The sequence below is a fragment of the Triticum urartu genome, chromosome 3 (assembly GCF_003073215.2).
Source record: "Triticum urartu cultivar G1812 chromosome 3, Tu2.1, whole genome shotgun sequence".
Classification (NCBI taxonomy): Eukaryota; Viridiplantae; Streptophyta; class Magnoliopsida; order Poales; family Poaceae; genus Triticum; species Triticum urartu.
The window spans coordinates 231140-303228 of NC_053024.1; the positions used below are offsets into that span (position 1 = coordinate 231140).

Genomic DNA, 72089 nt, shown 5'->3' on the forward strand with positions numbered 1-72089 from the left:
ACAGGTACCAATCTGAGGTTTTGGGACCAAGATTGAATATAAGAGATGAACTAGGGTTTGAGAGGAGATGGTGCTGGTGAAGATGTTGATGGAGATTGACCCCCTCTCGATGAGAGGATCGTTGGTGATGATGATGGCTTCAATTTCCCCCTCCCGGAGGGATGTTTCCCCGGCAGAACAGCTCCCCCAGAGCCCTAGATTGGTTCTGCCAAGGTTCCACCTCGAGACGGCGGTGCTTTGTCCTGAAAGCTTCCTTCTGATTTTTTTCCAGGTCAAAACACATGATATAGCAGAAGATGCGTGTCGGAGGCTTGCCAGGGGGCCTACAAGGACGGGAGGCGTGCCCTACACCCTTGTGGCTGGTTGGTGGCCCCCCTCTGGTACTTTCTTTGCCTAATATTTTTTATATATTCCAAAAATATTCTCCGTGAAGTTTCAGGACTTTTGGAGTTGTGCAGAATAGGTCTATAATATTTGCTCCTTTCCCAGTCCAGAATTCCAGCTGCCGGCATTCTCCCTCTTCATGTAAACCTTATAAAATAAGAGAGAATAGGCATAAGTATTGTGATATAATATATAATAATAGCCCATAATGCAATGAATATCAATATAAAAGCATGATGCAAAATGGACGTATCACCGCCCACCCGCCAGTGCCACCGTGCCCCCATGCGATCCGGCGATGTTTGATGGCAAACAGACCTGGCCGGCTGCAGCCTTGTCCTGGCGGCTTGCGACGTGGGGAAGGATCTCGGAAGGATGGCGCCGGTTCCTCTCCTGCTAGTGATATGTCTCCGTCGTATCTATAATCTTTTATTATTCCATGCCAATATTCTACAATGTTCATATGATTTTGGAAACTTTTTATACTATTTTTGGGACTAACATATTGATCGAGTGCCCAGTACCAGTTCCTGTTTGTTGCATGTTTTTTGTTTCGCAGAAAATCCATATCAAACAGAGTGCAAACGCGATAAACCACTACTAGGGAAGCAGCGAGGGTTTTGGGCCTCTCAGTAGCGTGGGCACCGGCGCTACTAATAAGGCGCTACAGCTAACATATAGCAGTAGCGCCGGTTGTCCCACGCTACTGCTATACATGAATAGCTGTAGCGCTCTTTGGGAAAGGGCGCTACTGATATTATCTGCAGCGCTGTTTGCTGGGACGCGCTACTGACAATGCGGCGCTACTGCTAAATTTCCCCCCTCGCTACTACTAGTTTATTTATTAGTTTTTTTCCTGCATATTTGTTTTGTATTTGTTTTGTATTTGAATAGGCTTTATACAATAATCTTTAGCATATCATACACATACAAATGTAATCATAGCATATACATACAATTAGTCTCATCAAATCATGTCATCATCATAATCATCATCCAACACAAAGTGGTCTCTCGTCATCATCTCGAAAATAGCGATACAAGTCTCGAATGATATGCAAATACATCGTCATCCATCTAAACAATGATATACGCGAGAAGAGCTATCACTTTGAGAACATGAGTTCGTATCCCTCTTTCGCATTAGCGTGAACCTCTAAATTAACTACTACCTGTCGCTCGGAAACCGGAAGGGCCTGACACTCTGGCCACTTGTCGTATATATACTCCTGGCATAGCACTTCTTCGCCATCTATGATCTATGCACCTACATCATCACATGAGTCGATGATATGCAACATATATAGTTGAGCAACAGAAAGAGACAGACTTGGCAAAAATAAAAACAACATATCATAAGCATAAATAACAAAGTTCATCGTACCCCAAAATGCCCTAACTAGAGTGATTTTCGCTAGTCGAGGAGGAGGACGGTTTAATTACATCACAAATAAAGTTTCACCGTGCATAACTCAAAGTTTTGTCATACAGAAAGTATGGACTAAACGGACACATTGTCATATATCGACAATCACTCCAACATGTCGTTCCATCCATCCAAGTCAGGGAGATAGTCCCCGAGCCTAGTGAAAGGCTTCAGGTCGAGACGCTGAGAGGCTATCCATGTTCCGACGTCTTCCCGCGACATTTGTCCTTCTCCGTAGAACATCCCTGTTTTTCCGACGACCTCCTTCATGATGATTTGGGCAAGTTCGCGCTGGATGTTATAGAACTCAGCTCGAAGTCGATGATCCTCGATATCTCCTATGTCCTTTGCCCATTGCAGAATATGGGCATCACCGGATCTAGGTGACATGCGAAGGTTCTGGTGATCCCGTCTGTACTCCAGCATGTGGTGTAGGACATAGAATCCATCATTAAGAGAATCGTTCGGTTGCTGGATGCAGCAGAAGTCAGTCTTATGGCCGAAGGCGACCCTGCCGCCCTTCTCTTCTTGTCCCTGACCTCTCCACCCCTTGCTTGGTAGTAAAACATAGCACTGTCGAGAACATCCTTGATGTGGGTGTAATCCTTTTTGTGAATGTTCTTCGACGAGTCCAAGTAAAGAGCGTGGGAGAATCGGGGGTAGAGGATGATGAGGACGGCGCGCCCGCCGCTGCGCAAAATAAGTCCTCAAATTAATTAGCCTCCACCGTGCAAATGAATGATTGAAATCGAAGGAAGGATAGCAGCGCGGATGACTTACACGAGATTATAAGGCACGAGAATCGCCTCCTTGTCCTTATTGGCGAGCATGAAATTGACGATGTAATCCCTCGCGTATTCACGGTGATTTGCGCAGACTCCCAAGAAGCCCTCGTGCATGTAGTACGGGTCAGCGACACAGATATGAGATATCTGCTCAACCCTGATGATGTAGTTCATGTGCAAGGCATAAAGGCATACAAACGTAAAATCCAACTTCTTCACGTGAAACATGTCGAATCTGTAATCGAATCGGAGGAAGAACTTATCCGCGGGGAAGCTGTCGACGTACGACATTTGCCGCGGAACGTTAACCACGTAGAGTGGGTATCCTGGATCTTTCGAGGCGATGAGGTCTTTCTCTACCCGCAGCACATCGTCATGAAATCTCTCTAGATCGCCGAATCTGGCCCGTAGCGCTGTTGCAGGTAGGATTGGTTGACCGCGGATATGCCATTTATCCGCACCGGGGATATCTATACGGTCCTGAAGCCGAGGCTGCTGAGGCGGCTGGATCATAGAAACAGCTTTTTTGCCTTTCCTCGCTCTCTTCCTAAACTTCTTTACTACCGGAAGGTCGTCCATAATATGTTGAGACGGCAATTCAGGCACCGACTCATGACGCTCAAACCCTGAGGAGGCGCCAGTATAGACATACTGTTCAGCAGCGCCATCGTCGTCCTCATCCTCATCCATGGTGACGTCATCAGAGACTAATGGAGCCTCCTCCTTACCCCGTCCGCTATCACCCAACCCGACACCCGACGATAATTGGGTAGGTGGGGTTTTGATGTTCATACCATGCTGAGGCTGCGTGCTCGTGGGTGTGCTCCCGGCCGCCTCCAGACGAAGCAGACTCTTTGGCCACAACAGGACCCACCCAGCATTGCAACAATCACCAAGCCGCCGCGGTGTCTCGTCGTCATCCCCCAGTAGTACTGGAGGAGGCAAATTCTCGTGGCCCGGTTTGACACTGGCCACGGAAACCTTGAAGACGTTCGGGGGGATCGGCCGGCTGTGGAACAATGGTTCCTTCGGCTCCATTATCGTCACCTTCCCCACGTCCACCTTCTGGTCGCCGATGGTGTACAATATGGTGCACGGGGTTTCGTCGGGCACCGTTGGCTCAAAATTGCCGTCGTCCACCTCCGTGACCACCATTCTAGTAGTCCTGAGTTTGTTAGGAACCCGTTGCCTCTTTGCTTTCGGTTCTACACCGGCTCCGCTCCCCGAGGCAGCGCCGGTCTCAGTCTCAGCGCCGGTCTCGATGCCTGTCTGAGTTTGAGCGCCGGTCTTAGTCTCAGCATCGGTCTGCGTGTCGGTCTCAGTCCCCGATGCCACCGGTGGGCCCAGCAATAACATCGGTTGATCATCGATAAGGCTAAAAAATTCGTCTGCCACCCGGTAGGCGTCGTCGCAATCACCAGAACCCTGTCCTTCATCGTTGCTAGCCATGTTTCCTATGATTAAATCTAGTCAATTAATTCTAGACCTAATAAAATGAATAATGACATAAAAAGGCCTATTGTTTTGCAGGAACGTTGACTCCTTCCTGGTGCGGCAAATCACACGGGCACTCGGTATGTCCTAGTTTGTAGCACAAGTCATGCCGAAATTCACGGAAAATTTCGGCATGACCTTTGCTGAAAAGTGGACAAATCGAGAACCTGAAATTTGCCGGAACGGAAATGAATCAACATTTCGGCAAAATATATATAGGCCACTCAGCTTCATTGAAACAACAAAGCCACTTGGGTACAAACAACATGACCACTTCAGTGAAAAGATATAATGAACAATAAAAGTCTAGGAAGGGATCATCTTTAAAATAAAACTTGCCTAAATAACCTAGATAATTAACCTAATCAAACTAGTTAACCTAACTAGTTCTCTGTCAAAGCCCTAACTAAAATTTTGCACTAACCTAGGTAATTAACCTAATTAAACTAGTTAACCTAACTACTTCTCTGTCAAAGCCCTAACTAAATTTTTGCCCTAACCTAGATAACTAACATAATTAAACTAGCTAACCTATGCATGAGAGAGAGAGGAGGGGTGGGGGCTTACAGAGGATGGCTCTGGTGGTGGTGAGGGAGGCAATGGTGGCGAGGGAGGCAAGGGCATCTCCGGTGATGGCGAGGGAGGCAGTTCTGGCGAGGGAGGATCCGGTGGCGTCGACGGCGGCTCCGGTGGCGTTGATGAGGCCACGCGGGTCCGTGGCGTTGGGGGCGGCTCCGATGGCGTCGACGGCGCACGGCTCTGGTGGCTCCGGGGGCGTTGACGTCGGCAGGAAACGGCGGCGAAGTGGGGCGACGACAAATCGGGGAGACGGCGGCGGGGTGGGTCGAGAGATTTGGGGGGCAAGTGGTGGCCGGGGGGGGAATGGTTTTTTGGTTAAGTCAAAACTAGCGGTATCGCGTTTCGCAAAACGCGCTATAGCTAAGGTAGCTATAGCGCTTTTTCCAAAACGCGCTACTGCTATACATATGTAAGTTTCTCTCTTTTTTATTTCCTTTTCTGTTTCTATAGCGGGGGTCCTCGAAACGCGCTGCAGCTGCGTTAGCTACAGCGCCTCTTACTAACACAAGCTACAGCTAAGCCTTTCTCTGTTTTTTTCGCTTTTTCATTTATTTTGCTTTACATTTTATTTTTTCTTTCTCCTTTTTCTGTTTCTTTCATTTTCATTTACTTTTCTATTTGTTTTTCATTTTATTTTATTTCCATTAGCAGTAGCGCTGTTACAGGGAACACGCTACTACTCATGCCCTAGCGGTAGCGCGCTTCCTGCAAGGCCGCTACTGCTATGCGTAGCCCATCGTTCCAGCAATGGGAATATTAGTAGTAGCGTTTTTTACGTGCACACGCGCTACTGCTAGAATCGTATCTGCAGCGCGGTTTATTCTGAACAGCTACTGCTATCTAGCACTAGCGCCCTTTTTAACCCGCGCTGTTGCTAAATTTCTGTGTATAAGGTTTTCCCTAGTAGTGAACCCTTACGAAGATTTTTTTTTGGAATATATGTGATTTTTGGGAAAAAAGAATCAACGCGAGACGATGCCCGAGGGGGCCACAAGGTCGGGAGGCGTGCCCCTGACCCTTGTGGCCACTCCATAAGGCGATTGGTACCCTTCTTTCGCTGCATGAAAGCTAATATCCGGATAAAAGTCGTGTTAAAGTTTCAGTCCAATCGGAGTTAAGGATATCCGGGAATTTAAGAAACGGTGAAATGCCAGAATCAAGGAGCGCAGAAACAGAAGGAAATAGAGAGAGGGAGATCCAATCTCGCATGGGCTCCTGCCCCTCCGCTGCCATGGAGGCCATGGACCAGAGGGGAAACCCTTCTCCCATCTAGGGGGGAGGTCAAGGAAGAACAAGGAGTGGGGCTCTCTCCCCTCTCTCCTGGTGGTGCCGGAACGCCGTCGGGGCAATCATCGTGTCACGGCGATCTACACCAACACCTCTGTCATCTTCCCCAACATCTTCATCACCTTCCCCCATCTATATTCAGCAGTCCACTTTCCCGCAACCCGCCGTACCCTCTACTTGAACATGGTGCTCTATACAACTCAGTCAGGTCAACGTGGCGCTGCTTTTCAGTATTGAAATATTAACATGGTTAATCTCAATGCTATATTTTAGTAACGAAACTAGTGATATAGAATTGAGTCATGCGTTCGACGAGCTGTTTTTTCAGTACTGAAATCAATACTGCAATATTAACATGGATAACCGCAGTACCAAATATTAGTAACAATTTTGTGATATACAGCTAAGTCTCGTGATCATCGTTTTGTTTTTCAGTACTGAAATCAGTATTGAAATATTATGTGGATAATCGCAATACTGAATTTTAGTATCAAAATTAGTGTTATACAACTGAGGCTGGTTATCATGGTGATGTTTTAGTACTAAAACAGTATTGAAATATTAACGTGAAGAATACCGAAATTTGTGATATACAGCTAAGTCTCGTGATCTTTCTTTTTTCAGTACTGAAATCAGTACTGAAATATTAAGTGGATAATCGCAATACTGAACTTCACTACCAAAATTAGTGATATACAACTGAGTCAGGTCATCCTGGTGCTATTTTTAGTATTGGAATCAGTATTGAAAAATTAACGTGAAGAATCACAATACTGAATTTAGTACCGAAATTAGTGATATACAAGTGAGTCAGGTGATCGTCGTTTTATATTTCAGTACTGAAATCAGTATTGAAATATTAAGGTGGATAATAGCAATACTGAATTTCTGTACCGAAATGAGTGATTACAACATAGTCGGTTCTTCTTGGTGCTATAGTTCAGTACTGAAATCAGTATTGAAATATTAACGTGCATAATCACAACACTGAATTTTAGTACCCAAATTAGTAATACACAACAGAGTCGGGTCACGATGGTGCTGTTTTTCAGTATTAAATATTAACGTGGATAATCACAATACTGAGTTTTAGTACTGAAATTAGTGATATAGAACCGAGTCAGGTGTTAGTCGTGCTATTTTTGAGTACTCAAATTAATAATAAATACTAACATGGATAATCGCAATAGTAAATTTTATACCAAAATTAGTGATATAGAAGCGAGTCGGGTCATCGTCTTTTGTTCTTCAGTACTGAAATCAGTATTGAAGTATTAAGGTGGATAATCGCAATACTGAATTTTAGTACCGAAATGAGTGATATAGAACAGAGTCGGGTCATCTTGGTGCTGTATTTCAGTACTGAAATCAGTATTGAAATATAAAGGTGGATAATCACAATACTGAATTTTAATAGCGAAATTAGTAATATACAACTCGGTTGGGTCATCGTGGTGCTGCTTTTTAGTATTGAAATATTAACGTGGTTAATCTCAATGCTATATTTTAGTACCGAAATTAGTGATATATAATTGAGTCATGCGTTCCTCGAAATGTTTTTTCAGTACTGAAATCAATACTACAATATTAACATGGATAACCGCAGTACCGAATATTAGTAACAATTTTGTGATATACACCTAAGTCTCGTGATCATCGCTTTGTTTTTAAGTACTGAAATTAGTATTAAAATATTATGTGGATAATCGCAATACTAAATTTTAGTATCAAAATTAGTGTTATACAACTGAGGCTGGTTATCATGGTGATGTTTTTAGTACTAAAACAGTATTTTAATATTAACGTGAAGAATACCGAAATTCGTGATATACAGCTAAGTCTCGTGATCTTTGTTTTTTTAGTACTGAAATCAGTACCGAAATATTAAGTGGATAATCGCAATACTGAACTTTAGTACCAAAATTAGTGATATACAACTGAGTTAGGTCATCCTGATGCTATTTTTAGTATTGGAATCAGTATTGAAAAATTAACATGAAGAATCACAATACTGAATTTAGTACCAAAATTAGTGATAAAAGTGATTCGGGTGATCCTCGTTTTGAATTTCAGTATTGAAATCAGTATTGAAATATTAAGGTGGATAATCGCAATACTGAATTTCTGTATGGAAATGAGTGATATAAAATACTGTCGGGTCATCTTGGTGCTGTAGTTCAGTATTGAAATTAGTATTGAAATATTAACGTGGATAATCACAACACTGAATTTTAGTACCAAAATTAGTAATACACAACAGAGTCAGGTCACAATGGTGCTGTTTTTCAGTATTAAATATTAACATGGATAATCACAATACTGAGTTTTAGTACTGAAATTAGTGATATAGAACCGAGTCAGGTGTTAGTCGTGCTATTTTTTAGTACTCAAATTAATACTAAAATACTAACATGGATAATCGCAATAGTAAATTTTATACCGAAATTAGTGATACAGAAGTGAGTCGGGTCATCGTCATTTTGTTCTTCGGTACTGAAATCAGTATTGAAGTATTAAGGTGGATAATCGCAATACTGAATTTTAGTACCGAAATGAGTGATATAGAATAGAGTTAGGTCATCTTGGTGTTGTATTTCAGTATTGAAATATTAAGGTGGATAATCACAATACTGAATTTTAGTAGCGAAATTAGTAATATACATCTCACTTGGGTCATCATGGTGCTGCTTTTTAGTATTGAAATATTAACGTGGTTAATCTCAATGCTATATTTTAGTACCAAAATTAGTGATATATAATTGAGTCATGCGTTCGTCGAAATGTTTTTTCAGTACTGAAATCAATATTGCAATATTAACATGGATAACCAAAGTACCGAATATTAGTAACAATTTTGTGATATACACCTAAGTCTCGTGATCATCGCTTTGTTTTTAAGTACTGAAATCAATATTGAAATATTATGTGGATAATCACAATACTGAATTTTAGTATCAAAATTAGTAATACGCAACAGAGTCAGGTCACGATGGTGCTGTTTTTCAGTATTAAATATTAATGTGGATAATCACAATACTGAGTTTTAGTACTGAAATTAGTGATATAGAACCGAGTCAGGTGTTAGTCATGCTATTTTTTAGTACTCAAATTAATACTAAAATACTAACATGGATAATCGTAATAGTAAATTTTATACCGAAATTAGTGATACAGAAGTGAGTCGGGTCATCGTCATTTTGTTCTTCGGTACTGAAATCAGTATTGAAGTATTAAGGTGGATAATCGCAATACTGAATTTTAGTACCGAAATGAGTGATATAGAACAGAGTTGGGTCATCTTGGTGCTGTATTTCAGTATTGAAATATTAAGGTGGATAATCACAATACTGAATTTTAGTAGCGAAATTAGTAATATACATCTCACTCGGGTCATCGTGGTGCTGCTTTTCAGTATTGAAATATTAACGTGGTTAATCTCAATGCTATATTTTAGTACCAAAATTAGTGATATATAATTGAGTCATGCGTTCGTCGAAATGTTTTTTCAGTACTGAAATCAATATTGCAATATTAACATGGATAACCAAAGTACCGAATATTAGTAACAATTTTGTGATATACACCTAAGTCTCGTGATCATCGTTTTGTTTTTAAGTACTGAAATCAATATTGAAATATTATGTGGATAATCACAATACTGAATTTTAGTATCAAAATTAGTAATACGCAACAGAGTCAGGTCACGATGGTGCTGTTTTTCAGTATTAAATATTAACGTGGATAATCACAATACCGAGTTTTAGTACTGAAATTAGTGATATAGAACCGAGTCAGGTGTTAGTCGTGCTATTTTTGAGTACTCAAATTAATAATAAATACTAACATGGATAATCGCAATAGTAAATTTTATACCGAAATTAGTGATATAGAAGCGAGTCGGGTCATCGTCTTTTGTTTTTCAGTACTGAAATCAGTATTGAAGTATTAAGGTGGATAATCGCAATACTGAATTTTAGTACCGAAATGAGTGATATAGAACAGAGTCGGGTCATCTTGGTGATGTATTTCAGTACTGAAATTAGTATTGAAATATAAAGGTGGATAATCACAATACTGAATTTTAATAGCGAAATTAGTAATATACAACTCGGTTGGGTCATCGTGGTGCTGCTTTTCAGTATTGAAATATTAACGTGGTTAATCTCAATGCTATATTTTAGTACCGAAATTAGTGATATATAATTGAGTCATGCGTTCACCGAAATGTTTTTTCAGTACTGAAATCAATACTGCAATATTAACATGGATAACCGCAGTACCGAATATTAGTAACAATTTTGTGATATACACCTAAGTCTCGTGATCATCGCTTTGTTTTTAAGTACTGAAATCAGTATTAAAATATTATGTGGATAATTGCAATACTAAATTTTAGTATCAAAATTAGTGTTATACAACTGAGGCTGGTTATCATGGTGATGTTTTTAGTACTAAAACAGTATTTTAATATTAACGTGAAGAATACCGAAATTCGTGATATACAGCTAAGTCTCGTGATCTTTGTTTTTTTAGTACTGAAATCAGTACCGAAATATTAAGTGGATAATCGCAATACTGAACTTTAGTACCAAAATTAGTGATATACAACTGAGTTAGGTCATCCTGATGCTATTTTTAGTATTGGAATCAGTATTGAAAAATTAACATGAAGAATCACAATACTGAATTTAGTACCAAAATTAGTGATAAAAGTGATTCGGGTGATCCTCGTTTTAAATTTCAGTATTGAAATCGGTATTGAAATATTAAGGTAGATAATCGCAATACTGAATTTCTGTAAGGAAATGAGTGATATAAAATACAGTCGGGTCATCTTGGTGCTGTAGTTCAGTATTGAAATCAGTATTGAAATATTAACGTGGATAATCACAACACTGAATTTTAGTACCGAAATTAGTAATACGCAACAGACTCAGGTCACGATGGTGCTGTTTTTCAGTATTAAATATTAACATGGATAATTACAATACCGAGTTTTAGTACTGAAATTAGTGATATAGAACCGAGTCAGGTGTTAGTCGTGCTATTTTTTAGTACTCAAATTAATACTAAAATACTAACATGGATAACCGCAATAGTAAATTTTATACCGAAATTAGTGATACAGAAGTGAGTCGGGTCATCGTCATTTTGTTCTTCGGTACTGAAATCAGTATTGAAGTATTAAGGTGGATAATCGCAATACTGAATTTTAGTACCGAAATGAGTGATATAGAACAGAGTTAGGTCATCTTGGTGTTGTATTTCAGTATCGAAATATTAAGGTGGATAATCACAATACTGAATTTTAGTAGCAAAATTAGTAATATACATCTCACCCGGGTCATCGTGGTGCTGCTTTTCAGTATTGAAATATTAACGTGGTTAATCTCAATGCTATATTTTAGTACCAAAATTAGTGATATATAATTGAGTCATGCGTTCGTCGAATGTTTTTTCAGTACTGAAATCAATATTGCAATATTAACATGGATAACCAAAGTACCGAATATTAGTTTCAATTTTGTGATATACACCAAAGTCTCGTGATCATCGTTTTGTTTTTAAGTACTGAAATCAATATTGAAATATTATGTGGATAATCACAATACTGAATTTTAGTATCAAAATTAGTGTTATACAACTGAGGCTGGTTATCATGGTGATGTTTTAGTACTAAAACAGTATTGAAATATTAACGTGAAGAATACCTAAATTTTGATATACAGCTAAGTATGGTGATCTTTGTTTTTTTCAGTACTGAAATCAGTACTGAAATATTAAGTGGATAATCGCAATACTGAACTTTAGTACCAAAATTAGTGATATACAACTGAGTCAGGTCATCCTGATGCTATTTTTATTATTGGAATCAGTATTGAAAAATTAACGAGAAGAATCACAATACTGAATTTAGTACCGAAATTAGTGATATACAAGTGAGTCGGGTGATCGTCATTTTATATTTCAGTACTGAAATCAGTATTGAAATATTAAGGTGGATAATAGCAATACTGAATTTCTGTACCGAAATGAGTGATATACAACATAGTCGGGTCTTCTTGGTGAGGTAGTTCAGTACTGAAATCAGTATTGAAATATTAACGTGCATAATCACAACACTGAATTTTAGTACCCAAATTATTAATACACAACAGAGTCAGGTCACGATGGTGCTGTTTTTCAGTATTAAATATTAACATGGAAAATTACAATACCGAAATGGTGCTGTTCATCGAAATTACGATGGTGCTGTTCATCGAAATGTTTTTTCAGTACTGAAATCAATAATGCAATATTAACATGGATAATCACAGTACCGAATATTAGTAACAATTTTGTGATATACACCTAAGTCTCGTGATCATCGCTTTGTTTTTAAGTACTGAAATCAGTATTAAAATATTATGTGGATAATCACAATACTAAATTTTAGTATCAAAATTAGTGTTATACAGCTGAGGATGGTTATCATGGTGATGTTTTTAGTACTAAAACAGTATTTTAATATTAACGTGAAGAATACCGAAATTCGTGATATACAGCTAAGTCTCGTGATCTTTGTTTTTTTAGTACTGAAATCAGTACCGAAATATTAAGTGGATAATCGCAATACTGAACTTTAGTACCAAAATTAGTGATATACAACTGAGTCAGGTCATCCTGATGCTATTTTTATTATTGGAATCAGTATTGAAAAATTAACGAGAAGAATCACAATACTGAATTTAGTACCGAAATTAGTGATATAAAAGTGAGTCAGGTGATCGTGGTTTTATATTTCAGTACTGAAATCAGTATTGAAATATTAAGGTGGATAATAGCAATACTGAATTTCTGTACCGAAATGAGTGATATACAACATAGTCGGGTCTTCTTGGTGCTGTAGTTCAGTACTGAAATCAGTATTGAAATATTAACGTGCATAATCACAACACTGAATTTTAGTACCCAAATTATTAATACACAAAAGAGTCGGGTCACGATGGTGCTGTTTTTCAGTATTAAATATTAATGTGGATAATCATAATACTGAGTTTTAGTACTGAAATTAGTGATATAGAACCGAGTCAGGTGTTAGTCGTGCTATTTTTGAGTACTCAAATTAATAATAAATACTGACATGGATAATCGCAATAGTAAATTTTATACCGAAATTAGTGATATAGAAGCGAGTCGGATCATCGTCTTTTGTTTTTCAGTACTGAAATCAGTATTGAAGTATTAAGGTGGATAATCACAATACTGAATTTTAGTACCAAAATGAGTGATATAGAACAGAGTCGGGTCATCTTGGTGCTGTATTTCAGTACTGAAATTAGTATTGAAATATAAAGGTGGATAATCACAATACTGAATTTTAATAGCGAAATTAGTAATATACAACTCGGTTGGGTCATCGTGGTGCTGCTTTTCAGTATTGAAATATTAACGTGGTTAATCTCAATGCTATATTTTAGTACCGAAATTAGTGATATATAATTGAGTCATGCGTTCATCGAAATGTTTTTTCAGTACTGAAATCAATACTGCAATATTAACATGGATAACCGCAGTACCGAATATTAGTAACAATTTTGTGATATACACCTAAGTCTCGTGATCATCGCTTTGTTTTTAAGTACTGAAATCAGTATTAAAATATTATGTGGATAATTGCAATACTAAATTTTAGTATCAAAATTAGTGTTATACAACTGAGGCCGGTTATCATGGTGATGTTTTTAGTACTAAGTCTCGTGATCATCGTTTTGTTTTTAAGTACTGAAATCAATATTGAAATATTATGTGGATAATCACAATACTGAATTTTAGTATCAAAATTAGTGTTATACAACTGAGGCTGGTTATCATGGTGATGTTTTAGTACTAAAACAGTATTGAAATATTAACGTGAAGAATACCTAAATTTTGATATACTGCTAAGTCTGGTGATCTTTGTTTTTTTCAGTACTGAAATCAGTACAGAAATATTAAGTGGATAATCGCAATACTGAACTTTAGTACCAAAATTAGTGATATACAACTGAGCCATGTCATCCTGATGCTATTTCTATTATTGGAATCAGTATTGAAAAATTAACGTGAAGAATCACAATACTGAATTTAGTACCGAAATTAGTGATATACAAGTGAGTCGGGTGATCGTTGTTTTATATTTCAGTACTGAAATCAGTATTGAAATATTAAGGTGGATAATAGCAATACTGAATTTCTGTACCGAAATGAGTGATATAAAATACAGTCGGGTCATCTTGGTGCTGTAGTTCAGTACTGAAATCAGTATTAAAATATTAACGTGGATAATCACAACACTGAATTTTAGTACCAAAATTAGTGATACGCAACAGAGTCGGGTCATCATGGTGTTGTTTTTCAGTATTAAATATTAACATGGATAATCACAATACTGAGTTCTAGTACTGAAATTAGTGATATAGAACCAAGTCAGGTGTTAGTCGTGCTATTTTTTAGTACTCAAATTAATACTGAAATACTAACATGGATAATCGCAACAGTAAATTTTATACTGAGTCGGGTCATCGTCGTTTTGTTCTTCAGTACGGAAATCAGTGTTGAAGTATTAAGGTGGATAATGGCAATACTCAATTTTAGTACCGAAATGCGTTTAAATAGAACAGAGTCGGGTCATGTTGGTGCTGTATTTCAGTACTGAAATCAGTATTGAAATATTAAGGTGGATAATCACAATACTAAATTTTAGTAGCGAAATTAGTAATATACAACTCAGTCGGGTCATCATGGTGCTGTTTTCAGTATTGAAATATTAACGTTGTTAATCTCAATTCTATATTTTAGTACCAAAATTAGTGATAATTAACGTGAAGAATACCGAAATTTGTGATATACAGCTAAGTCTCATGATCCTTGTTTTTTCAGTACAGAAATATTAAGTGGATAATCGCAATACTGAACTTTAGTACCAAAATTAGTGATATACAACTGAGTCAGGTCATCCTGGTGCTATTTTTAGTATTGGAATCAGTATTGAAAAATTAACGTGAAGAATCACAATACTGAATTTAGTATCGAAATTAGTGATATACAAGTGAGTCGGGTTGTTGGGGATATAGCTATCAGTTATGACCCGCCCAGGAGGGGTCGGGTCAGCCCCAATGGCGGGTCAAGAAGGAAGCCCGATAAACATTCAAGACGATAGTTTATTAAAGCTTATAGAAGGCCTAAGGCCTAGAGGCGGCTTAAGGCCCAATATTGTAAACCGCCGTATGTAAGGAAAGACTTGTAAGGAAAGGCATGTAAAAGAAGTCACCGAGCCGGACACGCTGTATGAGCCGGCCGGGACTCTGTAGGCCATCAGGCGTCAACCCGTGTATATAAGGGGACGACCCGGTGGCGACTTAGGGCAAGAAACAAGAGATCGATAACCAAGCCGGCGAACTAGCCTCTTGGCAATCGAAACCCCAGCAATATCGAACACAACTAGACGTTAGCTTTTACCTTCATCGTAAGGGGCTGAACTAGTATAAAATCTCTCGTGTCCTTTGTCCTGATTAACCCCTTTAAGCTTCCAAGTTGCGATGACCCTACGACTAAGTCCTTTTGCTAGGACATCTGCCATGACAATTCCACGACAGTTGGCGCCCACCGTGGGGCCAGCGCATGGTGGATTTGAGTTCTTGAAGGGTAACTTCGAAGGGCTCAAGGGATATGTTGTGGGCCGGGTGACCAAGAGTCGTCGCGGCAAGCTCTATGGGGCCCCGAGGCCGGCTCAATTGAGTACAGGTACCGGGTCCCCTTCGGCGGAATTCATGTCCTCATCGGCCGGATCCGTGAGTCGGACCCTGAGCCGAACATCCACACCAACCTCATTGAAGCGGCTCAGCGCGCGAGGTCCACCCGTGTTCAATCTGTCGTAAAGCATGCCTTCGTAGGCTGTGTCCACGGCGGTGAATACTCTGAAGAATCGGTGGATGGCGGTGAGACGATCGTCTGTTCTGACGCCACATCATCAACAGGAGAGACAGACTCTTTGTATCAGCTGCAGGATGGCATGCTCGGGGGCTGTTCCGATGGCAGCAGTATTCTAGACCCCCTTGAGCCACCGAATTGTGCTGGAGTCTTCATGGTAGGAACACAGCTGGGGAAGAACTCCACAGCAGCGGCAGCAACAACCACCGGGTCGGCCGCAGCCGGGTCAGGAGACCCCGCGTGCCCCCGGCTCAGATTCTGATGGACCTCATGGATAAACTGACGACCCTGTTGACTGTCGTGGTAGACCCGGCGAATCAAGCTTAGCATGACGCAGAGGTGGCACATGTACGTGAGGAGATGGTACAAGCTAAAGGGAATTTAGCGGAAGAGGAGGTTAGGATGGCCGCGGAGCGGGCGGCTTTGGACGCTCGTGCTCAGCAGCTTCAGGCAGAGACTTTCTGGCTCTCGGTGGATCTGAACGCGTCAAACGAGGTCATGAGAAGAAGGCATCAGAAAACTCAGTCATGTCTACCTCTGACGCTCGATCCTAGGAACCTTTTTCATACGTCCAGGGCCGGGGCAAGTAACCTGCCAAAGGCAAATCAGATCACGACACCCTGGGCACCGGTTCAGCCGCGCGCCATGGAACCGCCTCGTATACATACCACTCCGCCTCATTATGTACCAACACCGCCGGGTCACTTCTCCAATCCCTTGGAAAACCTCATTGCAGCTTCGGCTCGTTTGGCGGCTCTCCCGATGGAGGGCGACTCTCCGGCGGCGATCGAAACACGAAGGGTGAGAGAACTTCTTCAAACAGCTCTGGCGCAGCAGGATGCGTACTCTTACAGTCGAGACAGGATCCATTCAACCCCTCGCCCAAGCCGGAGCCCAAGCTATAGTAGGCGTATGGATTCAGCTGACATGTCAAGCAATGTTCAACGCCGCAACCGACTGCACTGGCATGAGCCGGGACAGGCTGGAGCCCTTAACTTGGCGGATCAGGAGAGGGTGCGACAAGAGGCTGAGCAAGCGGTTCAACTAGCGGCGGAATAGGCGGCTCATCAGACGTTTCTGGCTTATCCAGCAACCTCAGTTGAGGCAGGAGTGGCCACAAGAACCGGAGGTGTTCCTTGCCTGGTTCCGGCCATACGTAATGAGCGTTTGCCAAAGGATTTCAAGGGGCCTCGTAAGGTGCCTAATTACACGGCCGATTTACAGCCTGGGGCCTGGATTGAGAGTTATGAGATGGCCATGGAGCTATTGGAGGTCAGCGACATGGCAATGGCTAAATATTTCACAATGATGTTGGATGGAACGGCTCGTACTTGGCTAAAAGGGTTGCCCCCCAATTCCATCGGCTCATGGGCGGAGTTAAAAGCCCGGTCCATTCAGAACTTCAAGGACACATGCAAACAACCTATGTCAATCGTGGACCTGACCAATTGTAAGAAAGAGGAAGGTGAGTCCACAACCCATTGGGTGCACCGGGTCAAGGAGATAATTCATTCATATGACAAGATGGATGCCGGCTCGGCAGTATTAATGTTGGAGAAAAATTGCCGTTTTGAACCTCTGAAGCAAAAGCTGGGGCGGCTTAAACGTGACTGCAATGACATGGGCCAGTTGATGGCGGCTCTCGTCAAGTATGCTGATTCTGATAGTACCAAGGACCCTGTGTCTGACGAAGAAAAGACAGGGAAGGGAAAGAAGAACGGCAACGGCAAGGGTCACTAGCATAACCGGCAAATCAAGGAGGTAATAAACGTAAGGCTGGCGAATTTGTGGCTAACACCAATGCGCATGGGAACAATCAACGGTGCAAAGGTAGGCAACCCCCTCAGTCAGGCGAGTCAGGTCCCACCCTTGAGCAACTATTGAATGAACCTTGTCCAAGACACGGTACCCGGGAGAAGCCAGCCATCCATCTGTGGAAGGACTGTACAATCATGAAGGCATTCAAGAATTCAAAATGCATTCGATGGAAGTCACGGCCCTGGCGGCGGTTCAGGTGGAGGCCGCTTTCATGGCCCGTGCGCTGGCTCAGGCGGAGGCGGTTTTCACGGTCAGGGACATGCGGGTAACCAAGGAGGTTATAATCCACAACCCGGCCAAGGCAATCAGCAGCAATCCGGATATCAGAGCAACCCAAAACAGTTCAATAGTGGGCAATATCATGTGTTTACCACTAGCTTGTGCAAACGGGACCAAAAGCTTCACAAGAGGGCTGTCAATGCCGTTGAGCCGGCGATTCCGCGTTACTTACGGTGGTCAGAACAACCTATTGTGTGGAGCAGAGAGGATCATCCTCCCCGGGTTGACAATCCGGGTCACTTGGCCTTGGTAGTAGCGCCTCAGGTTGGTGGGTATAAATTCACTAAAGTGCTCATGGATGGAGGCAGTAGCATCAACATCCTCTACTATGAGACGTTTCGTCGGATGGGGTTGACTGATAAGAGTCTTAAGCAATCTAACACTGTTTTTCACGGTGTGGTACCTGGCAAATCGGCATACCCAGTTGGCAAGATTGAACTGGAAGTAGCCTTTGGGGATGAATATGATTCCAGAGCGGAGAAATTAACCTTTGAGGTGGTTAAGATCAAAAGCCCGTATCATGCTTTGTTTGGACGGCCGGCTTACGCCAAGTTCATGGCTCAGCCATGTTATGTGTATCTGCAGCTCAAGATGCCGGGTTATAAGGGCACCATTACAGTACATGGAAGCCGGAAAATAGCCCTGGAGTGTGACGAAGGAGATGCGGCATATGCTGAGTCTGTTTGTGCAACAGAGGAGCTGAAGTTTTATAAAGATAATGTTGAACCGGCAGACATGACGTCTCTAAAGAAGCCAACAACGGAGCATGAACCGGTGTTGAAATTCAAGTCAGCTGCTGACACCAAGACGGTTGATTTTGTGCCCGGCGACTCATCCAAGCAATTCATCATCAGTGCAAATTTGGATCCAAAATAGGAAAGCGCGCTCATCGAGTTCATCCGTGAGAACCGGGACATCTTTGCATGGAAACTTTTTGACATGCCGGGTGTCCCGAGAGAACTCCGTATATATAGGGTCACGCTATTCGTCACCCAGGGTGAAGAATTGTTATTCTTCACCCCACCCATCATGTACGCACCAGGACAACCCCACGCTTGTAAAATTGCGGACCTGAAGCAACAGATCAGGCCCCTTGTGCCACACAGCCAACGTAAGAAATAAACCAACCCGAGGTAAATTTATGGTTTCGAGGAGACCTATCGGGCCAATGCCCACCGCAGTCAAACACAAAAGCGTTGAGGTAAATTTACATTGCACGTTTACGTCCATGGGTCAACGTGCTTGCTTTGACTCCACGATCGATGTGCCTCCGGTCGTTGGAGGTAGCCAGGTAGGGTTACGCTAACAGAAATTTATTGATTACAAATCAATGGAAACCTTTTATACAGTAACAGAGCTAGCTTGGAGTTACAAAGCTAGAAAGGTAGTCTAGGTCTATGGGTGAGGAAGGAAATCGTAGGAAAAAATTGATACGCTAATATTGATATTTCAAGTCTGCCCAATACGTAGTGTTACTGATATTTTGAATATTTTAAAATCTCTAGTAAACACACCAGGCCTCTCGCAATCTACGAGTCTTCCCTCGTTTTGGGTTGTTCAACAAGAGGTGTTGCTTCAACATGCAGTTTCCCAGTCAAAGCTCTCTTCCTCCGATTGCCCTTGGCAGGGGCAAGAATTTGTTGAGAGATGAGTAAATACTATAGTACTAGTAAATAGGACAAAATCGTAGTTAATCCCAACAAGTTTCTTGCCAGAATTTTACATAACAAAAATGGGAAATGCATGTTATGCAGTTACAGCGGCAGCATACATAATAAGAGTGACTCCATTCTCAAAGTTAGCATACATTCAGTTGATTAGCATCTGCCCGGAATGGGGGCAAGATGTGAAATTACATCAATATACTTGGAAACAGGCTTTGTATTTTTGCTATCGGCCAGAGTTTCATCTCCGCTCCTTAAGTTAATATTCACATCTTTTGCGTAATAGTGCAGTTATGCCCAACTTCTGCGATTACATCACACAAGGATCATGGACTGATTACAGGCCACGATTACAACATGAGCACGACAGCAAGCATGCACATGTTGAAAGATAGAACATCCGGTGACTAAATGACCTGCAGGGAAAACATTAGCACTGCACTATGACCCTAAAATCTATGTACCAAAATATAGAAAAAATCCTGACAATTAGATTATAGTATAATAAAACAGAATGGCAAAGACACTGCAGTATATAATAACAATGAAAGTTAGTTATCAACAAAACTTAACTAAGTAAGTTAAATGGGCAAATGGATTTGATTTTGTTAACCAGTTAGAACAAGGTAATAGTGGCTCACGTGCTTGAGGCCGGTGCGGGGCATGCAACATCTGGTGAAGAACTGGAGCCATCGGTGCACTTTATGTGGCAATCTCCATCTGCAAGGGAGAACGGCAAAACCGTCATCGAAGAAGCATTAGAGCAACAAAAGTCCTCCTGAACCTTCGTTTCTGGGGAGGGCAGGTAAATGTAAAATATATCAATTCATAAGCATGGTAAAACAACAAAAGGAAACATAAAAATAGTTTTGGTGATTTTGAACAAGATAGATGTAACAGCAGGGAGGAAACAAAGGCAGTTTGGGCTCACAAGAATAGAAGTGACACAATAAGCTGCTGTACTATGTAATAAAAAAAATTACACACAAAAAAAAAACTATTCCAAGTCAGAGAAGTATACTTGTATTGGGCTGCAAAGTCTGTTCCAGGAAAGTGAAACCAATTTTAATCATAAGGAACAAACCAAGTACAATTTAGAAGAAATAGCAGTAAATTCATACGTACAAAATGCAGAAAGTTAGAGGAATTCTTATACTTCACCCTACCCATCTCGCGAACCAGACAAATCACCCTGGGTGAAGAAACCTGGGTGAGGAATTCTTAATCCTCACCCAGGACCGACTATTCAAAAACCAATTAAAACGATATATTTGTTCATCCAGCTTATGGTGAGTTATGTCAATGTGTTTTACCGATGAGTACAACGTACGTAGACCTATGGATGAGAGAAAACCTATAGGTCTATCCCTCAGCGTCTCAGCAAACCTATGCACGGTGCCATGTTTTATTTGCACAACCACAACTTCGATAATTGCTCTTCATCTTCAAGTCTCTTACAAACACCTTCACCACCTCGCTTTCGTGGCAGAGTTCCCATTCCTCATTTTCCTGGCAAATCAGAAAACAGAGAGCAAGTACGAGATTACTGGTGAACTAAACTTGCAATTAGAAAGAAAAAATCAATTTTCCCTACCAAAAATATCAGATTCTTCACACTTGGTGAAAACTTCTTTAGTTGCACAACCAGACTGATTCTCCAAAAATACAAATATACCCCAAGATGTAGTGGCCCTTATGGCCTAGCACCCAGCAACGTCACACGACAAGTTGTACTATTCTAGTATCTTTGTGTTATATTCTTAGTAGCATTACCGCATCGAATCTTATCCTAAAGGATAATGTGAATTCAATCATATTTGATCAACGTAAATTAGCTCTTACTCAAAAACTGAGAGACTAAAATCTAGGATCAGCCAATAATTAAATAATAGTAAGAAATCATAGCACGTATAGAAAGACGCCCGCTATATACCTAAAAAGATTCTAGATCATGGTTAATCAAGCAACTGCAGCTTCTAGTGCATGCTAAATAATTATATTACATACTACTAAATTTATTTATTCTATGAGTTGTGCTTCATTGAAAGTTCACAATTTTTGAGAAAGATATATGGTTTAGATTAAAACTTACCCCTCACTTAAAAAGGTATTCCCTCCGTCCGAAAAAGCTTGTCCCAAGGTTGTCCCTCAAATGGATGTATTTAGCACTAACTTGATGCTAGATACATCCATTTGAGGGACAAGCTTTTTCGAACGGAGGAAGTATTAGCAGTATGGACAATTTGTGTGTTAAAAAATTAGAGGCCAACCAACTGCGCAGCCCGGCCGAGGCCCTCGACCTGTATCCTAGCCCGCAGGCCGTAGACTAGTGAGACCATGGGAGTACAACACGTGGGCGCACGTCTTTTTCGCCGCCCTCCCCGTCGACTCCATCCCAGAAATCCGGCAGCACTGCGGCCATTGCTTGGTTGTTGGGCGTGCTGGGAGTGAACGCCACAACCTTCTAGCGCAAGTCATTGGACAACCAATTCACACTCATCTAGGATCTAGCCTCATGGGTCAGCTCATCGGCACCATTGCTCAAGGTCGCGCTCATATTCAAATTCAAGTCTGGACTTCTCTTGAATACCTAATTCAAGTCTGGACTTCTCATTGTTTAGAAATTCCACCAAAAGAATTGTAAGTCACAGTTTTCAGTTAGAAACATTAAATTGCAGCTTAATATAAGGTTTATAGACCGACTAAAAAATAAAGCATCATGCTAAAAATGTTAATGCACACGCTCCATCCTTTCCACTCAGATACTCTATTTACCATTGACCAGAACTGTATGCATAGATTTTTTTTTCTTGGCAAAGGTGCTAAAAGGTACACACAAATGTAACCTGCATGCTCTATTTTGCACTTATTAATTATGTTTCAACACAAATTACCTATCTCCACACATCCATGGTGAAGATATTCTTCTATATGTAGTAAATAATACCATTAGTTTAGACAGGGAACCTACACAAGTAGGTAGCACAATGGACCATGAGAATTGGCAGAACCTAATATGAAATAGCTAGGGAGAAAAGGGAGCATAAGGCGAAGAAGACTGTTTTATCAATAGTATGTAAAATCAATATCTACATCTATAAATGATTAAATGAGCATCATCTCCAGCATCACAAAACATGAAGTGCATGCACCTCTAATTGATGCCCCCCGGTTCATGATTTGAACATATCGAGGCCAAGAATCATGGCAAAAAAAAGAATCATGGCATGATGGCAAGCAAGCAAAAATGAACTTCTGATCATCCACCACCAAGAATTTCAGTGGTTCCACTCAAACCAGAGCTATAACAAATTTTAAAATCACAACATAAAGAGAAGGTTGCTGTTTCGGATGGCATTGAAATCAGATCAGTCAACTAAATTCAGCTAGAAACGGTATACCTATAACATTTTGTAAATCACAACATAAAGAGAAGGTTGTTGCTTTTGCATGACATGGAAAGAAGATCAGTCTATGATCAAATTCAGCTAACAACAGTATACCTAAGCTCTGAGAAAAAGGCATCACCGAACCAACAAAAATAAAGGAAGAAATTGAATTTGGATAGACAGCCAAGCACAAATGCAGATGTATATGTCGAGCCTATGAGAAACATTACATGGCATTTGAAAAATGGAAACATCTAGGTTTGCAACAAAACAACAACTTTTGTTTGACCATTCTCAAATTATGTCATAAATTAAATGATTAATATAGTATTTCTAAAATACATTTAAGATTCAGAATGAGAGAAATGCTACGGTGGTACGGTAGCTGATTCCTGATTAGGAATAAACTTATACACAGGCGAAAGCCAAATCATAAACCTAACTAGTAGAAAAAGATCTAAGTCAGATAGGATGTAAATTGACTCCTGATCTTTATACTCTTTCTGCACAATACTCGTCCCGCATATGCGCGCGCGCACATACAAAGGGACAAAAGGAAAGAGGTAAAGAGAGAAACCTGAATGTCTTAGCAGCTAGGACAAAAAGGCCATGGAAGCTCGTCCAACTGGTTGAAGAATTCGGGGCGTTGAATAGATGTTGCTGCTGCGAAGGCCATTGATCTTACGCGGGGTCAGCTTTCGCTGGTTGTAGGAAGGGGGCGGGGACAACCAACGTAGGCCGGGCCACAGCCAGCGCGACAAAGGGAGCGGAGGGTGGAGGCGGGTCGTGGCGCGGCCGCCGGCCGACGAGGCTGCCACCCGCCGGGAAGCCTCTCGAAACGCAGCTCGCCTCCACGCTGGAACCAGCCAACGAAGGCACCCCCAGCGTCGCACACATCCGAATCCACCTGCAGCTGCCGTCGGCTCGCCGCCGAAACCTACCGCCGCTCACCTCCGAACCGCACGCCTCTTATGCTCCCAATAGATCCAGAAATTGCGGTAGTGGGGGCTCGACTGGAAAGTGGTGCAGGCGTGTGCGATGCAATGGAGTCAAGTCGGCCAGCCGGCTGGCTGGGTCGTTCCACCGGGGTGAAGAATTATTTATTCTTCACCCAGGGTCTTGAATAGACTTTCTATATATATATATATATATATATATATATATATATATATATATATATATATATATCTTTGATTTATCGCCAACTTTTGCGCTGTAACAGCTCATATGGAACTGGAGCTTTTTTAGAATAAGATTATATTCATGTATTGCTCGATATTCTGGCTAAGTGGTTGCTTGGTGCAGATGCCCAAAAATATGCCCAACTTGCCCGTATGTAATTTATTTTGTACTGGTGTTGTTTGCTTTATTTTTTGCTCCATCTAATTATCGCATAACCATGAGCAAAGAAGCAGCAATACCATGAATTATGCATGCTAACATTAGCTATACCATGCTCGCCTGTTTTTTTATACAACTACTCCCTCCGTTCTTAAATATATGATGTTTTGGTAGTTCAATTACCAAATTCATTATTTAGGGGAATAAATCTTGTTCCCTCCACGCCCAGACTTTGACATCTGGACGTTGATAGTTAATTTAATTGGTATTCTTTGTCAAAAGCTAACTTTAGTAAATCAGAAGAAAATAACATATGTTGCCATGTGTGGTGTCATGTCAAGGTGTGTATGTTAGAAAGATATGTTGACTAAAGTATCAAACAAGGGAGTGTGTTTGACTAAAGTATCAAACAAGGGAGTATAGAACACGGTAAGACTGAGCAAATTAGAGAAAGGGATGGATGAAAGTGAGAGGCAAATGCTATTGCATCCATGCATGTAAACGTGCCGAATACTGTTGTGTGGTGGATTTTGGTTTTTGGCCTGTTCCGTGCTTCACTTTCTTCCTTGTGTGAGTGATCGGACGAGCTTGCTATGGTGGGCCGAGTGCTAAACCAGGAAAGAACATGTCCACATGTCCATTTGTTCATCTTTTATATTTAAAGGGCGAAATGGATTGGTTGCTTGCTAATTAACCATCACTTGCTTAAAAACCTACTCCTGTCGCTCATCAAGCTATGGTGTTCATTTACTTTTGTGTTTATATTTTGTAATTCTTTTGTTGGATTAGTTTTATAGTGTCTTCGACAATAAATGCGTCACTACAAGTAATTGTTTTGCTAGAAAAAAAGGTGAATTTGTGCTAGACTACTTCAAGGAAGGAAAGTATTTATGGTTGAAGTATGGACACCTTCATCGAGGGCCCATTCTTAAAAGTTGGGCACATCTAAAACCCCTTTCTAATACCTTAAGAAAAAACATTATTCTATGTTTGGGAAATAATGAAAAAGGTATGAATTTACGTGTTTGGTAAAAAAATCCAATGCTAAATTTTATAAAATAATAACCACGTGCGCGGCATCTACTAAAATCATAAAAATCAGTTACTGTGTGAAGATTGAGATGCAACATTTTTACACAACTTATGTACTAGTAGTATAGTGTATGATCTTTATATCCACGCCATTTTACATAGATTTCCATGGATAGTTTCTACTAAATAACACTTCTCTGCTTATCTTCGGTATCTTAAGGCCATCTAAAACAAAAAAAAGGTGCCTATATTACTTTACAAGGGTTTCAGAGGAAACATGGTGACGTAATTTTGTTTACTTAGTGCTGAATTTAAGATCACAAGTTGAAGACTTTGTTATCTTTCCCTACTAATAAAGCAGCTAATACTTCTGGTCGTACGTCGTTAGCAATTTTGCAGAAAAGTTCTTTTGTTTTCGGGAATTCAACCCGCGGTCCCTATTTAAGTGGATCTGAGAAAACGTTTTGATTTTACAAAAAAAACCTACGTTTGTAAGAAATCAACCCGCAGTCCTTTCTTCTATCTTATCCAGACGTTCCTCTCCAGCGCGGCGGGCGGCGACAACTCCGAGTGGGCTCGCGGGAGACGGCGCTGGGCTTGGGAGATGCGGCCGCGAGGGCGCCGCATCAGTTCGCGGCAGCGAGGCGGGGATGCGGCGCTGCGCTCCCGGGATGCAGCAGCGAGGCGTCGAGGCAGCGCTGCGCTCGGGCGCGGCATCAAGCGGCAGCAGCGAGGCGGGAGGCGCACATGGAGATGAAGGAGGAGAAAATGGAGAGTCGGCCGGGGCGAGGAGTTCGCCGGCGTCGAAGCCACGGACCACGGCGCTGCAAGCTTGCAGGGGGCGGTGGCCATGGCGGGGAGGCGGCGCTGAGCTCGGGAGCCGCATGCCTCCTCTGCCGCTCCTTCTTTCTTTCTTCCCCAACTCCTCTCTTGCACGTCGTCGTCTTGCCGCCCACGCAGCAAAGAGGTCGAGGAAGAGGCGGGAGTCGGGTCAATCGATCTGTCGCACGAGGATGCGGCACTCCCTGTTCCATCTAGATCAACGGGCGCAGAGGGAGGTGGAAGAAGAGCCACGACCTCCGAGCAGGAGGCTGTCGCCTAGCACGCATCTGACTGCGGCTATTTTATCCATGAGCTGGAGGATAAGGTATTCACCTCTAAAATCACACTTCTGTTTTCCCCGTTTCCATCTGAAATATGGGTTGCCAATATACTACTCTCACTTGGATTTGCACATGAAAGTAGTATAAATATTTGCACCGAACTGTATGATTTGTTGAGCCAAGTGTTGAGTCTGATATGGCATCTTTATGCTTTCAGAGAAGTGCATCTCTAAAATTCAGAGTTTTGAACCTAAAGAGACGCATCTAGACAATGGTTGCATGAGTGGTTCCAGTGTCATATACGCCAACATGGTAAGCATGTCTCGTCTGATTCTAAGTTAGTTGTAGAAGTATTCCATGCTACTATTTGTTGACCAGAATTCGCTACCAGGTTGGAGATTTGGGATCGGATGCTGCGCCAAGAATGAGGGACCAAGGTACTGAACTAACAGCAGGGGCAGAATGATTCTTCAGGTACCAACATAGCCGTCGACTAGAGAATTAAGTTAACTGTTTGTTTTACTTGAAGCTCCAAATTGTAGTTATTTTATTCATTCACTAATTTGGTATAATCCTAATCTAGGAGGATTATCACTGTATGATATGAGATTCTGACGTTTATCAATGATAAAAATCTGACATTGAATGGTTCTTTTCGGAAGTACAGTTGTAAGATCTATGATTCTTGCTTGGACCTTTAACTGGACAGTACTAATTGGACATATAATTGATGATTTATGCACAACAAGATATTCTGTTGTCTTTTGTTCTTCAATCAGATTCATCTAGCCCTTTGTTGACTTTCTAATTGTTTCACCCTTTACCTCTGAAACTTAGAAATCGGAGAAAGGTTATTGGCATATCCCCGTCACTGACGAAGATTTGCTAGAGAGGAAGAGGACCAGAATATTTTTCTATTATTGGGGACATACATAATACATATAGATAAATTTGGACTCATTTATGACAGAGATTTCTTGCCAAAAATATTAACTCTGTCCAGCAGTGGGCACTGTCAAGGTAATAACAGGAATTTGCTGAACCTAATTGAATGAAAGCGGGATGGTATCCGATTGAGAACCTTCTCTAACTAAATGGGCTTACGAACAATCAACATCAAATAGTTCCAAATTAACAGATGTTGTTTTATGAAAATACTGATTTAAGAATTTGATGAATCTATAATTCTCTACATAATCACTTAGTGAATTTTATGAATCTATAATTTTCTACAGATTTAAGAATTTGTACATCCCCTTTTAGTCCAAATTAAGAAAAAAATGATTTCTGCTATGATAGTTTCCACAATAGTTTGGCCCTTGAGACACTTCCACTGTATGCATGTGTGTTCCTTTTTTTCCAGAGATATGCATGTCTATTGATCATTATTGGAATTGGTTCGACAAACTGTGTATATGTGACAAATTTACTAATTTTTTTTTACTCGTCTACGGCGGGCTTACGCCGGCCTGAACCATGTATTACTCAACTGTAGCGGAGACATAAAAGAGGATACAGGGGGTTGTGGGAGAGATAGAAAGAAAACACCAAAAAGAAAGCAAAAGGAAAATATTCATGAAGGTTGAGTAATATACTGATCCAACCTGATAATATGACTAATCCATACAGTGGATATGCGCCAATGCTCAAATTTGAAAAATGAAGGATTCAACTTTTTTTGAATTATTATGGGTGAAGTCGCGAGCATGCCCATCAATCGTAAAAGTATATAGTTCGGCTTAGTCGTAGGTTCCGTAGTAGTCTTGCCTTGGCTCTGCTGCCTCTGCTCTCTGCTCATTGCTGGCTGTGGCTGTCCCATCTCTCCTAGAGCTGCTGCTGCTGCTGCTGCACTTCTTCTGAAGCTCTTCTCAAACCCGTTGCTGCAGTTCTTCTCAAACTCCAACCAGTTGCTGCTTCTCTCTCTATCTCTCTCTCTCTCAATTTTTCTGTAATCATGTGAACCATTGTTGTGCGATTATATGTTTTGTGGTACCTTCTGCAAAGTGCTAGCACCTACATGTTATCCAAAATTTTCTTCTAAATGTCATGAGGCATGAGCTACAAATTTTCTCAAGAATGATAAGGCATGCATGCAATTTTAATAATACTCTTTTGGCTCTCATTTATCTGTTGCCATAGAGAATTGTACAATATAGAAGAGTCAATCAAACATAGCTCTTTGAATATCGGACAAAATATTGGTTTCGTGATTTATTTATAAGAAGATTCTTCTATGTATTTAGTTACATGATTTTAATTTGATCGTCTTGTTTCAACTTTTTTTTGCCGACTATGATATTTCCTTAGGTTCACCTTGACCTTCACTGCCCGTGTAAGAGCTTAAGTAAATTGATGTTGTATCATCAGAATCTGTAGCCTTGCACAGTTTTTCTTGCATGCACTGAAATCCCTCTTTGTCACAGGATGAATCAGAAACTGAAGATGATGATCCCATGGACACAGAAGAAGCTTCCTCTGTCCTCATCGCTGCACTGCAGTCTTTCAGCCAAGCTCTGGTGTATGACGACGAAGAAAAAGATACCGTGAGTCCGTGACAGAGGTAGATGTCTTCTTGCGTCCTACCCTAGATGACAGGGGCTCTCTCATCAGCAAAATAGCTACTCTGGATACGCAGATGATGATCGCAAGAGACTGTACCTTATGGATAAGTAAATGACTCTGAGGTCTACATGTTAAGTATAGAAAGAAAAACCTGACGACGACAAGTGTACTGTCGGGAGCTTTGCTGCCACTTCTTTGCCAGCCGGAGTGGCCTGTTTTTAGTGATGATCATGGTGTACATGCGTGTATATGTTGTGTTCTGATAGACTGTACTACAAGATTTTCTTGGAATTGGTACTTCTGTTTTTGTATGCTATGAAGAGCGTATGTGTATGCTGGTTCCGTGTACTCTGTTTATACGTCTGGTTGGCAGGAGATTAAGCAATGGGCGAGGTTTCGTATCTTCTCAGGGGTTGCTATACATCTTGCCGTGCACACTCTGCTTCTTTGGGTCCAAGGTATTTTCTTTCTTTCTTTCTTTCTTTCATGAAGAGGTTAAGTCGGAGGAGAGGACCCGGATCCCGGACGGCGCGCTGCTTTGGTCCCAGTCCACTCGCCATGTTTGGGTACCCAGCTCGGCCCTGCGCAGGTATTCACCCACCTCTCCACTGCCCCTGCAAGGACCTCCTTGATCTTGTACCTATCCAAATCAAAATCCTAGCAAATACACTTCAGAGCAAGATACTGTTGTAGACCTCCTTCCAATCCGTGATGACCCCTAACCAATACATGTGCAACCATTGTCCGTTGCTAATTTAATACACTTCAGAGCAAGGTATCAGAAATAGTACGTGCATGTTGCACAGAGATGTTATTTCACATGCATGAATTCTAATTTAAGCTTAAAGTTAGGCATGTCTAATCGCACACACCACAGAATTTCCTTACTGTTCACTACATCTTTTATCTTCAATTTGGGTAGAGTCTAAGTGATAACTCTTTAGTCTGATTTATCTTCAAAAGTTTGCTAGAGGCTGACCTTCTCAGTTTTCTTCAATATTTTTTTGGAGTGCAACAATATGAATTGGTTTTCCCATCAAGGCTGTATTTTCTTTTCTTTGATAGATTCTATAGTCATGTACTTCCGTTTCATGTTTCCATGTTTGCCATTATATGTGCCTTTCTTGCTGAGCTCTATTTGGATGAACTTTTGTTGATGTGTGATGTGGCTACATGGGCATGAATGGACATTTTGGACAGACCTCGTTTGAGATGTCCTTTTATGCTTGACTCAGGCACTCAGCTCCGTGTGGTCTTATGAGACAGAATCTCTGTTAAAAAGTATTTGTAATTACTAGCAACATTCCATAATTTGTATTGGGTCGTCCCGGTGTCGCAACCTAGGAAGGACAAACAGGGCCGGTCATCCCCACAGATAAAAACATTGTCAAGCCTTACTTTTTGCAAGTTGCCTTGTTCTGTTTCTTTTAGAGGAAAGATAGCAATTTGAGTCATTACAGTTCTGTTGCACGAACACTGCTAGACCGCGGTGTGTCAAGATCATAATTGCTACACTCAATGGTTACGTTGACCTTATTTCTGAAGTTTGCAAAAATTCTATTACAAAAATATTGCATAATGGCACGTGGAGCAATTTATACTTAATATTTTGCCTGATGCAACGTACGGGCATTTGTACTAGTTTTACCTATGCCCGAAATCGACAGCGGGCGGAGGTGTACAGCTTAACGCAAATGCCACATCTATTTGTTTAGCTTGATCCTTCTTTTGTCTCGTGTGGTTATCAACACACCTAAAAAATAATCTTATGTCGCTCTTGCTATCTTCCATGACATGAAAACCATGACACATCTTCTATTAATAGCCGCTAGCTATACTATAATGTGCTTAAAGTCGGTGAATCGGCATCTCGCATGCGTGTCAATGTCAGTATAGTAGTGTGAATGCAAGTAGATCAATACGTAAGGCTGGCCATAGTGGAGGTATCTTAGCTAGTATCATGCACTTGAAAATAGCAAACACACTGATGTGACAAAGAATTATAGAAAAGAAAGAGGATTAGAGTAACGTAGGTAGATACTGTATCATATTAAATGCTATGCTACTTTGTGTTATACATGCCAATAAATAAGATAATCTATAATACTACTCTATGATACTATGCACTATAAAGGTAGCATCATATACTAGTATCATACATATGATACATATGATACTAATATATGATACTCCCCACTATGAGTAGCCTAACAAGACAAACTATCTTGGCGCGCACACACACGCTAGTCAGCTAGTGACGTGTTAGTGGACAATAGAATGTGACACTCGGTAATATATGCGCGTGATAATTGAAATTTAATTGACACTTTCTTAAAAGCTCGGCTCTAAATGACTCTACCTCGGAACTTGAACAAATCTAACACTGTTTGAGCAAACGTAAGAGCATGGTTAATAGCTCAGCTGGCTGCTGGCTTTAAACCATCTCCACGTCACCTATAAAGCCTTCACGCACAATAGACAGGCTTTTAGGCTGGCTGTAAGACTGGCCCTAATAATTACTTAGACATTTAATACTGCGTGTGTATATCACCTGTTGTGATCCAATATAAACAACAACTTTGTGGCCATTTCAATCAGCCTCCTAGTGTCAAGTAGGAGTATACTAGATGATCAACTCATACCACATCTAAATTAGAAGTATCAGATGAACATGCAGCCATGACAGAGGAAAGGACAATGCAGCCTAAAAGAGCAGAGTTGAGATAAGTAGGGGCACTAGTGTAGCTACAAGCATCAGATATATAGAGCATGTCATATATGGAGCCATATATGATACAGATTCAGCCTAAAAGAGCATGGCATATATGGAGCCATATATGATAGAAATTCAGCCTAAAAAAGCATGGCATATATGGAGCCATATATGAAACAAAGCACAGCAGCTTCACATCATACAGATTACAGAGCATGTCACATATGGAGCCATATATGATACAAATTCAGGGTTAAAAAAATGTCATATATGGAGCATATATGATACAAAGCACAGCAGCTCCACACCGTACAGAGAAAAGACGCCTCAAAAGCATCTGATTTTTCAGAGTTGAGATAAGTAGGGACACGAGTGTAGCTACAAGCATCAGATTCTGATTAACTATGTTAACCTAGATGCATACCATGCTTGCGGATCGGAGTCGTCAATATTCTCAGTCGTGTAGCCAAGCAGATGTAGCAGGCGGCGCCCAGCAACAGCCTTGACCCGAAGTACCTGCTACACTCGTTGCTGCAGCCTCGTGAGTAAACATGTCCGGTGCAGAGGAGGCCGCCAGCGGGATGAGGCCGTCGTAGGACGGGCTGCGGCGCCGGCGGGATGAGACGAGGCGTCACCGGTGAGACGGGTTGAGGCGCCAGCTGGACAAGATGTGGCGTCGACGCCCACCTGCTTGCTTGATTTGACGCCGCCGGTGGTTCTAGGGTTGGGGATGGGCTGATTTATGGGTGATTTGGAGGCTTTGAGGCTTCGATTTGTGGCGTGCAGGAAGCGATTTGGGGCTAGGCATGGGAAGAATTGGCGCGCAGGGAGAGGAAGAAGCGCGGGAGGCGCACCGGATCGGAATCGCCAGCTCTGGCGCCCGCCTCAGGCTGCAAGCGGGCGGCTGTTCTTTGGTTTTGGCGTTGTAGCCGGGCGATTGACGGAGCGCCCGCTCCCTTCTCTTTCCTCCCTTCTCTTCCCTCCAGGTAGGATTTTTCTGACGTGGAGTGGCTTGCAGTCGGCTGACTAGGCTCTATTGTATTTGCTCTAAGCCTCACCGTTGTTAAACTTTATATGTCTTTCGAATGTGGCACTAATGTTTTTGAGAAAAAGAGTTTCCCCCCGCTTTGTATTCCAAAGCAACCATCCGATACAGCCAATAATAGGTGCTAAGACGGAAACAACACAAGCACACCTAAAACAAAGAAAGAAAAAAAAGAAAAGAAACAAATGCCGGTAACGGAGGATCGGCAAAAACGATGAAGCCTCACGGCCACTGCGTCCACTTGAGATCGCCCACCAAGCTCCGAGACTTCGAAGCGCCGGTACCAATCAACACCTCCAAAAAGGGATACGACGATGGCGACGCTGCTGCTAAGGGTTTCCCCCGGTACACGGCGAGGAGAGAGGAAGGGTAGCCCTGACGCCCTCCAGGAAGGTCCGATGGCACCCTCAGGCGCCACCGCGTCGGTGTCGGCCAAGCCAACATAGATTTCTCCCGATCCCATCCTCCACCTCGGGCACTCCGTAACACGCCACCAAACCGACCACCACCCTGCACCAACACGGACACGAAGCTTCCCGCGCTGTCTCACCACGGCACCGCGAAGATGGACTGCACAACGAAAAAGAGGACCCGGGACTAGGGCAGCAACACCGTCAGCATACGGGAGGGCCCCACCTCCACCGTCCATGACGGTAGCCGGCCGGACGCCAAAGCAGGAGCCTACCGGGCCCGTGGCCCCACAGGCCCGGCCGGGCCCTCAGAGGCCTGGACAGCTCTCGCCTCCGTGCAGCAGCTGGCACACCGTCGACGCCGCTGCCCCAGTCCAAGCCGCTCCCCACCCTCCCCATACAGAGAGCGTCGTGGTCGCGCCGGAGCCGACCCGCAAGGACCTAGATGGGGACCTACGGGCCCAGATCTGGGCCGGGGATGCGCCACCGGCCATCCAGCACCACCGGAGCGCCCTGCCGCCAAGAGGCGGCACCACCGCGGCGAGCGCCGCCGGCCTCCGCCACCAGGACATCGGGCCACCACCAGCCGAGCACCACCGCCGCCTCCCCCCACCCCGGGAAGGAGGAGAGCGCGCGGGTAAGGGACGACCCGCCGTCGTCGACACCACCCGGCCGGACCCGGGGACGACCGTTGGCGACGGCGGGGGGAAAGGGCGGAGGAGGACGGACGAGAGGGAGGTGAGCGCGCGCCGCCCCGGCCGCCTCCCGGGGAGACGACGGAGGCGGTGGGACAGGGAGGAGGGGATGAGGGGCGGGGAGGGGATGGGGGAGGGGAGACCTGCACCGGGCGGCTGGCGGCGGTGGGAAGGAGCCGGGCGGCCGGCGGCGGCGGCGGTGGGAAACCCTAGCGGGGGAGCGGGAGGGAGCGGGGGTATTTCGCAAATGCTGCTCAGTAGCAACGAAAAGAAGAATTTATTCTTTTACTGGCGATAGAAAAAAGGTGGTCAAATGAGAAGACATATGTACAATGCTCTGTAGAACTGCCTGTCTGTATTGTAGTGCCTACCAGGGCGACGTGAGGGCGATCTAGCTATGTGATGGGCAGTATTTGGCAAATGGCTCTGTTGGTGGCCTCTGTTGAGTAACGTGATTGTATTAGAAAACATAGGTTAGATTAAGAAATATTCTGGCTTGCTTTGTACTCCAAGTAGATCATGTACTTATATATATATATGCCCACGAGGCTCAAGCAATACATAAAACTATTCCACCAAATCCCTCTCTCCCTTCTAGCATGGTATCTATCGTAAGTCGATCCTAAACCCTAGCCGCCGCCGCTTCCGCACCCGCACGCCGCCTTTGGGGCGGTCGGCCTCCATGGCCGCCGCCGGGGGCCGCGCCGCCCGTACCTAGGGTTCGTCCGCCGGCCGTGTTGGTCGTCTGCTCTAGAGAGTCTTTTTCCCCGATCCTTTGATCCGGGTTTTCTCTCTCTCGCTGGTCGCTTTGATCGGCGTCTCTTTTTTTTATTTTCCGGTCTATGTGATCCGGTTTGCGTCACCCATCGCCGTCGTCGATCTCGTGCGCCTCTACTCCAATACCGGCGCGATCGGCCGGCTTCTTCACCGACCCGACGGCCTCGCGCGTTGTCCGCGTGTCTGCCCGACGGTCGCCCCGACCCGGCGGCCTCGCGCGGCGTCCTTGCGTCGGCCCGCCGGTCGCCCCGACCCGACGGCCTCGCGTCATCCGGCGGCTCTACACCGCCGCCCTTCGTGCGATGGCCCGCCCGTCGATCTACGCCGGCCGTCACCGCCCTGCTCCGACCGGGACACCTGCATCACCCTGACCCAGCGGCCTTGTGCCATGTGGCGGCCAATCATAGCCGCCCTGCCGCCCGCTGCCGCCGGCTTCATCTTGGACTCCGCCGCCACCGCGCCTCCACCGAGCGGCGTCCCCGACCTCGCGCGCGATCGGATTCATCACCCGCGCGCCGTCGCGATCCGCCTCATCTATGCCGTGCGACCGACCTGGCCCGTCGGTTGCGCGCGCCTCCGCAGGCCCCGTGAAGACCGTCCCGAGTTCAGCGCGCCCCTCTACCGATCGAGCAATGGGCTGCCGCTGCGTCGCCCCGTCGGGCCGCAGCGCCGCTGCCCCGTGGTTCTTCTCCCAGTTGCACCGACTCGCGTCACCGTTGCGTCGCCCCTTCGGGCCATAGTACCGCGGCCCGCGGTCCACCGCCGCCCAGAGGCCGTCCGCTCCAGGTCGTCCCCGTGGCGGCACCGACCCTCGCGCCGCCACTGCGTCGCCCCGTCGGGCCGTAGCGAGTGTGGCACGCGGTCCACGCCGCCGTCTAGAGGTCGTCCCCGCGTTTGCACCGACCCGCGCACCTCCGCCGCGCCGCCCCTTCGGGCTGTCGCGCCGCGGCCCGCGGTCCCTGCCGCCGCCCCGAGGTCTTCCCGCCGTCATCCCGATCTGCCCGCCGCCGTTGTGTCGCCCCTTCGGGCCGTAGTGTGGCGGCCCACGGTCCACTTCTTCGTCCACGCGCATTGACTTCCTGTGGTATGCGTCGCGCCACCTCCCTTGGCGCGGGAACGCCACCGTCCGCGCCGGTCTTCGTCATGCTGTCGGGTTCTTCGCCTACTTCGAGCACCGCTGCCGCGCACCTAACCTAGCCGCCGCCGCCGCCGTCAGGCCGCCGCTCTTCTTTGGCCGCCGCCGCCCGTCCACCTCCTTCGTCTTCGTCCAGCACCGGCCCGTCGCCAGCATCGCCGTCATCTACCCCGACCACTTCGTCTACTCCGACAACTGCAGGCGACATCGGCTCCGCGCTGATTGATGCCGCAACCGTCGTCGAGTCCTTCTCTGCTAGCCTCTCCGACTCCTCCGACATGGCGTACAACTTGTGTAGGTCCTCGTCTATGCATGCCCGATGCTGGCAACACCGATGCGTGCCTTCGTCCACGACGTTTCCCCGGGCCTGGCAAGCCTGGTGTGGCGCTTCGTCAACTTTGTCTTCGTCCGTCGACGCATGCCCGGTGCTGGCAACACCGGTGCGTGCCTTTCTCTACGATGTGTCCCCGGGCTTGGCAAACCCGCCGCGACGCGTCGTCAACAACGTCTTCTTCCCGGCGCACCACTACTTCGACACCACTGCGCCCATGCTAACTCGGCGCCCTCTTGCGCCCGCAGCTCCATGGCGACATCCTTGACACCGGCTCCCCGACTCGACATCGACCACGACATTCCTCGCGCGGCTACCTCGACCACGGCTACACCACCCTCGGCTCTCGGCTACCTGACAAACGGCACAAAGGGCTACCGCCTGCTTGAGCAACCTCGTTGGTTTCCACTCCAGCCACGACTCCGCGATGCGTCGACCGTTACGACTGTGGGGGGGGGGGGGGGGGGGGGGGTGTCCGTCGGCTTGCCTTTGGATTCTTCTCCAATCTCACCGCCTGCGTCGCTACCCCGTTGTGACTGCGGGGGGATGTTGAGTAACGTGACTGCGGGGGGATGTCGCTATTCCAAGTAGATCATGTACTCCTATATATATGCCCACGAGGCTCAAGCAATACATAAAACTATTCCACCAAATCCCTCTCTCCCTTCTATCAGCCTCCACTCCACTGCTGCTTCTCTTGTACTCCTACTTGCGTGAGTGCAGCACTTATCTGAGGGAGGTAACGAGCAGATGATGATCAACTGTACGTACACATGTGTTGCGGCCATGGGGTGCAGAGCGTCAACGTACCATATGCGGTAGCATGCGTGCGCTCTGCGTCTCTGATCGAATGGGCAGTCTTGCTTGGGTTCCTGTTCACCACTAACGAGCAGAGAAAAATCCTTGCAGCGTGCTTTTTTTTTTGCGAGAAAACTTCTCATCCATTCATCAAGTGTCAAAGTAGTACAAAGAACACTAAAAGTAAAATTTACATCCAGGTCCGTAGACCACCTAGCGATGACTACAAGCACTGGAGCGAGCCGAAGGCGCGCCGCCGTCATCCCCCCTCCCTCGTCGGAGTCGGGCAAATATTGTTGCAGCGTGTTAATATTTAGTATGAGAAACATACATGTGTTTTTTTCCTATCAAATGCAAACACATGAGGATTCAGTCAGCAGCGTACACACAAATGGATGATGGATAGATGACAGGCTGCTTCAGTCGATCGATTCTCCGTTAGTATGAACTATGATCTATGGACTTTGGATGTGTGCGTTCACCACTCGAGTTTACCTGAAGAAGACAAAGGTGATTAAACTGGGGTCAAGTGACATTTTCAGACTTGGCTCGGCGTGTGTTCACCAAAATAAAAGGAGAGTTGACTAATCCTGCGTGCATGTGGACGGAGCTGTACCAATGGCGGCTTCCACATCCACATGGCTTACGCCTGAAATTCAAGGAAAAAATAAAGATGCCTAAATGGGCAAGGCCGCATAGCTTTTTGTAGTACTATAGGTAAAGAAACATCACCGTTTTCAGAATTTCAGCAAAGAATTTGCCGTCTTCCAAAACTGTAACCCAACCTGATCCGTTTGCTTAATGACAGCATCTCCGGCGCTAAACTTTGTAAAATCGTTGCCATATACCTTGGTGGTTGAAAAGAAAAGTGTTTTCGCTATCAAAACAAAATTTGCAGGGTCAGCGTCACAGGGTAAGAAAATATCTCCAGAAGCAAGAAATAGGTCAACTGATTGGACAATGCTCTACAGAACTGTCTCCATAGTAGTAGGGGTCTGGTGTGGTCTCCACTGCTTCCAGTACAACAATGTGAAATGTAATTGTGCTTGTTTTTACTACTACATGTAGTCTCGGATACTGACACATCTCCAACATACTCCTTGGATTTGTTATCATGGCCATGAGAGGTCATGGGGTCGAGTAAGTGTAAAAGGGATACAAGTTACACATGCTAACACAAGACTACACATGGATGCCGACGGAGTACATTCACTGCAATTGTCTTCATGCACCTTCCGTTGCTGCAAAACCTCAATTATTGGTACACAAATGTGTGTATGCAGCCAACAACAGGCAGGCTAGCATCCAAATGGCCACCACCGGACCACACTAAGATAGCTATAAGCTAGCTCACAAACTGAATCAATTCGATTGAGCGAGGTCCTTATTTTGCGGATTGGAAGCTAGCTAGCGCTGTAGATGGATATTGCATTGGCTTTTGTGTTAGATGCCTGCATGTGTGTATCTATCGGCCCTGCCCCTGTCAGGATTTCTTGACAGAGAACTTCAGGATATCTCTCCGGCCATATCTGTGCTATCCAGCAGCTAGCGAGCTTCCACAAAAAACAGATCCAGTTTTTCCTGCATCCTTCTGGGCCAATATATATATACCACCATCAGATATTTTTCATGCATGTGGTAGAAAACCACCCATTGCGCATTTTCCTATTGGCAAAGTGAACACGCCAATATATATATACCACCCATACTAAAATGCACAGAAAAGAGAACATCCTATTATTTTGGTGACTAGCTAGTGGGGAGTAGTTTATTTTTTCAAATTGTTTCGACACATATGTCACGTGGGGAGTAGTTCAGAACCTATCATGTACTCCTGCACAGGCCCGGCACTCCTAAATCAAAAAACCTGGCCGTAATAGTCAAAAAATTCTCCAGGGAAATAAAATAGGTATCAGTCATGCTTCAAAAATCCGAGCCCAAAATTCATGTCGAAAACTGAAGCACAACTCATGTAAGAAAAATTAAAATGTAACTACGAATAAAAGCCAATTCAGATTGGGCTGTAAATTCGGCCCATTAAAATGGTCAATGATAAAATTCTTTTTTTTGTTTCGCGAGTGATATACTATATGTCACAAAATGTCTACTGTGGAAACCCATTTTGAAATACAAATCCAACATTGTATCTTTTTGTGGCATATATCTCATATTTTGTTAGTAAATATATGCTCGGGATTTAATCCAAAATATAAGGAGGACTCCTCGGCAAGAGCATGGTCGTCGATGAGGTCGTTTGGAAGTAGAGCCCGCCAGCGGCTGATCTCTGTTGCTCGTGTGTGACCAGAGGCCGAAACGATTGGTAATCTAACCCTTTCCGGGTTCAAGTGTCTGCCATTTGATTGGTAATCTAACCTCTGGTACGTGTCGACAGGGACCTCCATGCTGTCCCGCCGCGGCAACACAGCCCCTGACGACATCGAGGTGAACAATGTCAAGGCCTCGTGGTCGTGCTTCCCGGGGGTCTACTTCCACGGCATTACGCCAACATCGGGCGGTGGCGGTGGCGATGGCGACGGCCTAGGGTTTTGACTATTCATGGCGGAGGAACAGGAGTAGGGGAGAGAGGAGTGGGCGCGGATGGGAACCTCCCGCGGGCGTGACATTTATAAAGACTAACCACTGGTAGCTGAGAGGTTGTTGTGTGTGGGCCCGAGGTGGACACCGAGCAGAAGCGCGACGCAGCCATCTGCTATCCATGACGACGCAAACCCAATGTAAATTTTGGACGGATTTGCATCCCCACGAAACGAACACAAACACCGAAATGTGTCGCTGCGTTGGATTTTTGTTTCTTTCCAAACGGAGCCAAATGGCGCGAGTGGACGAAATGCGTCCCCGCGTTGGATTTTCCCTTAGGGCATTTTCAAGGCCGTGTTGTAAACCAAACACACTAAACGGACGCATCCGCGTACACGAATATGGAGCCCACCATCCAACTTGTACACCAAATAAAAGCAGAATGACATTTTCATTAATATAGTCATTTGTTGACATAGCAAAGTTGCCCTAGTGTAAATCTTCGCCGGCCATGAGCATGTCTATGTTCCAAGTCTTGCTCTTCGCCGGACGTGGGCATCGGCTCGGGCGGGTGCGAACGACGCACAATTGCCAACGTCGACAAAATTTCGCTCCGCCACTGCCTGCACCGCCTCTGGTCTGCCTCCGCCTGGAACTAGAGTAGCCATCGCCTGTCTCAGGCAGCGCGGGCACCTTACACTGACTCATTGAAAGCCCACTGTTAGTCAACAAAGGTTGGGTCCTCCGCGACCATGGCCGCGATGGTCTGCTCGTTGGCCAGCTCGCCGGCGATCTGCTCCTCAGCAAGCTGGTGATGTGCTAGGAGATCGAGGCTATATCGATGAACTTCCTACAGCATCGGGAACGCCGACACTGGTGGTGGCGCCTACTCCTGCTCCACCTCCGCCATGACGGCATTAAAATTCGCCTGCATCATATGATGAAGCAGGCGACTAGCACATGCAGCTCATCATCGGACGCCCGCTTCATCGTTGGAGTCCTTCAAGCTCTCCTCGGGCAAGCTATGAGGCAGTATTGCCTCTATTCGGCGCATGCGCTCGGCATCCCACTCGTGGACAATCTCGGCGATCTCGTGCCAACGCTGTGGCGAGAGGCTCTGTCGCCACCCTTTGTGGGTGCCGGCCATTGAGTAGGAGGAGGAGGAGGCAGAGGAGGAGAGGTAACCGGGTGCGCCGGCGGTCGTACTACCGGAGATGTGGCTCGGAGGTGGTGTGGGTTGTTCCATAGATGCCCTTTTATATAAAGTGGGCAACACCGGGAAGGCCACGCGGCGGTTTGAATGCCGGCATCTAGACTGGGTTTCTAGGCCCTCACACCTTTTCAGTGTGGGCAGGCGGACGGACGGGCATCCAACTTCAATATAGTAGGAATCCGCCCTGTCGTGCCGTCCGATCTTGTTGCTTCCTCTTCTTTGGATAAAAAGCCTTTGAGAAAAAGGGTCTTCCCCTGCTTTATATTATAAAGCAAACCATCAAGTATCCGACGAAACAATGTCAAGTACAATAAATCATAGAATCATGCTGGGGGCACAGCAAGACAAGCCCCAAATAAAGCTAAAAGGAGAAACTAATCCGGCTCAGGAGGATGAGGTGGTGGCGGTGGCGGAGGAGCAAAAGACGCTGCCGAGGCACGATGACCCGCCATGATGTTGTCGATGACGCCTCGGTCCTCCGCTTGCTAAGCGGTCTCCAGAGCTGTAAGAAGCCACACATTTTGTAGATCACATCAGTCACTCGAAACAGAATCACTCGTTCGATGACTAGTTTATTGCGGGTACACCAAAGGGACCAGGCAAGGGTACCTAGCGCGACCCAAATAGGGGCGCGCCTAGACCGGGGAGCCTAAAGACCTCCCCGAACAAATCTGGGAGGTTGTCATGGCACCACGTGCCCCAATCACCTCCATAAGAACTGAGCTGCCGGGCACCGGAAGAAGATGTGTTTGCAATCTTTCGGTATCAGGCAAATGGGGCAGAGACCATCCCCAGGTCCATTACGCTTACGAACCTCAGTGCCTGAGGGAAGGCGACCTCTAACCCATTGCCATAAAAAGCCTTTTGTTGCAACGCCTTTGTGAAGATGCCTTTTCTTACCGATAGAAGAAACCATCCCTGAACTTCTGTAAGAATATCATGATATGACGGAAAACGATGGATATGTAGCTCCATATCCGTCACTGTAAGCTTGTTGGCCTGGCCCGCAGCAGAGAAAACAGCGAGCGAGAGCTCCATCTACATCGATGAGATTTATTCAACGGACGTCTCACGCGCACACCAAAAACAGTTACAGGTTTGACTGCTACTACACTTGGTGCTTGCGTCACCCGCGCCTACGCACGCAGCTCTGCTTCCTTCTCCCGCCTGTGGGTGCACAGCAGCACGCTAAAAAGTACTACCTCCGTCCTGGTTTATAAATCTCATTTGTATTCTGCACCAAATTTTGATCTTAAATTTAACTAACGAAATATTAATGTATGTCTTAAAAAATAATATAATTTGAAACTATGTTCAAATACGATCCAACGATATAATTTTTTATGACATGCATTAATATTTTGTTAGTTAAATCTCTAGTCAAAATTTGATACAATATACAAAAAGGACTTATAAATCAGTACGGAGGTAGTATCCACTAATTTTAAATCAAACCTACAAAATCAAAGCAAACTTAAAAGTAAAATAAATAAATAAACGTAGATATCAATAATAATAAACTAAAGTTGACGTTTCTACTGCAAACTCTTGATTTCCAAATAAGGAAACAGATAAACTAAAAGGTTTACATTTAGGAGGCCCACCTCCCTAGTACTTCCAAATGTTATAGTTGACATGCTAGCTAGCGGTCCTTGTTGGATGGTCCAAGGCCAGCAAAGGATCTGCAGTGGTGATTCCTCACCTAGTCGATGGGGTTTTATCTGCCATTTAATATGAGAAACTAGAGTGTAAATGTTGTGCAATCGTTTACTACATTTTGGGGGTAGCGATTTCTATCTATTAACTACATTTCTTGTAGATGCGTTTTCCACACCATGTTTTGGAAAGGCTTTAAATTCACTTAGTGCATTTGTGGGGCAAATTTGGAATCACATACTTCATATGTCACTCGTGTTTGTATTACAGAGCTACACATGTTGCTCTAGTTCGACTGTGTCGGTGGTTATTGCCATCAAGAGCTAGCCATCTATCAAGCCTATCTACGGTATTGCTCTATCTACGAGGTTCACCATTATAAAACAATTCCACTCTAACCAACCATCTATTTTTAACCTATTAGTCAGCAGTAAACTAACTAAAGGTGATTGCACAAATTGAAACGAAATGAATGCATTTACAAATGCAGAATTGGTATAGATTGAAAGTGCAAATATGAAAAAAAAAGATTAAATGGGGTTTAATAAAATGTAAAGGTATAAAGTTCAAATTTGCACAATACATTACAAATATAGCACTTGCATTTGAAACAAGTATCTGATGTCGAATGCAACTATAAATAAATCAATTGAAAATTTGCCAAATACAAGCCAACTAACAATGATAAAAATTCCAGTAGACTAGTCGGAAGCAAATCCGTTAGAAAAAAGGCGAGATCAAAAGCTTAAGCTAGGTGGATATTGACAGGCCTAACCAGTAATAATTAAGTTAATTTCAAGTTTCTACTACAAATATTTGTTTTCACACAAAGAAACAAACAAAAATGGGTTCAATGGACCAACGCCAGCACATAATTTGCACGGATTATACCTCATCTAATTGATCCCCTTTTTTGCCCTAGCCAGTGAAAGGATTATTACTATGTAACACAGGCTTGAAAAGTGAAAACAAATATCAAGAGCTCATGCCTAGCTAGGCTATCTACAATGCCATTGCCTCCAACGGCAGCCAAGTCAGTTCAAAGTTCCTGCGACACATACTCGTCCGATGCATTTTCTGTAAACATTGTCCTTTGGAGCTAATTAACCACATGTACTTAGGAAGCATAGCAACCACTGTCCGCGAACATAGAACTTAATAACAATTGGTGCAACCAAAAAATATAGCATTCCTCATTTTCAAAGTGGACCAACGGAAGGCACTTGCAATTATATTCAGATGACTATTTTTGTTATTAGTAGTACTCGTAGCAAGTTTTATTGTATCACTGGTTTTAGATATTTTGGTAGTACTCGTAGCAAGTGTTATTGTGGTGAAGAGCAGCAATGACTAGGTACATACCCCCCCCCCCCCCCCATCCCAAAATAGGTGTCTCAACTTTGTACTAAATTTAATACAAAGTTAAAACAGTTATTAGTTAGCATCAAGTTGAAATACTTATTTTTGGGACCGAGGGAGTATGGCACTTGTCCCCAATCATGCATGACGTTTCTGTACCGCTCATGCCCTAAGAATTATACGCTGGATCGTGTTTTAACCAATACTGTAGATCCATATACACGCTGCTGTCACCGCATTGAATGCACTGTCGTTGATATTTCTCCACCGGTGCATGCACCCTCTCCAACCAGTAGCATCTGGACGTACTGCATCACACGTGGATCTGCAGCCACACACCCTCTGCAACCAATAGCATCTGTACGTACTACATTTCATTTGGACAAAATGTAAGTACACGTATTTTACTAGTGCATCACACCTAGCCAGCTTCCTATATATAGCATATTTCCCATACTCCCATAGGCCTATTTGTAGCCACGCCACGCACGCACTTGTTCTTCTACCTCCATATCGTATCCTGCCTAGTTGACGCCATGAAGCTAGCTGCTGCCTGCAACTCGGTATCTTCTTCTTCTTCTTCTTCTTCTTCTTCGGTTGCATGTTGAACGACACCCATTGAAATTGGCATGCCCACCGATTTCTACCTACCTCGTGAGCTAGATGGCGGTGACGGCGAAGCCGGCGAGGGGCGGGAAGAGGACAAGGGCGAGCAGTGGCGCAGCAGGGGCGACAGCGACAACGGCGGTACTTACGGAGAAGAAGGACTCAGAGAAGGAGAGGAGGCAGCGCATGAATGGGCTTTGCGATAAGCTCGCGTCCCTCATCCCCAAAGAACACAACCCCCACGCAGTAAGAACTAATTAGGAACATACTTATCTTCTCAGGTTATTTTCCTCTCCAATTTTCCATGTTTATATAGTGATCTCATCCCAGTCCATACAAAGAATGAGTTAATATATGCTGAATATTTAAGTGGCAAATGTTAACTTGTTGGGCATTGATTTTCACCTTAGGTACTATATACAGTATATAGATCCAGTTACCCTCATAAGTGAAAATAAAGAAATGTAATGGCCCTTAGTATAGCCCTTTTCATTAATTGAATATTGTATCAACCGGCCAGAGAAATTGAGTTCTACGGACATTAAGTTTTCTTGGAGTGTTGGCGTAGCCACGCTATGGTTGTATAGTCATGTGACTAGGCATGAATTTAGCAAGTCGAATACCACCGCTAAAATGAAATATGCATCATCACAAGAATATGTTCCAGATAAACGCTGCTAAAGTGTACATGTTCCAACTAAGTTATGATAGTTTCTATTCCAGTTAAAGTTGTCTAAATTTTTTACCGTTTGTGAAGCTTGACATCACAAGAATTGGATCCTGATACAGCCATTGCTGGTTTCCACAACCCATTTCAATTTTCGGCCATATTATGAAAATATAGCCCAATGTTCTCAGAAAATATCTAAGCTAGTGTCACTTTGGAAATACGAAGTCTTTGAGTTTGCAGCTTGCAAGAATTATTATGTTCATCTTGCATTCTTGCAAAACTCCTCCTGCTCTAAATTTACCTATTCACAAATAAGAGAATGCATATAATATTGGTTTATTATCCGTATTCATGAGACGGGAAGGCTTATGTGTCTGTTCATGCAAACCATTCTTAGCTAAATATGTAGCAGAAACTGCTATTGAAACCATGCATGGAGGTGAACTACTTTTCAAGCTCATGACATATTAACGCACGGTGGAGAACAACTGCAAAGTACAAACAAATTGTGGATTAAAGCAAACCAACAACTGGTTTACATGTGATGATTCCCGTAATATAATTTTTAAATCTAAAATGTTTTTTATGTGTAATCATTTGCAGTACCATAGATACACCAGAAAAAATATGACTCTTCCATTATCTAGGAAAGGAAGGGCTATCTGGGCTAAGGAAATCATGCTATCAAATAAAAAAATTGCTGCCATAATCTTTTCAGATTGTTGTATCTTAAATATGTATGTAGGATACGATGACCCAGCTAGGCAGCCTGGATGTGGCAGCATCATACATCAAGATGCTCAAGGAGAGGGTTGATGAGCTTCAACATAAGAAGACCTCTGCGCAGGCCATGGCTACCTTACAAGGAGTTAGTGGCATCTCGATCCCCTCTACCACGAGTAGCGGTGCTGGGTCACCGGAAAGGGAAAAATATTTGGAAGCATCGGCACCGGTAGTGCAGGTGCGGCGAACTGATGATTCAAGCATGGAGGTGAGGATGATATGCAGCACAGAGAAGCCGATCAAGCTCCATGAGGTGATCACCATCCTGGAGGAAGAAGGGGCCGACATTATCAACGCCAATCACTCCGTTGTTGGCCACAAAATATTTTACACTATACACTTCCGGGTACGTACATATGTAGGTGTAGCATTTTGCATTTGCGACTAGTAAATACATCAACTTTGCAACATGTAAGGCGCGCATGAGTCCTAGGAATCAAAATTTAACCAATAATTATTTAGAAAAATAGAATATAGTTTATGTGGCACGAAAATTATATCATTAGATTCATACTTAAAACCATTAATTTCTGAATGAAATGATTTTTTGTGTCAGAAGATTTTTTTTTTCCTTTCTGAATGTTTAGCCCTATAAAAGTAAGTTTTCATAGTTATTTGAGGGATACCTTTTGTTTCTAGTGTAACACTAATCTGAATTATTGACATTATAGATAGAAGTAAAAGGCACAAATCCGATTCCTTTTAAAAACTGAGGGTGGTGAATGTACACATACGTGAGAATATGGAACCATTGATTCCTTTCTAATCATTTACTTAGGCTTTAGAACCATAGCAAGACACAAAAAAAGGGGGAAAGCTAGCGGAACTGTTTGAAAACAACCTCAGATGTAGACTTGTGTCATACAATCTTAGTAGGTTTCTTTCTTTATCGTCCCTCTCTACTGGCTATAATTTATGTAATTTAACTAGATGTAGCTGGAAGACTGTTTTTGTCTTGTGTGATGGAGAATTAGTTTTCATTTAAATATCAAATAAAAACTTATCTATTTTTCATCTAATTATGTGAATTAATTCCATAAATTCCTCTCGGTATTGTGCAGGCCTTCAGCAACAGAATTGGCATAGATGATTCAAGAATTTCTGGACGACTAGGTGCATTGGTTTGATAGTAACTCGATTTGTACACACACAATAATATACCACAGAACTGTATAAAATAAACACCCCACAGATGGTACATGATCTTAATTTATTAATTCGCTACGAAGATGGAAATATCTTAATTAGCTAGCAAGTGTCTTCACCATGAATGAAAAAGGTATGTTAATCAATCTTCAATCTATAATCAGCTACCATAATTCATAGAAACAAGTTTTATTAGCTTGTTACACATGTTAAGAGATTAATGTTTAAATGTATTGTATGTTATCTCTTCCTCCTAGATTCGGTGGTGTATAAGTCAAATTTGCCTGTTTGAAACCTATTGTTTCTAGGTCTGGAGATAAAGTAGTGATTTTAGACATGAATGAACTTTGTGAGAGCATTATCCATCGAAACAACAATCTTGCCTATCTATTTAAAAAGTGAACTACAGCCTACAGATTTAGTAATGTGCCAGGAAAAATTTGTGCAAGAAGTCGTGGATACAATTATTCATAGTGGGTTCTATGGGATGAGTGATGGTCACAATAAAGTATACAAATGGCTTACAGACAATCCCAACTAACTACAATTTGTATGTCAAGTCTTTGGTGATATATAGTGATTCAGCCCTAACACGGTTATTCCAAATCAATCTGTTGCCACCACTTTGTATGGTATCATATTAGATTCGCCTCTACAATATATAAAAACACCAAATCTAGCTCCTCCTTTTAGCATGCTTGGGTGGTCCCGTCATCTATCGAATGTGAAGCTCGTCCTGAAGAACTTTCTCCTGTGGGACCTGCCATGCATGTGTGGTCAACGGGTTCTCGGGTATGCCGATGGGACTTGCAACACTCCACCCAAGGAGCTTTTCATCAACAAAGACAAAGGCGAAACAAATAAGGTGACAAAGCCCTAATATGAATCTTAGGTCCAGAAGGACCAGATGTTGAGTTTCCTACTTGCATCGATATCCCTAAAGATGTTGGTGCCGACCGTGTAAACCATGGCCGAGCCCTGGTCCTCCTAGGGGTGCATGTTATCCTCTCAATGCAATGCAAGGACCTTCTAGGTTTTCATGCAATAACGGTCTCTCAGAAAAATATGACTGCTTCAAAGATGTAAGAGAGATCATTGATACCATGGCCGCAGAAGGATCTCATCTTGTTGAAGATGATGTGGTCTCCTTGAAGGAAATATGCCCTAGAGGCAATAATAAAGTTGTTATTTATATTTCCTTATATCATGATAAATGTTTATTATTCATGCTAGAATTGTATTAATCGGAAACTCAGTACATGTGTGAATACATACACAAACAGAGTGTCCCTAGTATGCCTCTACTTGACTAGCTCGTTAATCAAAGATGGTTAAGTTTCCTAACCATAGACATGTGTTGTCATTTGATGAACGGGATTACATCATTAGAGAATGATGTGATGGACATGACCCATCCGTTAGCTTAGCATAAACGATCGTTTAGTTTTATTGCTATTGCTTTCATCATGACTTATACATGTTCCTCTCACTATGCGATCATGCAACTCCCGAATACCGGAGGAACACCTTGTGTGCTATCAAACATCACAACGTAACTGGGTGATTATAAAGATGCTCTATAGGTGTCTCCGATGGTGTTTGTTGAGTTGGCATAGATCAAGATTAGGATTTGTCACTCCGTGTATCGGAGAGGTATCTCTGGGCCCTCTCGATAATGCTGATCACTATAAGCCTTGCAAGCAATGTGACTAATGAGTTAGTTGCGGGATGATGCATTACGGAACGAGTAAAGAGACTTGCCGGTAACGAGATTGAACTAAGTATGATGATACCGACGATCGAATCTCGGACAAGTAACATACCGACGACAAAGGGAACAATGTATGTTGTTATGCGGTTTGACCAATAAAGATCTTCATAGAATATACAGGAGCAAATGTGAGCATCCAGGTTCTGCTATTGGTTATTGACCGGAGATGTGTCTCGGTCATGTCTACATAGTTCTCGAACCCATAGGGTCCGCACGCTTAACGTTCGATGACGATTTGTATTATGAGTTATGTGATTTGAGGTACCGAAGTTTGTTCGGAGTCCTAGGTGAGATCACGGACATGAAGAGGAGTCTCGAAATCGTCTAGAGGTAAAGATTTATATATTGGAAGGCTATATTCAGACACCGGAAGTGTTCCGGGTGATACCGGGTCACCGGAAGCGGTTCCGGGCAAACCCCGGCAAAGATATGGGCTTAATGGGCCAAGTAAGGGAACACACCAGCCCACAAGGGGCTGGTGCACCCCCTATAGGGCCAGCCACGTGGGGAGAAAGGAAAAGGAGAGGAGGAAAAGGAAAGTATGAAGTAGGACTCCTACTTCCTTCCCCTCCCCCTCCTTCCTTTCCCCCTTGTCCAAATATGGTAAGGGGGGCGAATTGGACTAGGGGCCCAAGTAGGATTCCTCCTACTTGGGCGTGCCCTAGTCTGCCTCCCTCCCTCTCCCTCCTTTATATACGTGGGGAGGGCACCCCTAGAACACACATCAATTGTTCCTAGCCGTGTGCGGCGCCCCCCTCCACGGTTAACACCTCGGTCATATCATCGTAGTGCTTAGGCGAAGCCCTACGCCGGTAACATCATCATCACCGTCACCACGCCGTCGTGCTGACGAAACTCTCCCTCGGCCTCAACTGGATCAAGAGTTCGAGGGACGTCACCGAGCTGAACGTGTGCAGATCGCGGAGGTGCCGTGCGTTCGGTACTTGGATCGGTTGGATCGCGAAGACGTTCGACTACATCAACTGCGTTACTAAACGCTTCCGCTTTCGGCCTATGAGGGTACGTGGACTCACTCTCCCCGCTCGTTGCTATGCTTCTCCTAGATAGATCTTGCGTGATTGTAGCAAATTTTTGAAATACTACGTTCCCCAACACTCCTATGTGTTGTGTGGCCTCGGCTCCTACTATAAACCCATGTTTTCATTGATCACGACTAAAAACAGGCGGGTGTCCTTGGTGAGTTATATTCTTATTGGTCTCTCTGGACACCATATTGGAGATGCAAAACCTCTCCTTCTAATGCAAATCCTTAGCCAACCTTGATCCTTTCGATAGTTGTGGTGGCGATAACTAAGATAATGGATGATGTTGAGGCTTCGGTGGCGGTAACCATGGTGATCAGGGAGGAAAAAGTGGCAACAATCATGGTCAATACTCCAGTGTGACAACAATGAATGCACGCGCTCCAAACATTGCAGAAAGGTGGGACTTGTCCTCCTAATGTGGTGGAAGCTCAAGACATGGTCAATTAATCTACACTGAAGATGGTGGCCAGGGGAATATAACTTAACCAAATGATGCATATATATTTGCTTAACCAGATCCTTCTTCCTTGTAATACATATAAAATTAATCTTATGCCACTCTCGCCATATTCCATGACATGAAAACCATGAAACATTACTCTATATTCAATCAATTGCCACGAGCTATATTATATTGTGCCAAAGAAGGTCTTGAAGTATTTTTCCTTATGCATCCATCGATAGTCTCTGCCATGAGCAAATCTCGTTGTTGTCTGTGGACCTCTATCTGAATAGGGAAAACTTGTTTGAACATAGGAGCTTGTAGGAGAAGGGTCTAAGATGTCGTCAATGTACACCAAAGATGCGAGCTACTGCAATCTGCGTGGAAATCACCACCTTTGAGAAGAAATGTCAGTGTGTGCTTGTAGAGTGCCCTAGTTCTGGCCACGCGAAGTTGGGGAAGAAAAAACTCACATGCTATCGGACAAAGGCAGAGGCTCGCCAAGTTTTGTCCGTCGGAACTTGAGTCAAAGAATTAAGGTGCACAACCATGCTATCTGCTCCGAAGGATAGCGCATCCGAAAAAAAACCTGCAGAAAAGAAAGGTCATACCTAGAGAACCTGATACGGGGATGCACTATATTCCACACGGCTTCCGACAATGCAAGGAAGCATCACCAAAATGAGGGCGAGATAGGGAGACCATATTATGCGCCAACGATGTTGCCATCAATTCGTCACCGCCAATTGGAGAAAAAAAATCTAATTTATTTCCTAACCCTACCAACACCGGACCAAAGTCCTTGGGTCCTCGCTCCCTCCCGTTACTGTAGTGACAAACGAAGGAAGAGGAGACACTTGTACTCGCTGATGAGTGCGGTAGATCAACCATGCCACCTGTCGTGTAGGTCAGGGAACAGGAGCGATGACAAGAACGATTCGTAGGTGTGCATAGGTAGCTCTCTTTGTTGTCCATTTTTAGTATGGGGTAATATATGTTGGCGTGAATTTTAATAAATGTTTTTAACTTATAAATTAAATATTTCATAAAAAATTATACATTATTGACTTCCAAGAAAGAATAACAATGTGTAGCCTATGCAAAATTCATAAAAATGAGCTACCAGCATGTGAAGATCAAGGTACAGTTTAAGTTACACATCTTGTCGTGTAAAAATAAAAATTGTGATTTTCACACATGTCACAAATGATTCAGGTCCTCATCATGGAGGCAATACCCTGCCCGTCCTACGATTTGATTGATGCATGGGTCGCCTACTATAAGGGGGAGATGAATCTATCGATACTAAGACGATGATTAGATTCATTACCCCAACTACTCCCCGGTCCTTTTCCTATAAGGGGAACAAAGCCTAGGGTTACACAGATAGCTACCGACCTAGAGTCATGTTCGAACCTGGGATCCTTCACTTGCACGTCAAGGGGACGATCTCCTAGCAGGTGGGCCTCGGGCAAGGCGAGGGGCCCAAGCCAACTTCGACCTATTGGGCATGAGGCCACCCTAGATGACCAGCTTCCCATAGGGTAGGCCACCCCCGGTGTTATACACCGGCAGCCATATTGTTTGACGAAGATTTCTAAGGATAATATCTACTCGGTAGCACTTTCTTCCATTATATTTGCAACGGTTTCAAAGAAAACATGTGCCTCGGCATTGGTAAGACTCATGCATTGTGATGATGATGTCAATTTGCAATGATTGTCAAATTTGGCATGATATCACAAAAACATCATGAGCGCAAGACTTGGCTAATTAATCTATGCCCAAGGTAACTTGACAAAAATGCCATCTCTATTTTTTTAAACTTGTTCCTTCTTCTCTCATGCGGTCGTAAATACACCTACAAATTAATCTATGTGCGGCTCTCGCCATCTTTCATATGCTCACAATAAATCCATAACACATTACTCCATCTTCGATGAATTTATTGCCACTAGCTAGCTTACTACCATATGCTATGGTGAATTGACAACTCTTATACATGTCAGTATCAATATAGAGTGTGAATGCAAGTAGATATATAGTACATAGCTCATAGGAGCCAAAAGTCAAAATCAATAGTGTATAAAATGGAGCACATATGCATGTTCCTGATGTTTTAGTTCATTTGTAGAACATGTCACTACATGATATATGTACTTGGAATCAATATTCTAGACATAGATTCATTTGGCTGATATATCGGCTTGGACACCTACCAATAGCTATTTAGCATATTCTATTGTAAATATCACTTTCACACGTACTGATTGATATAGACCAATATATGGGATTATATGGCCACATTTGTCCTAATGACGAAAGGTAAAAAAATCATTGGGGTATTGTGATACATGAATGATGTACTTTCCTATGTTCCACTAAGAATTTTGTACTTTTTAACTAAACAACCAAAAAAATCACACACTTGTTATGCTTGGGTATTATGTGAATAAGCTTAGCTGAAATTATTCATATAGCCAGCCTCAAAGTGGCACTTAAAATTTCTGCCAGCCTAATGGAATTTTGGGCAAATGCTGTTCACAGAAATGAAAGGAAATATCTTTCTTTACCAGTGACAAAAAAAGTCGGTCAAATGATTGGGCACTGCACCGCAGAACTGTCTCCGTAGTAGTAGGGGTCCCTGCGTGGTTTAGACTGGGGAACATGAAAGCGACGCGGTGATGGGCAGTATTTGGCAACGCCGGGCGGTGGTCTCCAGTACTTCCCGTGCACCAGTAGTACCTGTCTACTCCTGTCCAGCATGTATCTGAGGTAATGATCAGAAGATGATTAAACTGTGCTGTGTGTACAGATGTGTACTAGTATCATGCATGTCCTCCTCTGTCTGTGACTTGTGAGTGACAAGTGGGCAACTGATTGTGAAAGCGATTAAAAGGTCTTGAGTGGCATTTTCAGAATTGACTCTGCGTGTATCAGCAACAAAGAGACTGTACTAATTCAGCATGCATGTGGAGAGCTGTCCCAATGGTGGCTGCTGCATGCATGGTTTACATCTGAAACCCTATGAGACCACATGTCTCCAAGATTTTTAAACCAAGCAAATTGTATTCCCTTCACGGCGGAAAATGGGAATCCTCCCTGGGCGCTTTAATAACATGGGAAGTTTTTTTTCGCTTCTAACTTTATGGGTGCTTGCATGGTATTTTTGACTGTTGAATTCCTAACCACGGCGCATGATTGGAGTTGATGAGGAACATGTGAATTGGAATTGTGCACAAGCACCAATATGCAGGGCCACTTTGGAAGACTCGGCAATGCAATGTAAAAAAATGACAGAACATCAACAAAGTTACACAAGCTAACACAATACTACTACAAAAAGTACATATATATGCCAACCATGTATAAGAGGACAATGGATGACGACGCGGTACATTCACTGCAATTGTCTTCCCTTGCTGCAAAACCTCAATTATTGACACACAAATGTGTGTATACAGCCAACAAGAGGCAGGCTAGGATCCAGATGGCTACCACAGGACCACAGGAAGATAGCTAAAGCTAGCTCACAAAACATAACCAATTGGGTTGAGCACGCATGGTCCTTGTTCTGTGCAGCGCAGTGTGTACGCTGTAGATCGATATGAATGCATTGGTACGTAGCTAGCGCTGTAGACGGATACTACATTGGCTTTGTGTTATCTGCATGCACTACTGTCTGGATGGCACGCTTGTGCAGATCTATCGCCCCTGCCCCGCTCTGGATTTCGTGACAGAGAAGCTCAGGAAAGCTAGCGAGCTTCCACAGAAAAATCGAACCCGTTTTTTCCTGCTTCCTTCCGGACCATGCATCCATTGGATACTCCCTCAGTTCTTAAATATTTTTCTTTTTAGAGATTCCAAATGGACTACCACATACGGATGTATATAGACATATTTTAGAGTGTAGATTCACTCATTTTGCTCCGTATGTAGTCATTTGTTAAAATCTCTAGAAAGACAAATATTTAGGAATGGAGGGAGTATTTTTCATGCATGTATTTGCAAAATGAACACGCCAATATATTCCCACCCATACCAAAATGTTCAGAAAAGAGAACATGCTATTATTTTGGTGATTAGTTAGGGGGCTAGTCGAGAACTTATGCTGTACTTCTGAATACTCGCGATGCTCCTAAATCTAAAAAACTTACTGTAAAAGCAAGAAAAATTATATAAAGGCACATATACAATAGGTATCAATCATGCCACCAAATTCCATACCCAAAATTGAAACACAACTCACCAGTATAGGCAATTCATACCCAAATTGAAACACAACAAAAATTATATTAAGGCATATATACAATAGGTATCAATGGTAAATTTGCCTTATTTGTTTTTGATATATTAATTCATATTAGTTTGGAGACTAAAAAAATGATATTAGTTTGGATTTATTTTTTGACATGAGAGATACATATAATACTTCTATTTATTTGGTAACTTTGAGAACTATTAAATATATCAAAGTGAAAGTTACACAAATACGCTATATTTTGAGTCGAGGATGTAACAAAAAGAAAACAACTCAACGGGATCATAAGAAAAAGCTATAAGTCTACAACTGATCGGTAACAGAAAACATAAATTTCTCTGATTAGTTAATTAGTGATAAATATGAAGTGTAGGTCATATACGTTAAGTAACTAGAAGAACGACTTGCCGTCCCTGAAAAAAAGAAGAACGACTTGCCAAGCTCTCTGAAAAAATTGGAAAATTGGAAACTTGTTTTCTTCCAAAAAATGTGAAAACTTCCAGTAGTTCAGTCCATTTTGTTGATCAATCGAGCGAATTTCAACCGATTTTGCCTAGCTGTTTTATGTTTGGACAGTTTTGACTGATCTTGAGTGGGCTAACTTATAAAAATTATCCAAACTTATAATGGCTATTCTAAGTAGGCTAAAACAATTACAGTCTGATCAACCAAAAAGGATTGAGTTACTAGAATTTTTTCAAAAATAAATTAAATCAGATATTTTGAAATTTAAATATTTTAAATTTCTTACACAGAGGGATATGCACATTAATTTTGGCATGAACTGCATGTAGAGAAATATCCCAACTCTTTTCTTTCTAATAAAAGAAGAAAGAACTTTCACGCAAAAAAAAGAAGAAGAAAGAACTACTACTAGAGTTTCCATAAGAATATCTTAATTTGCTGCGAAAGAAACCAATAGATATATACATCCATGCACGCATCCGTATATATGCTGTCACAACTCACATGGGTGCCGGTGGATGCACACACTGTGGATCGGTCGAGAGAGGCTGCCGGCCAGCACAGAAGAGAAGGAAACAGAAGATGCTGCACGGAGATCGATGATGTATGACGAGAGGGCGATATTAGATGAAGACAGACATTGACAGACATCGATGAGTATGAGCCAGCGTCATGGAGAGCACTCTGTCTGGATCTTCTCCATTTCTCTGCGCGCGTGCGCCCATTCTTCAATGGCGTCAGAGAGAGCATGGGACAAAGAGAAATTAATCTACAAACTCCCACTTGAATTTGTGTCCATTTTATCAGGCTCAAAAGCAGCAGCAGTTAAATGAGAGAAGAAAGAAGGCGTCACCAGCTAGCCTAAATTAATGTACAAACTCCCACTTGAATCTGTGTCCATTTTATCAGGCTCAACCCCACCTAGGCAGTTATCAAACAGATTGGAGATAATATTAGCTGCAGATGCGTTAAAGGACACATGTACTGTTTGCCATAATAACTTGTCTAGTGGGCATGTAAGAAATAAATGATGTATCGTTTCCTCATGGTTACCAAACAAAATTGTGATATTTGTCCATGTAAGAGCATCTACAGCCGGACTTGGCAAATTCTTATCCCCTAAACATTCACGGACACGTCCGGGCATGTCTACAGACGGACAACACCGGCTGGCTCCTCATATGTCTTGCCGGGCACCCTCACTCCTCAAATCAAAACCATCAACACCATGCAATCCGTGCATATGGATCATACAACACAAATTCATCACAATTCAACAATTCAACAATGCTACAAAGGAAAATAAATCACAGTCCAACAACCGGACATGCCAAAATGAAATTCAAATCCGGGCCATGGCTGCCAAACATGATGGATCACTCATCGGACTCATCCGCGTTGCCTGCTCTGCCCCGTCTGCTGCTGCCATCATCCCTCTTGCGGCCTCGTAGTCCCTATATGTTCATTGATCTCTTTTTTTTTTCCTCAAGCCACTTCTTTGCTTGCTCATCCAAAAAGATTGTGTCTGCAAACATTATCCTCGGATCCTCGATGTCTCGAGAAAGTTGCAATCTCTCCTTCTCGAGCTCTATAGATCAAAAAATCCAGGCCTTCTCGAGCTCCCGTTTGAGAAACGCTTCTTTCTTCTTCAACTCTATCTTCACCTTGTCCCGGTCCCAATCCATCCTTCCTTTTTGGGCACCAAACATGAGCTTGTACAACTTCTCTTTCTTTTTCTCCTTTGTGGAAAAAATGAACGTCCATGTGGTGGACATTTTTGTCACCACGACATCACGGGAGGCCCTAACGTTCTCCCACTTGTTTCCCATCACTTGCTGGTTATTCATTAGCATGGTGGATTTTTTTTTCATTCATCCCTACAACTTCCCCCTCTTCGTCATCCAACCCAATTAATTGGAGGGGGCTTGAGCCATCATTCTTCCTCTTGCCGTCTTCGGATCTTTGAGAACTTAACCGCGTCCGTTGGAGCTGCGGTGAGTCACACACATCGTTGTCCGCCGCCTGTGTTGGTTGCCCGAAATCCGTCTGGAATCGTCCTTGGTCGTAGGTGGTGTAGACAGTGGCCACCTTTTTAGGGGCATGATGGATGGGGCTGGGGTGACCAGGCGCAGCGACGGGGACACATCATTGTCAACTTCCACAAGTTCTAACTCCCTATGTTGTCGCTTACCTCTACAACGTCGCTCCATATTGAAGGCGGCTCAGGGCGAACGCGACCTCTCACTACCAACGCCGTTGAAGCAGCGCGTCGGCCGAGGGCACTGCCCACTGCACATCTAGTTGAACACGCCTCCTCGCCGCATTCAAACCTAAACCCGCGAGGAAGCCGCGAAACCTACTCCGGCCACACCTCCGTTCAGGAGCAGGCCAGCATTAAATGCAACGTCGGCTGAGCTCCTCCCGTCCTCCCTCTATTTAAATAAGGCCAGATGTCGGGCAAGAATTGCACCACTCCGTCCTCCTTTCACCCTTTTCTTCACCATTTCGATGGCATCCGACGAGTAGCAAGAGCAGTTCTCCGGCATAAAAGCTGGCATGGTGGCCCTCCGAGCCCGACGGATACGAGCGAGGCAGCTCACTACTCAACCTCCGTCCCCTAGGCCAACCGAGCAAGTTGCTGACCCAATCCGGCGCATGGTTCAACAACTCGCCGCTCCAAGCCAGCTCACGGAGGAGCGGCGAGTTGCTCTAGGATGACACGACGAGGAGCACGGAGGCACGGGCATGGACGACGACGCTGCGTCGTACCGCCCCTCCAGTGCCTGCGACCGCGCAATTCACCGTCGATGCGCGCGTAGCAGCGCCATGAAGGCGGAGAAAGAAGCCGGGTGCGTGGAGGAGATCGACGAGTCAGTGGCCAGCACATCCGCGTCCGCATCCGTTGGAAACTTTGAGGGAAAGTAGAACACGGGAGGCTGCCGCTGCTTGAGTCCAAGGAAGGCCACCGCAGGCGCGTCACCGGCTTGTACAGCTGGTAACGGGCCCGGTTTCTTCTTTATCTTAAACCACCCTCTCATGGGTATCCATGGAAGCACCTTTCCCCTCCGGCTGAAGCACCCTCTTCACCACACTCCGTTGGGTGGTGCAGCCGGACATAGGGAAGATACGTGGGAACAAAATGCCTCCAGGACTCCCGGTAGTCCGGTGACGAAGGAATCCGCCGCAGCCGGCCGTAGACTAGTGTAGTGTGTCCGTGTCGTGGGAGTGGAGCTCCACATGACCGTACTTGCATATAGTTTTAACCTTTTTTGTTAAAATATTTCCAAAATGTAACCGTTTGCGTCTGGTTTGTATGAAATCCATCATGTTTGTATAAAATTCGGACGAGTTTGCATGAAATCCGGCCATGTTTGCACGAATTTCATCTGGTTGGTTTGAGTTGTTGTGAAAATATATGCGACTAGCGTTGAATGGCTGCCTCCTGCATCCGTGTCCGCGGACTGGTCTCCCTGTCCATGGACCTATGCGGGAGGTTTTTGCGGGTTGCCCCTTATGACCGTGAGCTTCATGAGGTAGGCACCATAGCCATCGTCAAGCCCATCCAGTGTACTACTCTGTCCACATGCTTCACCCTTATCAGTCTGGTCTCACAAACGATGTAGTTTAATGGTACAACCACGGAGCAGAATAAAAGTGGAGTATCAACTAGTTTTAAATCAAATCTACAAAATCGAATCAGACACATACAAGTAAAAAAGTTTGAATACATATGGCTGCGCGTTATAAACGTAGCAGTTTTGCCTATTTTGAGATTTGTAATGGGTGTCGAATAAACATGCAATTGTAGAGCAAACATAAATCGTCTGAAATTACAAAGACAAACCATCTGACTATACAAAAAAAAATCCTGTCAATTGATTGGAAGGAAATCTGTTGAGAAAGAAGGGAATCCAAAATTTTAAGGTGGGCTAACTTTGAGAGCCTAGCTAATAATAGTAAAATAAAGTTGACGTTCCTACTGCAAACTCTTGATTTCCAAACAAGGAAAGAAACAAACTAAATGGGATGCATGGCCATCGCGGAGGCCCGCTCTCCATAATATTTCCAAAAGTTGTAGTTGACATGCTAGCTAGCGGTCCTCGTTGGATGGTCCAAGGCCAGCAAAAGATTTTCTATGGAGGTATCTGATCTAGTCGATGGAGGTATATCGACCATTCAAAATATGGTTTTAATATGCTTCTTATTATAGAATGTTGCCTTGAAAGAACAACAACAATAATAATATCCGAACTCATGAAGAGCTAGTTTATCTACATTGGTGTTGCCGCAGTGGACATCCACATTGTTTATAAGATATTGCGACACATACTTTCTTCATGTGTTCTCCATAAACAAAAAATAAATCTATAATAATTAAGTTAAGTTCACGTTTCGACTACAAATATTTGTTTTCACACAAGGAAACAAGCATAAAAAAGGTTGCATCGAGGAGACACACCGTCCGTGATAGTTCTAAATGTTGTAGTTGACATGTTAACTAGCGGTCCTTGTTGAATGGGCCAAGGCTAGCGCATAATTTGTAGCAATCGCACCTCATATAATTGATGCTGTTTTTTTACCCTAGCTAGCAAAGCTACTCCTATTGTGGAACATGGCCTTGAAAAGTAAAAAATTATATATATATATATATGTGTGTGTGTGTGTGTGTGTGTGTGTGTGTGTGTGTGTGTGTGTGTGTGTGTGTGTGTGTGTGTGTGTGTGTGTGTGTGTGCATATAGCTGAGTTATCTACAATGGCATTGCCTCCAATGGCATCCAATTAATTTATAATTTATTGCGACACATACTCATTTCCTCTAAACATTATCCTTTAGGACTACCCACATCTAGTTAGCATCACATTCTTGTGTAATTCTTTTGCCCTATAGCTAACTGCTTGGCTAGCTATCTCTTTCCATATATGACCAAACTTATAGTATTTTAGTAGTTTCAATTAGTTGACATCAACTCCCTCGGGTCTAAAAGACAGTAAATATGAATGGTTATTGCATCATCATAGGTACATATGTCTTGGCCGCCAACATTCAGCAAGCGTAGCAACCATCGTCTATGAAAATTAATGTTAATTCAAGTGGTGCAAGCAAAAAATATATCATTCCTCATTTTCAAAGTGGACAAAAGGAAGGCAGTTGTAAATATTATTCACATGACCATTTTTCGTATTACTAACTCAGTGCCTAGCCACTTATTCATAACTATCAAATCCAGATATATGAACTATAACAACCAAGTCTCGGCACACCATCCTAATGACATTACAGTAAAAAACAAAATGAATTTTCTTTTTGTGGGACGGTCGAAAAGAAAATGTTGGCATTACTTTACGTTGGTGTGTCTTCAGGTTAGGTCCTTCCTATCTACGCTACTCTTCGTTGGCAACGGTTGCTGTTCTATTGCGCTAGTCCTATGAAGCACGACAACTTCCTGGCTATCTACTACAACAAATTGTGTCCGGCTCCGGCGAGGAAGGGGCGATCACGGCAACACGTCTTTTGCTCGCTTCAGTGTTTGTAGTCATCGTTAGGTGGTCTATGAATATGTATGTAATTTTTATTACTTTTGGTTTGGTTATACTGTCATGATTGAAGTTGAATAAAAATAACGTTTTCTAACTCACATCATAAGAATTTTTTTTTGCTCTCCAGCCAGCAATCCTTGTATGACTGGCTCGAGATCATCTTTGCTAACAGTAATTTGGAGAAGAGCAACCACTCCCACTTGCCCTCAATCATGCACGTCGTTCCTGTACAGCCCATGGCCGTAGAATTATACGCTGGATCGTGTTTTAACCAATAGATCCATATACACGCTGCTGTCACCTTTGTCACCGCATTGAATGCAGTGTCTTTGAAATTTCTCGATCCGTGCATGCACCCTCTCCAACCAATAGCATCTGGACGTACTGGAATCCACTACCGTGGCCACATATGTACACCTCTTATATACACGCATTTTCTTTGAGAAAATATGCATACATATATACTAGCATATTTACCAAAAATGCCAAATGGAGACCGAGCTCCATAAAAGCCTTTATTTGAAAACTTCAAAATTCAATCTTTTCAGTTTCAAAAATTTCTGAAAATAAATACACATATACCTAGATACATAATGTACATGTGTGCAAATTTTTAGATTGAAATACAATAAAATGTGAGCTACACATAAAAGACAAATATGGGGCCTTTTAGCATATGTATTGTTCATCTTTAAAGTTCATGATTTTGTTTTTTTGTCCAGCTCACAATTCAAGGCATTTCATCCTGAAATTTTTCACACATACACTTTACATCCTTGCATACATGTGCAATTTTTTTCAAAAAAAATATAAACTGAAGTTTATGAATTTATTTTTTTTAAATAAAGGACTTCATGAAGCTCGGTCTTTAAAATGCCCTACTGCATATTTACCATATTTCCCATAGGCCTCCGGCGCCCCTTATCCGTACAGCACGTCCATTTAGGCCACGCCACGCACGCACTTGTTCTTCCTTCATCACATCCTGCCTATAGCTGAAGCTGACGCCATGAAGCTAGCAGCTGCCTGCAACTCGGTATCTACTTCTTCATTGTTAGAATAAATCTGAGGTGCGTAATTGATCTAGCAAGAATAAAGCAATCACACGAACACGACACACAGATTTATTGATGAGATTCACCGATATGGCTACGTCCCCGGAGCCTGACCACGGGCGCTCCTCCCCATGACAGGTCTACAATAGCGCACCTCGGCCGCTCAGCCGTCAGCTCCCCCACGTGCATGTGCTATTATGTTGGCATACATTACGTGTGTCTATCCTCTCATTATATAAGAGGTCTAACATATAAGTATCCTACTAGGACACGACTCCATAATCCTATTTACACATCGTAAGACTTGGAGTCCAACTGTGACCTACCTCGTACAAAATATTCGACACATTTCTAACAAACTGCACCTTGGTGAATATTCTTCACCACTTTAAATTCATCCATGCGTCGAACCTCCATGTACATTGGACTTCATATTATACCATGAGCGCCATTGCTACTCTCAGACTAGACGTGACCCCACTTGCAACTGTAGTCCCTTCTTGTCTAATTCGCAGTCAACACTCGAGCAAAATTAAGTTCCTTCTTACTTTACTTGTGCTCCCAACTTCCTAAGTATCCGTTCAACGCCAGCACACACCGATAATTGATTTGTGTGAAAGTGAACAACCCATATATTAGACGCCACATATAAGAGTTAGTTGAACTCAACATCACCGCTCTTTCTTGACTGTCTGTCTGAAATTTGAAGAAAATTCACCATTGCCCTATGTCACCCTAAGTCAAATTCGCAGTTGTCTCACTTTTTTCCCGGATAGTCTCTGGCATGTCCGACAGCATTCACCTCCTTCTATACTTATCATCCGCACTTTGCTAGGGTGTAAGATCAATACGTATGTGCCAAATCACAAAAAATGAAGTAGTACAAACTTAGGTAACTTGAGAAACCAGGGTAAAAGTAGGCGCACACCAGGTGCGTATCTAGCCCTATCTAGTGTCAGTGTATATCCTAGAAATAACAGAAAGATAGATTTGTGTTGACGTTTACTTGTCACTGTTATAGATAGATGGGAGAAATAGGCAGTAATAAACGTGAAAAAAGATAGAACATCAACAAAGCACACATGCTAAACACAAGACTGCCGAAACTAGATATGTCGACCAACTATATATGGCCAATGGATGATGACGCGGTACATTCACTGCAATTGTCTTCCTTTGCTACAAAACCTCAATTATTGATAGACAAATGTGTGTATATAGCCAACAAGAGGCAGGCTAGGATCCAGATGGCTACTACTGGACCACACTAAGATAGCTAAGCTAGCTCACACACTTAATCAATTCGATGGAGCATGGTCCTTTTTTTTTTGGAAAAGGAGGTTTGGAGCATGGTCCTTATTTTGTTCAGCACAGTATATCGATGCGGATGCATTGGTACCTAGCTAGCGTTGTAGATGGACATTGCTTTGGCATTTGTGTTAGCTGCAGACTGATCTGGACTGCATGCATGTGCATATCTATCGGCCCTGCCCCTGTCTGGATTTCTTGACAGAGATACTCCTCGCTAACGCCGGTAGGATATCTATGCATCCTAGCAGCTAGCAAGCTTCCACAAAAAAATGATCCAGCTTTTCGTGCTTCCTTCCTGGCCATGCATCCATCAGATATTTTTCATGCATGTGGTAGAAAACCATTCATTAATTTCACATTTTCCTATTGGCAAAATGAACACGCCAATATATATACCATTCATATTAAAATTCACAGAAATAAGAACATCATATTATTTTGATGAGAAGCTAGTTGGGTAGTTGGGAACTTATAACGTACTCCCGCATACTCCTAAGTCTTAATACCATGCTGTAAAAGTCACAATTTTTTTTCAAGAAATGAAATAAAATAAAGACATACTACATACAATAGGTGCCAATAATATATGAGGCAAAAATACATATCCAAAATTAAACACAACTCATGAAACAAAAAAAATCTAACAACAAACAATAAGAACTTCAGATTGGGCGGTCCATTCATCCCATTAAAATACAATGACATAATTTGTGTATTCTTAATCTATATATTGAGTTTGGTTTTGATATTTTGTTACATGACAGATCATAGTATTAATATTTATTACATAACTTTGAGCAACTATTAAATATATCAAAGAGGAAATTGCACAAATACACAATATTTTGGGTCAACGTAATAGAAAATTACAACCCTTTTGGATTTAACATTAATACTATCGCTTAGGATAAATATGACATGTGGGTCCCATATATTAAATGAATAGAGGAACAAATTGCCTAGCTGAGTAAGCTCTCTGACAAATTATAATATTGAAAGTTTGAAATAATCTCATTTTTTTCCAAACAAATCTGAAAATCTTAGAGTTTATAGTAAATCATTCCATCTTTGTTGACCAATCTGGGAAATTTCATCCCATTTTGCTTAGCTGTTTTAAGGTCTAGACAGATCTTGTATGAAAAAAAAAACGCCTAGGCAAAACATGGTAAAAATCTCCCAGATTGGTCGGCGGACAAGGTTTGAATTATTGGAAATTTTCAGATTTTTATTCTTTAAAGCAAATTTCCTTGAACTCGCAATATTTTAGTTTTGAAGGGGAGCCTTGTTGCAGCGGTAAAGCTGTTGCCTTCTGACCATGAGGTCACATATTCGAGTCTTGGAAACAGTCTCTTGTAGAATTGTAGAAAAATAGTGTACCAAAGTGGTCGGATCCTTCCCTGGACACTGCACAAACAGGAGCTGAATGCGCCACTGCCTTTTTTTCTCCATATTTTAGTTTTCTTCGATGAAAGCTTATGTGCATTAATTCGGGCAGTGACTATCTTTTCTTACTAAAAGAAGAAAGAACTACTAGACTTGCGTAGAGGATCTTGGATACTAGTACTACAAAAAAAACGATGGATTGGTACTGGTGGTGATATACACGCACAAACTAATGGCTCGTAAAGTTGTCGCCGTCGGTGGCCACCAAGCATTGATCCTGATCTGGAGTCCGCAGTTGGTTGTGATGTATGAGGTAGTGTTGAAAATATGAGCAAATTACTATGAGATTTAATCCGAATAAACAGAAAATAAATCATGACCACAGCAGCAGAGATTAAACTAATCATGCGAAATAGCATAGCAGATGAACATATCACATCTAGAGCACATACTAGAAGCATGAATTCTACCACGATCTCGAGCAGGAAGGATAGAATCACATACGGTGCAGCGGGTGCAGCACCGCCGGCGTTGACGTTGTCGCCCATGTCGTCGAGGACGAGGTTGCCGAGGTCGGGGAAGAAGTCGTCGTTCGCGAAGTCGTCGCTGCTAGCAGTCGCGCGAGTGCGCTCCCCAAAAACCTGATCGCCCCTCTCCCGTACAGGATCACGAGAGGCGGGGTTCCGGAGGCCTGCTGTCCCTTCTCGCGGTGCACGCCGGAAGGAGGGATGGAGAAGACTTGCTTGGCGGCACAATGATCTGGAATGGTGGTGAGAAACCATACGAAGCGGCGGCGGCTAGGGTAGACGTCTGCCTGACTATATAGTGCGGGCCGGGTAGGTCGTGGGAGTAAACCCCACGTCCGAGTCGTCACGATCCAAAAGAATCGGAAACGGTTCGGTAATTAACGCGTCCGTTAATTATTAATTAATGACTCATTAATTTTCCCATGCAGCAAAAATATAGACAACGTGCATAGCTCTGTCCTCGGCTCGGCTCAATCACGTGGCGTGGCGTGGCGAGGCGAGCGAGGAGGAGCGCGCGTGTAGGTTTCCTCTTTTCATGCTCATACGAGTGGTAGAAAAGCTCACCTTATAAAAATGTGCAACTCTTTCTCAACTTCCGGAGTGGGATTAAACTTTAGCCTCACTCACTCCACTCACATGTGTGCATGAATGGGCCAAAAGAATTTTAGAATTTTAGTTAAGCTTTGGGGCAAAGGTCTACTAGTAAAATTCCAACAGGTAGATCGAATACCCTCGGCGAGGTGTGTGCGAGGGGCCGTCCCGTGCTAGCGACGGCGATGCTAGCGGGTGTGGCATCCCTCTTCAGATAAAAACTCGTGCCCACTCCGATGGACGCGGTAGTCGTCGTGCTTTGCGCCATGACCCTGCCACGAGAATCACATGTGAGTGCTGGTGTCTTTAGGTCGCAGCGGCATGTTCAAGGTGGTTTGGAATTTTAATCGGCAACGTCCCGGTTCCGGCGGTTAATGGTCTCATTTCATCTATCTTTTACACGTGGCCACATTTTCCCTTTGGCCTTCCTGCTTGCCAGCACGGTCAAGTCTCCCTCGTCGGGAACGAGAGGGCAGTTGGTCCTCTCAGGCGGTAGTTTGATGGTGATAACGCGATGAAGTCATGTGCTTTCTTCCATGTGTCGTGTGTTCTCTTGTCCCCGTCGAGCTTGGTTGCGTCTCGCGGTAGTCCAGCCACTCTCATGCTTCTTCTTGGCGGCTTAATGAAGGCGTCGAGTGGCACAGTGTGGTGCTTGTTAGCGTGCTCGGTTTGTTTTGCCGTGTTTTTCATTGACTAGCTCGTATGGAGATTTTCTTTACTCCTTAGGCGTCCTTTGGTTTGGTTTGTAGGAATTTCAAAGGATTTCTATAGGATAGGATTTGCAAAGGAAAATTTTCTTTGAAGCCTTTTGGTTTGTAGGAATGGATTCCTATTCCTATGTAGAATAGAAATCAATTCTTTACATTTTGGAGGAAAAAAAAAACATTAGCTAAGACTCAATAGAAAAATTCCTATCCTATGCATCAAATGACATCTCATTTTTTTATAGGAATTGAGATACATGTCATCTCACTTTCTATGATTTTTTTTATTCCTATAATATTCCTATCCTATAAACCAAAGGGGGTGTTGTTCAAGGCGTGGCTTCATTTACGTTGCCTTGTAAAATAGTACTTTCTCCGTTTCAAAATTAATGTCTCAATTTTAATACTCCCTCCATAGCAGTGCATTGTGCATTTTAGGTGATGCATCATGGTCAATACGGTGGAAAAAAAATGAGAGGACTTGATATTTATTTGCTAAATAATACTGTTGCATGCAAAGCATCCTGCTAAATTGACAAATGCATGTCGTGCTCGATATACTCAAGTCACTGAAGGCACATACTTTACATGTCTCTTATTCGTTAAATCTTTTATTCATGGCAAGAAACAGAAACACAAGGCGAGGAGTTGATTCCTCGCGTCTAAGCGTTTTAAAATTATGTGATATTCGTAATGTGCCTAATACAATGGTAGCGGGAGAGTATAAAAATTGTAGTATAAAACAAGTACACGGACTTGTGTCACTGATCCTGGTCATAGTGGGAAGTAACTTATACTAGTGTCGTGTATATGACACTAGTCTAAGTTACTAACTTCATCAATCATGCACACCACAACACTTTGTGCATGCGTCATCCCTGCTTGCGTCACCGGCTTGCATATATCGAGAGGCTGCTGCGGCCGACAGGGAAAGAAACACAAGATAGTTGTATCTATCTACTCATTCTTGTCCATGCGCGCGTGTGTGTATGTGTATCGTTTGTCGGCTGTAGACCAGCTTGTGTTGTCGCACGCGCGCGCACACCAAAACTAGTTACAGTGTGTGACTATCAGACCTACGTCACCTTTGCTTGCGTCACCAGCGCTTACGTACGTGCTGCTCTGCTTCTAGCCACCAAGATACGACTACTCTCTTCACCTGCCATCACAAAGTTACGTTGGCAGGTCGTCTGCTGCAAAATCTTTGATTTCCAAACAAAGAAACAAAAGGCCCACTCTCCATTATAGTCCATCCATTTTAATTCCACCAAGTTTGCCGATAACAATCTAAACTTTCATAATACAGTACGCTAGGAGCAGTAGTCTTTGCCATTTGCGACCAAGATATTTTCATTAGTAGCATCGTGCATGGCCATTCACGACAATTCCATCCTTGCAGCACGCTAGGAGCAGTAGTCTTTGCCATTTGCGACATTTCGGCCCTCACACCGACGCCCCAAAGAAATATGCCCTTTTCTTTCTAAGAGAAAAAAATATAGAACTACATGACATTAATAAGATCTTGAAAATAGATTGTTTGGCAGCAAATCCAAAAATATGAAGAAAAAAGAACCACATATCGATTTCACCGAAATGAAAGGCTAAAAAAAAGGTTTGCACACATCTCAATGTCTGCTCGACAGTTCTTGGCATCGACTAAAACTTTAGAAACATATCATTGCCCCATGGCTTAGCAAATTGCTCTGAAATCTGTCACAATTTTTATTTTTATTTTTTGAAAAGGAGATTCAAACACGCAGCTTCTACATCACATATGCACATAGAAAAATTCATTATGTTATTCAAAAAATCCTGACAAAATAATATATCTACAAACCCAAAGCTACCTTCCTGACAACATTTGTCGCTACACCTACAATCCCGACAATGGGAGTGTGCAAGATACATGCCATCACCCTGACCTCACACCGATGCCCCACCATCAAAATCCGATGGCCTCACCAAGTCATCCACGGGCGAGCCGTGAGCACAAACTGGACCAACACACTCTTAGCATGAACCGCATGTGTATGCTTCAATAGTCGCGGCTGCCGTTTTCTGCCGACCCGTCTTTAGGACAGGGGTCACAACATTGACATTGCCATGCATGCCATTGATATGACCAAGGCGCCAGACAGCGCCACCGCCTTGCGCGTTTCTATTATCCTACGTCCTCGGCCGAGACCCGCCGTCTTTGATGTGTTAGATGCCACACCACTCCACTGCTGAAATTTGAGATGGGCTCTAGGCCCATATAGCAATTTCTGAAAAATCTCTAAGGGCCCATGTGGGTTATATGGCACTAGGTGTAGTGGGAAGTTTAGTCCCACCCCGCTAGTGGAAGGAGAGTTGGAGTGGTTTATAAGGGTTTCTCTTCTACATGCTATTGGAGCTTGAGAAGAGAAGAGGCCCTCGCGCACTCCTCCTCCGCCGCGCCGCGCCGCGCCGCGGGTTGCGGGATTGAGCCGAGCCGAGCTCACACCTACGCGCTTATTTTTGCCAGTCAGTAACGGAGAACAGCTGGGCCACTATCTGAGACGTCGGATCGTGGGCTGTCACGGACTCGGACGTGGGTCGAGCCCACGTCTCTCCACGCGGCTGCGTCTATATAAGTGTGCGGTGTCTCCTAACCCTAGCCGCTAAGAACAGATCACATCTGCTCCACGCGCACGCCCACCGTCGTTCCCCTGCTGCTGCTGCCGCCGGTGACTCCATCCCGTCCGCCGCGTACACGGTCGACGGGAGAGCAGGTCTCCGAAACCACGCCCTTCTGGTTCCTATACGGGGTGAGGGGCGAATAGATTTTTGGGCAGCGATTACGCGACTGCTCGCTTCCGATCGTCTGCTTCCTCTACGTCCGCGTCGCCTTCATCATCACCATGTCCACCGACGCCGAACGTGCCGCCGCCGAGAAAGTTGAAGCCAACAAGAAGGCCGCCGAGGACGCCGCTGCCGTCACCAAAGCCGCGGCCTCTGCATGGCCTACTGGAGGGTATAACTCGTTTATCCCGCTCCTACTATTTTCTGTTTTAGCCATGCTAGCGTTATACGTAGATCTTTCTGCAATTAGCATAGTATGTGCTAGCTTGACTGAATATCAGTATGTGTTTATTTGTGTCAATGTCGTGCTAGTGATTTACTCATCGATTAATTTAATCGAGAAATCGCCTATTTACTCAACAATCCAAAAACCTATTATGTGTAGGAATTTTTCGGCAAGTGGCTTTGCCGCTGCACTGAAACCGGATAAGTTTACCGGTACATACTTTAAGCGTTGGCAGACTAAGACCACGTTATGGCTCACGGCTATGAACGTGTTCTGGGTCACCGGTGTCTCCACGGGAACGATTGCTCCTGAACAGGAGAAGGCGTTCAAGGAGGCTACCGTTGTGTTTCTCGGAGCAGTTCTTAGCGTGATCGGAGATAAACTGGTCGATGTATATTTACATGTGCATGTCGCCAAGGACTTGTGGGAGGCGCTCGAATCTAAATTCGGGGCCGCCAATGCAGGGAGCGAGATGTATATTATAGAGCAGCTCCACGATTACAAGATGGTTGAAAACCGTCCTGTATTGGAGCAGGCTCATGAGATAATATGCATTGTTAAGGAGCTTGAACTTCTTAAGTGCGAGTTACCGGGCAAGTTTGTCGCGGGCTGCATAATCGCTAAGCTCCCTAATTCCTGGAGGAACTTTGCCACCACACTGAAACATTAGAGGCGTGAATTCTCTGTGGAGGATGTCATTGGCCATCTGAGTGTTGAGCAGAATTCGAGGGCAAAAGACTCGCATGGAAAAGGGACCGAAGGGACTTCTGTCGCCAACATGGTGAACCAGAGGAACCATAACTCCCACAAGCCCAAGGGAAAGAACGGTGTCCAACAGAATACCGACTTTAAGAAGAAGGGTAAGAAGACCTTCAAGAAGAACAAGAAGGATGAGGGCTGCTTTACTTGTGGTTCGGTTGAACATTGGGCCAACAAGTGCCCAAACAAGTACAAGAAGCCAGGACAGGACTCCAAGTCTGTCAACATGATTGTGGGCAACAATGAGAATGGTGCTTCTGGGTACGGTAATTTATTTACTGTTTTTTCAGTGTTTCAACCCAACGATTGGTGGGTGGACACAGGTGCAGGTGTTCATGTGTGTGCTAACATTTCATTGTTCACTTCTTACCAGGTCACAGGTCACGGGTCCGTATTGATGGGGAATGGCGCGAGTGCTTCTGTTCATGGTGTTGGCACGGTCGATCTGAAGTTTACTTCGGGAAGGATCATGTAGCTGAAGAACGTGCAGCATGTCCCCGCCATCAAGAAGAACCTCGTTAGTGGCTCCCTTCTATGTAGAGAAGGGTTTAAGTTGGTTTTCGAGTCTAATAAATTAGTTGTTACGAAATATGGACTCTTTGTTGGAAAAGGTTATGAGAGCGGAGGGATGTTCCGCCTTTCCCTCGCAGATTTTTGTAATAAAGTCGTGAACCATATTCATTCGAATGTTAATGAATCTGAAGTTTGGCATTCATGTCTTTGTCACATTAGTTTCGGTGTTATGACGCGGCTAGCCAAGTTGGATTTAATCCCGAGTTTCACCTTAGCCAAAAGTTCTAAGTGTCTTTCATGTGCGCAAGCTAAGCAATCTCGCAAGCCTCACAAGGCCGCGGAGGAGAGACACTTGGCACCATTATAACTCATACATTCTGATCTTTGTGAGATGAATGGTGTGTTGACTAAAGGCGGAAAGAAATACTTCATGATATTGATAGATGACTCCACTAGATATTGCTATGTGTATCTGTTAAACACTAAAGATGAGGCTCTACACTACTTTAAAATCTATAAGGCAGAAGTTGAGAAACAACATGAAAAGAAAATTAAACGAGTCCGGTCAGATCGTGGTGGAGAGTACTTCTCGAGTGAGTTTGATTCTTTCTGTGCGGAACATGGCATTATTCATGAGAGGACGCCTCCCTATTCACCCCAGTCAAACGGGGTTGCCGAGCGGAAAAACCGTACTCTAACTGATTTGGTTAACGCCATGTTAGATACATCGGGTTTATCCAAGGCATGGTGGGGGAGGCTATATTGACGGCATGTCATGTCCTGACTAAAGTTCCAACAAAGGATAATGAGATCACTCCCTATGAGAAATGGGCAAAGAGAAGGACAACACTCTTGTACTTGCGTACTTGGGGCTGTTTGGCGAAAGTCAATGTGCCGATCCCCAAAAAGTGTAAGCTTAGGCCCGATGGTACTATTGAAAAGTACAAGGCTAGGCTTGTGGCCAAGGGCTATGACCAGCAAGAAGAGGAAGATTTCTTCGATACTTATTCACATGTGGCTAGACTGACCACCATTCGAGTATTACTCTCGTTGGTGGCCTCGCACGGTCTTCTCGTCCATCAAATGGATGTTAAGACGGCTTTTCTAAATGGAGAGCTAAAGGAGGAAATCTACATGCAACAGCCTGATGGCTTTGTGATAGATGGTCAGGAAAGAAAGGTGTGTAGGTTGATAAAATCTTTATATAGCCTGAAACAAGCACCTAAGCAATGGCATGATAAGTTTAATATAACTCTGACATTTGTTGGTTTCGTTGTTAATGAGGCTGACAAATGTGTATACTATCGCCATGGTGGGGGCGAAGGAGTTATACTGTGCTTGTATGTTGATGACATACTGATATTCGGAACAAACCTCAAAGTCATTGAGGAGGTCAAATCGTTTCTATCTCAGAACTTTGAGATGAAAGACCTTGGTGTGGCTGATGTTATCTTGAACATCAAGCTACTGAGAGATAATGAGGGTGGAATTACACTTCTGCAATCCCACTATGTTGAGAAGGTGTTGAGTCGTTTTGGATATTTGGACTGCACGCCATCTCAAACACCATATGATCCTAGCGTATTGATTCGAAAGTCCAAAGGCATGGCTAAAGATCAATTGAGATACTCACAAATCATTGGTTCACTGATGTACCTAGCGAGCGCAACGAGGCCTGACATCGCGTTTGCTGTGAGCAAACTGAGCC

The 72089-nt window shown here is 43.6% G+C and overlaps 1 protein-coding gene and 1 long non-coding RNA gene across 2 annotated transcripts; both read left to right on the forward strand.

Annotated features, from left to right (window-relative positions):
• The first annotated feature begins 25934 nt into the window (after positions 1–25934).
• Positions 25935–29442, forward strand: LOC125542219. Its single transcript, XR_007297812.1, has 4 exons — positions 25935–26576; positions 26750–26844; positions 26924–27006; positions 28956–29442. It is a non-coding gene; the product is annotated as an uncharacterized LOC125542219 (long non-coding RNA).
• Positions 29443–44171: 14729 nt separating this feature from the next.
• LOC125542220 (transcription factor bHLH168-like) lies at positions 44172–47051 on the forward strand. The gene is made up of 4 exons (XM_048705172.1): positions 44172–44327; positions 44428–44616; positions 45786–46169; positions 46885–47051. The coding sequence occupies exons 1-4, from the start codon at positions 44301–44303 to the stop codon at positions 46948–46950; spliced, it is 666 nt and encodes a 221-aa protein (XP_048561129.1). The 5' UTR covers positions 44172–44300; the 3' UTR covers positions 46951–47051.
• Positions 47052–72089: the final 25038 nt, after the last annotated feature.

Bases quoted from the DNA above. Each gene is read 5' to 3' on its own strand.
- LOC125542220 (XM_048705172.1), top strand. From the start codon at position 44,301: ATGAAGCTAGCTGCTGCCTGCAACTCG. The intron at 44,328-44,427 runs GTATCTTCTTCT...CTCGTGAGCTAG, and splicing joins TAGCTGCTGCCTGCAACTCG to ATGGCGGTGACGGCGAAGCC. The intron at 44,617-45,785 runs GTAAGAACTAAT...ATATGTATGTAG, and splicing joins AAGAACACAACCCCCACGCA to GATACGATGACCCAGCTAGG.